Raw genomic sequence first — 72,089 nt, 5'->3', positions numbered from 1 at the left:
GTACATTGTTCCTTATGTTGCACTAGCGCCCACTACTGGCGGAACCCTTGAAATGTGTCTAAATGGAACAAACTAAGCCCTTGATCACTAGGAATCCAACATGGAGTTGATTTATTATTTACAGATTTTTTCCTCATAAATTGGTTTACACATCATTCTATAAGCCTGAATGTATGTTTGGGCTGTTGATTTTATTTTTATTTTTTAAACACATATTTAATATTATTATTTAATGTAAAATATAAAATTAAAAAACTAAAAAGATAACAGCTATAGGGCTCGCTTTCACATACAGGCTTAGACAGGCCTGTTTCACATTGCTATATATGAAATCACAAATATGTTCAGATTTGTTGTGATTTATTGCATTATGCAATGTGGAGAGACAAACGAAGCAAAGCACTAATGTTCTTGTCAAATATATGCTATTTTTTTGCACTTTAGAAACAGCTACTTCCTCTTTTTCTAAGTTTATTACCCTTGTATACAGAGATTGGTTTCATAGTTTCTAGTTTCTAGTGAGAATGTTCAGAATTTGTTGAAAAGCTGATTCCAGATCAGTATTTTAAGTTGGAGCATAAATGTTGATATAATTGTTGACATGCACTTTAAAAGTTTGATTTCAGTCAAACCAAAGCAATAATTTATCTTAAAAAAATGTGATGGCAGTTCAGTTTAAAAGACCTAGATGACGTGATCTGTTTAGCATGTATAGTACTAAATATGTGCACGTTGGACTAGAGCACTTGCTCCGAAGACAAAGGTGATTTGCAATGAGTTTAAACTGTGCATGTAATAGTACTTATTGTGCAAATTATATTTGACCGTACTACAGAACGAAAGTCAAAATATGAATTAATAACTGACCTGACAAAAAGATCCACATCCACAGCACATGAAAGCTCTTCATTTTCATCAGTACTCTCGAGTCTCCAGACTATTTAGTACTTTGAAGTGTAGCCGACTCTATATTCATCATGACTCAAATACTGTCTCCTAAAATGTCAGAGATGCTTTAAATAGAGAGATGTCTTCCTCTTGTTTTCTCACTTCATGTGTATGTGTTAATTTTACACACAGGTACAGTATGTCTTGGTGCTTGCTTTTGTCATTTAAAGAGTTTTTGGATATTGGGAATGCCTGAAGAGCATGCATGAGTACATACTAAGCCTTACTGTTGGAATAAGACACAGAGACATTCAAAAGTCCGACAACCCAAAGGTATATTTTATTACACAATGACAAAACCACGTTCAGACACGAAACCTCAACTTTTTACAGCAAACACACATTTAATCAGTCTATGATACTGAAATGAGCACGTTAAAGAGTAGCTTTTGAAAAATGCACAGTATCATAGGTTACTTTGTCTTCTGACCCTATAACTGTATGTGGTCCGCAATCTTTAGGAAGTATGCTAATGGCTGCATATGAAACTGAGTCTGTGCTATCAGAGCTGGGGTTTGGAGTTTGTTTGCAGCTGGTCTCCGGTGAGATGGTGATGGTCGAGTACAGGGGAGGATCTTGGATTTGATTGGCTGCAGGACTTTGATTGACAGTAGAATAAACGGTGATGTTTGCGACCTCCTCATAATCAACAGCAGTCTGTGTATTCAGTGATGATTTATTATACTGTGAATAAAGAAACAAACTTACTACTTTTTATGTATTGCAGATATGAGAATATTGGGGCATTTCATTGTACATTCATTTAATACAATTTGTTTGACTGTGTTTTTAACTTAAACACAGTCAGATGACACTATGAGCGATATTTTTTTAACTACATTTAAGTACTATATTAAGTCAGTACACCACAGTATATATCAGTAAATAAACATGATACACAAATGTCCACTAGAGGGCAGTATCTGTATATTCCCTTATTACATTGAGATCATACTGTGTTCCATTCAATTTGGAATTTCTTGTATTGTGCAATATTATTGAACGATACTTGAAGTTGGTTTTCCAACTTGGAAAATAGTGAAAATCCAACACTTTTTACCCAGATGTGTGAATCACTTGAACATGACAGAACTCATGCAAGGAGTTAATTTTAAATTGAAAGATTTTCAAATACTGCACCTGTCAATACAGAACGAAATATTATGTTGCCTATTTTGCCGTCAACACTGCCGACGTTGCCTTTGCTGCTATATATTTATGTTTAATATGAAGTATAGGCCTTCCACAACTCTCTCCCCATATGTCAAATATATCAATGAGGCTTATCATATGTCACCTAGCAGCAGCAGCGCCGCGTCAGACACGCTTCTGGTGTGCAAAGACATGGAAAACGCCACGCAGCTGACACGCAACAGAAACGCCACGCTCACGCCACGCAGCCAGTGTGTCACCGGCCTTAGGGTTAGACCGCTAGGAGGCGCCTTCTGGCCCATATCTATCTGCGTCTCATATTGACGCTAAAGGGTGCCATGTGCGTTGGATGTAGACGAAATGTCAAAAGCGTCAGTATATGACGCCTTGGGATGAGAACGGTCTGGTATTTCGCCTTCTGAGCTTTTTGCAGTGGAATGCCTTTACGGTGTAAATGAGTTTGGAGATATCAAGTAATATCCCACATTCGTGTTTGGATGAAACACAGATTAATTTAAAAATGTGATAATTTCTTAGTGCAGTATGCTTTTCAAAGAATCATAAAAAAAAAACAAATAAAAAAAAACACCCACATATTGTAATAGCCTACACATAAAAGCTATATATATAAAAAAATAGGTTTCTGTCTTACCTCTGTGGGACATGTGGTGCCTTGGATTTCAGCATTATCTTAAGTTGGAAACAGGGAAACACTTTAGTAGATAGATTATGGGCTAGATTGTGTTTAAAAAATGCAGTGTGTTTGTACTTACCATTAGAACTGTGTGACTTTCTCATGTGCATTTTCCATATACAGAGAACCACCACAGATATAAACCCCATCAGAGGGATGACTGTGAAAATTAGATAACCTAAAACACACAGAGACAGCCTGTGTACGCTGAGTCAGACGTGTCCAATCTTGTGTGAACGTGATTTCACCAAGTACCACATGTTCCTGGATCAACATCTTTGTTGATCCTGGAACAACTTTCCAATCAACCAATCAGCTTTGAGGGACAAGTTTACAGTTTATGTCAAGTTTAGGCTTAGAACCAGGGTGAGGTGCTTCACCATCAGTGTTATTCACCTATCATTTCCCTCTGATCTTAGGGAAAAGTTATGGGTAGGGTTAGGTTTAGGGGTAGGGATAGGGTAAAGACTAAATTTTGGGTCAAACAAAAATATGAAACAAAAAAAATATGTTGATCCAGGAGCATGTCTTACTTGGCAAAATCGCGTTGACCCCAATCCTGCTCCTGGAGGGCCACTGTACTGCAGGGTTTAGCTCTAACCCCAATTAAACACACATGAAACAGTTACTCAGGGTCTTATGCAATGTTCCAGACAACTTGAATTTCTGATTTTTCCCCATCTCCTACTTCGAAATAACGCCTGAAACGCCACTTGAAGTCAGACATTCGACCTGTGAACTCAGGGCAAATCAACTCTAACCTCAGCGACCTCATTCCTTTTATGTGTCATTGTAGTCATTGAATCATTACAGATTAACATTGTTTAAGTCACTAGCCATGTTTACACTGTCGGACCTAAAGCGAGCGTGCTAGTGCATGCCAGTTGCATTTCCACTGTCACTTTTTAATAGGGGCTTCCATTGGGTTTTTGGCCCGCCGAATATATTGGTCCAAACCGGGCCAGCTCAAAACTCCCTTTCAACGAGTGTTTGAAACAACTTCTGATTGTGATCCTATGGGGATTCTGTTGACCGTATGAGGCAGAAATAAATGTATGTGACGCTAAAGGCTACTTATGCGAACCATTGCGATAATAGATACACATATGTTCATAGAAAATACCAGAGACTGCTTGAAGAACTTAGACAAATCATATATGTTTATGATCAAGTATTTATTTGGTTTCATGTTACTGGACCGGACTAATGTATCTGCATATGTCATAAATGACATTCTCTGATTAACTCGTTTTGCTCCTGTTTTCTAGAGCGCCCTCTGTTGCTCTGGCTGAAAGGATAACAGTGTAGTGAGAACTTCCTCAGATCGCATAATTTCACAGAAAAGAATATGCTATAGAAATTCTCACTCTCTCTAAAGAAATGTGATATAAACATATCATATTTGATCATATTTTTCTATTCATGTAGTCCTTGCAAAAATGCTCTTGTTGACATCATGTGGTCAACATATGAACATGACGTGTGATTGGACATTACAACCCGGATATCCCCACATCGTCCTGACTCGAACACGGCATTGCTACCAATATTAGACATTCCAGACAGGTGTGTTGAGGCAAGTTGCAGCTAAACTCTGCAGGACAGTGGCCAATCAGGAGCACCTCTGCTGTAAGCCACGTGATTATCGAAACAAAACCCGTGTATATGGTTTTGTGTGTTAAATTAAGTGTGTATGCTGGAAAAAAGGGGCAGACATGATTGTCTTGTCAGGCACATTGTATTAAATAAAAGAAAGACTCACCAGATTGTGTGCTTTCATAAACTGCTGGTGTAGATGAAACAACAGGACTTTGAAATTATTTAAATGTAAAAGAGGAACAACATCATCCCCTAATCTGTTCAGACACATAGATAAATACTCATCGTGATTAGCTCAGCGTTACCTGTTGTTGAAGTTGTGTTGGTTATGATGTCATCAGGTGATTGAGATGTCGGGTGATTGAATGAACTTATTGTTATGGTGGATTGAGAATCCAAACTGATCTCTGGTTTAGGAGATATGTGTCAGTTTTTGTTTTTGTTTGTTTTGTTTTTGTGTGTGTGAAAGTGTATACTAGTTATTATAGTTATTAATAGTTATTTTACACTTCAGTAAATCTACACAAAATTCAATACATCATTCTAACCTTTGGATACTTTCAGATTGACTTCCTGATATGTGTCTAGTCCAGTTCTATTCACTCCACACCAGTAAATCCCAGAGTCGGACTCCTGTAGATCAGTGATGGTCAGGGGCGGACTGGCCATCGGGAGCACCGGGACATTTCCCGGTGGCCTGACGGTCGTTCTCTGGCCTGCCGGCTGCCGCTGTGCAGACGATCAGCCTGGCATGTGATTGGCTGGTGTGCAACTACGAATTAATTTACGGATCTCTCAATCGACGAATCAGGCAATGGCGGAGTGAAAATGACACTCCCACCCAACGTCAGTGACGCACTGCCTAATATCTGGTATATCTGACTAAATCGGAGCGTAAACGCAAAGGAGGAGCAGAGAGGGAGCGTATAAAAAGGAAAAAAGCCCTGACCACAGACGCAGCAAGCTGCTGCAAAATCCCAGCTATGTTCGCCAGTAAGGGAACAGGTCGGTCAAGATTACATTTACATTATATTTATAATAATTTGGCAGACGAACGCTTTCATCCAAATCACTTAGATAATCACAATAGATAAAATTAAACCAACAAACGAGCAACAATATGTAAGTGCTGCTGTGCTGTGTCAAGTCTCGTTTCGTCTACATGTAGCATATTTTTTATATAATGAATAAAAAGTAGACAGAATAGTGTTAGTGCAGGGCTCGACATTAAGGCTTGTCTGCTTGTCCGGGACTGCTCGAATAGAAAATTAGTTGTCCCACTGGACAAGTTCAATTTCAAACAAAATAAAATGCCATGTTACTTCACGTTATGTGCCACTCATTACGTCTATAATTTTACATATTTAATTTTACCGATTTGAGACGTCGCATAACTGCCAGATTCAAACTGTGCTTTCGCGCGTTGGCTGGCGCTGAGCCAGAGTCGGACGCATACAGCGCTGTCATATATCACAACTAAGCAGTGTTTTCAACCTCATAATGTTTATTTTAGGTTTCAGATATTTAAATACACATAAGCACGAGTAAAACAATACATTTGGAGTTTGTAAAATACACACTGATGTCTGTGGAAGCAGCCATAACAATCTTTTCAAATATAATATCGCGTGACGCGTCGCTATGGAAACATTAAAGGGAACGTTCGCCTTGAAAAAACTCACTCTGGGGGTGGGGGTGTCAGTTAGAATATTTTAAACTTACGCGTGAAAGGGTTAAAGTCAAGAAAAGATCAAAAATAAATATTTGTGTGTGCTGTAAAGTGGTTAGAGAAAAAAAATCGGAATCGGCAGGTCAAACTCAATGAAAAACCGGAATCAGCCTAGAAAATTGTAATCGGTGCATCTCTATGTCTACAAAATTATTTTAGATATCGTTAGCCTCATAGCATAATTGCCTAAGTCATATTTCAATGTCTTTGGAAAACAAGAAGAAACAAAAAATGACTTAGGCAATTATGCTATAACCTGTTACATTAATAGGGTTAGCCTACAAGTATCAGTCCAGTAGATTACATGAATAGGGTGGTGGTGACTGCAGCAGCAGAGGTGGCCTGGCAGTGGAGTCAAATTCCCGGCCTGAATTATTGTCCCAGTCCGCCACTGGTGATGGTCACAGTAAAGGTTCCTGTCCCAGAATCCTCCAGTGTGTATCTCCCTTCAGGTGACCGGTCAGATTGAACTAAAATATCTTTGTCTTTACATGGATCTCTGCAGAAGTACTTAATGTTGGTTGAAGCCCATTTATGAGAACAAGAAATGTTGATGTGTTTCCCACTGTATCCATGTAACTCAGTTTCATCTGTTGCTGAAATTCCTGCTGAATGCAAAAAAACACAAGGGAGATGTCATTCTCACTTTTATGCCTGATATTTTAATATTGAATTATTTTGATGAATATCAGTGCATATAACACGGTGGCATGAGTGCTGTTGTAGGGACACAATATAGAGATAGAAAATAATTAAACTGATCTTTGATAAAACTGTCACATTTGATAGTTTTGGGTACAAGTAAGTGGACCAAAAACGGATCTGAGTCCTCTTTAAGGGACAGTGTAAAACGTAAAGGGACCTGGGTTGTTTTTCACTTGGTTCACCTTCACATAAAGGGGACTTGAGTTCAGTTCTTTTAAAGAGGACAAGTGTGAAAACACACAGCAAAATCCCCAGTGTTAAATTAACACTCCTCAGTGTACATATGTGTCCACACTACAGGGTGTTAAAAATTAACACTGAAGCAGTGTTGAAGTTAATGAGATAATTAAGTGATTAATTAAGTGATGATTGGCCATTAGTGGTGACACCTGATGATAACAAGCAGACTCACTGAAGGAAAGAGAAACAAGAACAGAAAAAAAGAGAAACACAAGAACTACTGACTTTGAACCATTATTGCACTTATTATTTGACCAGTTTGACTTTATTCTTTATTCTAAATGTTCTATTCTTTATTTCTATCTACACACGGTCTTATTTAGATTTAACAGAAGTTTAGATGGTAATGTTTTATGGAATGTTTCGTTTCATGTCACCATTATGGTGGTCAGTGGTTGCTTTAGTTGGGCTCTTGGCCCTTTACTATTTAACATTAGTTTTTCTCTGGCTGCTCCAACTCTGTGCTTATAGAGTATATGTGTTGTGGCAAGAGAAACTAAGACCTGGGCTGTGTTTCCTGAAAGCATCGCAAGCCTAATTTGATTGTGTAGACCATTTGCTGCAGTTGATCTGTGATCAAGTTAGGCTTAAGATGCTGTTGGAAATGCAGCCCTGGTTATGATTTGATGATGAAATTACTAGTGACCTGATTTACTGATCTCACCCATCATTATAAACTGATTATCTAAATGTTTTATTAATTTTTCACTACAGTAGTTACTTCCAGCAATGTTTTAAAGATCTGAAGGATTCAAAATCACACACAGACATCAAGAATCTACATATGAATCTCAACAATGGTGACAATCAAGCAAACGCTTAATGTCGCAGTGCATGATGGGAGCCACCAATCAGAACGAATCAATGGCTCACATCATGCATTGCAGCATGAATAAATTATGCAGCTGAATTGTCCTGTAATTTTCATTGTTTTTTTCTGTTGGCTTTTATTTTGCTATTGTTTTGTTCTGACTTTAGTAGCTTGTTTTGTGATGTTCAGAGTTGATCTGTTCGTCACTAGTTTGTTTATTGTCACCATTGTTGAGATTCATATACTGATTCTTGATGTCTGTGCGTTTAAAAACACAACAACAACTTTGCTCAAAGTATTTTCAAAATTTGTCATATTGCTGTTGGATCTCGAACTGTGGAATCTCAGAGCTACAATCACCAGTACTAAAACAAGACATCAAGCATATAGTCAAATAATTTAGACTCTGAATGACATCAGTGAATCAGGTCACCACATGATGATAATGTTTTTATCATCAAAACATATTGTGAGCAGGTCATGTTTTCTCTTGCAGTAATAAATGTGCTTTATAAACACAATGTTGGAACAGTCAGAGAAAAACTAATATTAAAAAATGAAAAGGGTCAAGAGCCCAACTAAAGCAAACACTGACCACCAAAATGGTAACTTGAAAAGAAAAATTCCATAAAACATTACCGTCTAAACTTCTGTTAAATCTCAAGAACTTTTGTCGATGTATGACAGAAATGAAGTCAAACTGGTAATAAGTGCAACAATGTGTAATGACTCGAAGTCAGTTGTAGTTCTTGTGTTTCTCTTTTTTCTGTTCTTGTTGTTTCTCTTTCTGTCAATGATTCTGCTTATTAAAATCAGGTATCTTCAATAATGCTCAATCATCACTTAATTAATCACTTAATTATCACATTAACTTCAACACTGCTTCAGTGTTAACTTAATTATCCCATTAACTTCAACACTGCTTCAGTGTTAATTTTAACACCCTGTAGTGTGGACACATATGTACACTGAGGAGTGTTAATTTAACACTGGGGATTTTGCTGTGCACCCTCTGTTTATTGTCACACTGCACTTCACAGCCGTTACATGTCACATACTCATCACTTTGTTCATCCTTGTTAACAACTTGACTAAAACACTCCATCACAGTATTTTTATTTTCTCCCTTTTGTTTTGTTATCAAAGCTGCTTCCCAGATCGGAGGCTGCATCCTTCAAATTACACTTTTTTAAACATACATATTCGGTTTTAACTTACTCAAAAATATAATGATATGAAATATACTCAAATATCTAATGAGCCGTTCAAATATTGAGACATTTTTCTTTATATGCGATATATATATATATATATATATATATATACCTTATACTCTTTATTATATACAGAAATGGGCCATGGTCCATGGACATATTTTGCAGTTTTTGAACCCTCTTTTGTTTTCAGACAATTTAATATAACTTTCAAAAAAAGTCCAGTACAAATGTTACTGTCACTTATCAATGGCAGTTGTCAAAGTTGCTAGGCAACAATAACAATCCTCGTAGGCTAGACCATCCCTTCTAACACCGTTCAGTCTGACCTTCGTGGCCTTCGAAGGATGCAGCCTCTTGGGACAAAGATTAAATCTCCTTTTTAAAATATCTTTCGGATCCTTTGCTACTTAAACAAGTGGACCCCTCAATCACTTAGCTTAATCAGAGTCTGAAAACTAGTGCCTGACCAAAAATTAAGCTTTAATATTTCCATCATTAATGATTTATCTCATCTACCCGCGACCCACCCGCAATTAATCAGAATGCTTTTGCTAATAAAGGCCTTTAAAACGTATGGAATGCTTATCATTGCCAAACACAAAATTTATGTTACTACTAACCTTTGACCATGGCAGCATTTATTAATATTTGTTAATGTTAGTGTCAGGGTTCTGTCACTTCTGTCTAGTTTATTTTTTGGTTTTGTGACAGAGCTCTGACACTCCTGTTTTGTATTGTCTTTGTTACTTGTCTGTGTGCCTTGTTTCATGTGCGGGACATGGTGTTTGAATCCCGGCACTTCGGTCTAGTTCTACTTCCATCACACCCAAACCTGACAGTTAGCTAATAAAAATACAACTGCTCATCATTAGTTCATGTAAGTTCAGGTCCATGGATTTAAATTCAGTATCAGTTACTTCATCTCATGATGTCTTATGAAAAATGTACATTTTGATTGATTGTGTCTCACTATACATGAACACTCATTAAGCATAACAAGGGTATCAGTCCAGCAACTGTTTTTAGTATAGAAATTAAATACAATGTGATAAAACAACAATGTAGGTACAGAGAAAACTCACCTGACAGACAGAACCAGATCCCAAGAACATAGAAGGACTTCATTTTTAAAGTTTAACCCTGTTATATTTTATACTTATTTTATAAGTTTTTATCATTGATGAGGAACTCAAAAAATGCTTCTCTAAATTTACACTTTTTTTTTTTTTTACTAGCAGAGCACCCCAGTTACAAGCATCTACTTCCTCATTTTTTAAACACTTGTTTGTGTAGACAAATATGTTCACACAGTTCTGAGCTCTGTTTGTGCTTCCTGACATTATTGTTTGTGAATGATATTTGACCTGGGCAATCTGATCCAAGATCAGTGTGAAATAGCAAGACGTGCATTGATGTCAGCACGTCTGTGGACCACAGTTGAGTGCTTGCTTGTAAGCGTAAATATAATGTTAGCTTGGTCTCTTTTTTCTTTGCTGGTGGCTTTCATAACTACAACATCTGACTGCATATCATTATTTCTCTATTGGCAGCCATATATATATTTTGCAAACATTTAGTTTTATTATAGTAGATGTTTTGGAGGCTCATAAAGGTGAAGAATGGACTTCTTTACTTCCCTGTCTGTTGCATTTGACATCACAACTTTGGACACAAGGGTGTGTGTTCTTGCAATGCCATCAGCCAGTGTTGTCAATTTTATGCAGCTTTATAGCCATTAGTCACATGGCATTTAAGTTCCGTGAATGACTGATGATGACGTGAGCTTTTTATAATTTTGAGAAACTCTAATTTAAATGTATGTGTGTGTGTGGTCTAAACCCTTGAGCATTTTCATACTGATGATAAACATAATGACTACTTCCTCTATCCTGTTCCCAAGAGCACACAACAAAGTCCCCAGTGTTAAATCAACACTGCTCAGTGTTTATATGAGTCTACACTCAGAGTGCAATAAGTAACACTGAAGCAGTGTTAACATTAATGAGAAAATTAAGTGATTAATTGAGTGATGGTTGAGCATTATTGAAGACACCTGATGTTAACAAGCAGAATCACTGACAGATAAAAAAATTTAAGTCACCATTATGATGATCTGTGTTTGCTTTAGTTGGGCTCTTCACCCTTACATTTTTTTTGTTTAAATTTTATTTGGTTACTGTAACAACGTTATACAGCAACGTAACAGCCAGATGAACAAAGAGAAACAATTTGATGGTGTTGGTTGTGTTTTAGCATAGTCATTATTTGACTTGAAACATTGAACTTTGAACGATTAAGTTTACCTTATGGATTATAGCAACACTTTTCTTGTACTGCATAACATTTTTAGCATTTCAATGAAATCTAAATGAATTCTTAATAGCTGTTAAATTACACAAAAAATTATTATTTCATGTAGGCACACACGGACATCAAGAATTAACATATGAATCTCAGCAATGGTGACAAACAGCTCAACTCTGAACATAAGCTCATTATTTACAGTGGTGGAAAGAGTACTAAAAGATTTTACTTGAGTAAAAGTATTGCTACTTTAGTAATAATTTACTTGAGTACAAGAAGTAGTACTGAAACATAATATGACTCAAGTAAGAGTAAATAAGTAGTTTGCTTAAAACTACATTACAGTAGTACTTCTGTATTATTTTTCTATTTTTACCCAAAATGGGGAGATGATAGCGATATGAAGCGCTAAACACTCATGTCATATCTGTTTCATTCATACCGGAAGCCCAGTACGGATTCATCCCCCGCACACAAAGTCCACAAGTGAGATTCATAGGAGTATTAAACTTATGATGTTTCAGGAAATGCCTCATATAATAACATGCAAATAGTGATGTTTTGACTGATGAAACATGAAGACAAACAGATAGCCATAATATATCTTTGTTCATCAAGCTATCTCAGGTATTTTCATAAGAATGATGTATGTCTTTAAAGGAATAGTTCACCCACAAAGGAAAATTAGCTCATGATTTACTCACCCTCAAGTCATCGTAGGTGTATATGCCATTCTTTTTTCAGACAAATACAATCAGAGTTATATTATAAAATGTCCAGGCTCTTCCAAGCTTTTTAATGGAAGTGAATGGCTGGAGAAAATTTGAAGCCCCCAAAAAGTGCATCCATCCATGATAAACGTGCTCCACTTTTACTCCAGGGGGTTAATAAAGGCCTTCTGAAGTGAAGCCATGCGTTTGTGTAAGGAAAATATCCATATTTAAAACTTTATAAACACCAGCTTCTGCCAGACGTCCGTACGCATCGATTTGCAGTGGAAGACTAACCCCTGACCTGACGCACAACGTAATGACGAATGTGGAAGCTCAGAGGTAAGAGCAAAATGAAACCCTGGTCGTGAATTAGCAATTTTAAAGAGAACTGTTGGAGGATTTCTATATAATAGAAGAGGAGCTTCAGATTGTTGCACAGCCCTATTTGTTTAAACCGCGTGAAGTGTCAAAGCTTACGATACTCCTACATCTACGTCATACATGTGTGACGGGTTACTCTTGTGGTGCAAATCAATTTGCGTAGTATGCGTACGGTCGTCTGGCGGAAGCTAGTTATTTTAGATTATAAAGTTATAAATATGGGTATCTTTCTTACAAAAACCCATGGCTTCGCTTTCGAAGGCCTTTATTAACCCACTGGAGCCGTATTGAGTATTTTTTAATCATGAATTGATGCACTTTTTGGGGTTTTCAATTTTTTCGAACCATTCACTGCTATTATAAAGCTTGGAAGAGCCAGGACATTTTTTTTTAATATAACTCTGATTGTATTCGTCTGGAAGAAGAATGTCATGCACACCTGAAAGGTACGGTGGCCGAGAGAGCTCAACGCGCTGCAACTGAAGAAAACACATGCAAATAGAAAAACACCAGCAAATTAAGAAAATATCTTCATCAGTTTAACAACACATGTGTGCTCCAAATACTCACAACACAAACAAATACAGAAACACGCTGCAAAAGTTCACAACACAACCAAATAACAGAAACGCGCTGCAAAAGTTCACAACACAAACAAATACAAAAACGCGCTGCAAATAGAACAGAACACAACGGAAATGTTTCCGGGGAACCCAATAAGTGACGGAGCCGGCTGGGACGTGCTTACCATAGATATCATATATAAACGCTAGATGTCTTATGGCACAGTCACTTCCGGCATCACCGTTCGGCCATCTTGTCACAGGCAGGCTTAATGTAAGGTGAGTGATCAGCACGCACACAAATCTCGCTGTCACAATCTCGCTGAAATCTTGACGGATTTACAAACGGATTGGTTTCTTACAAACATTATTAACGTGGCTATAATTCCGAATGCTTGAACATGTATGTTATAATTATTCATATGTATGCAGTGTCATAGCTACATCTCTGACGTTTATAACAAACCAAACCGTTTGAAAATCGGTAGAAAATTGAGCAAGTTATGGTTATTTAAAAGTACATGCACCATTAAACGAGTGAGCGAACACACTGTGGCAAGATGGCCGCCACGTGCGGACGTCGACCTGCATTGGCCAGCAGCGCGCACGACACATCTAGCCTTTATATATGATATCTATGGTGCTTACAGCTGTCTACTTTTATTATTATTAATTTTTTTTTGCATAACATACAGAGATGACACATTTATGACATACAACTTTGTATACAATATACAAAATGTATTTACAATATGTTCAATGTCATAAGAATACTAAAAAGAACAATGAGCTGAAGACTAAAATAAATAAATAAATAAAAAAAGAGAAAGAAAAAGAACATGAGGGAAAGACATTAATCTATACATCAGTTTCATTGTACACATTTTGTCATGTTATGTTAAAATAAGTTTCATAAGAAATGTTAGAATGCAGCTAGGGTCCAAATATGAGACGGCAAGTTTTAAAGTTGAGACACTCACACACAGATATAACGCATATTTTAAAAACTTTGTTGTATAAAATGTATATTTATTTGCAACAGTTATGTTAACAGCAATAATACTATATTTCTGGTAAGAACAGCTATTCAGCTGATGGACACGCGCTGCGTTGTCATGGGAACATCCCAGGTGAAAATAATGAGGAAATTACATTGTCTTTCGTTGCTCCCTTCATCAACATAATGGCACACAAGTGCCCCGCTCCCTCCAAAGTGCCCAATTCAAGGGCTCTGCCGTCTGCCCTTTTAAGAGAGTAGGGCATAGGTAAAGCTCACGAGCAATAAGCACGTCCCAGCCGGGTCCGTCACTTATTGGGTTCCCCGGAAACATTTCCGTTGTGTTCTGTCCTATTTGCAGCGCGTTTCTGTATTTGTTTGTGTTGTGAACTTTTGCAGCGCGTTTCTGTATTTGGTTGTGTTGTGAACTTTTGCAGCGCGTTTCTGTATTTGGTTGTGTTGTGAGTATTTGGAGCACACGTGTTGTGAAACTGATGAAGATGTTTTCTTAATTTGCTGGTGTTTTTTCTATTTGCATGTGTTTTCTTCAGTTGCAGCGCGTTGAGCTCTCTCGGCCACCGTAGAAAGGACTTGAGGGCGAGTAAATCATGGGCTAATTTTCATTTTTGGGTGAACTAACCCTTTAATGCAATGCTAATCAACATAGCCTGTATGATAGAATATAATAAAATAATATATTCACACTCTGTGTTAAGAAGCAACATGAAACCACAGCAGTAATTTCAAACACGACGGACATGTTTTGTGATTTTGGAGCAAAACATATTAAACTCATAAATTGTAGTGTTTGACGGTATGCTAAGCAAACATACTAGCTTTCCCTGTTATCAAGAGCAATAGTTTTTTTTTTTTTTTACTAATTTTGAAAAGTAAGTCCAGGTAAGATCATTTGAATGTTTTCATTTGAATAATTTCATAATTGAAAGCAAAGAAAGCGTGAGGGGGCAATAGGGGTGCTTTGTAACTGCTCTTGACTATGCCGCTCCAATTTTGGTTGGGTAGGAGATCCCAAATCACTATGGGGTTTCCCACTCTGCTATACAATTAAACGAATAAACTTAAGGCAAAAATGACGATCAAATCAAAGCATAGTTTTTATTAAATGCATGAATTCTGGTCTCATTTGATTCCACTCAAAAGCTGGCCAAACTTACTTAGTAGGCCTACAGGATGGCAATATGAGTAACTATGGAGGATGGCAATATGAGTAACTATGGAGGATAACAAAAAAAAAAAAAAAAAACACAACCAATAAATAAATAAATAAATACAATAACCCCAAAAGAAATAAAATTCCTACACAGCTAACTTAATGCACCAAACTCTTGCCACACCACACTTATGTGAATCAAAGTGAATATCTTCCCCCCTTAGTTACAATAATGGAACATGTAGATAATGACCTGCCTTTAATTCACAAATTAAACCTTATTATGAAAAATATATATACACAAACGATTAATGTCTGGGCCAACAAACAAAAAGAAATAAATGATAAATCACAAAACCATTTAAAACAAAACAAAATAAGACAGGGAAAACAGTGATCAGTCGCACACGACGAATCAAACTCTACAAAAAAAAAAAAAAAAAGACAATAGTAAATAAAGCAAAAATACACACTCATTAAAACAACTGTAATTATTATATCTAAACATAACATTGAAAACTAGCACCACATCATAACATTAGTTCCAACTAGAAACCACTGTACATATATTTAATACAAATCAACAAAGTTAAAATATGCTAGCTATCCCAGCATTACATCAAATTTAAATAAATACCTTAGTTGCCTTTTGGCTGATTTCAAAAGCCACAGGAAGTACAACAGTCTTTAGTATCCATCGCTCATCCCGCTCAACATAGCCAACATAAGGGCCTGTAAAGCAACTTCTCTACAAAAGAGTCATTTGTTTTAATACATACAAAAGGGTATTTCACTGATCATTTCCTACAATAAAACAACCTGATTTGACAATGTGCAAACACTCACGTGCAAAGTGCTGCAATGGTAACTCAGTGTCCCCCACTCATCCAGTCAAACCTTACCAGCATTAGGGCATTTAGACCACACGTCTAAAACAAACCAACTACATAAAAAGACAACAACTTGATTACACACACCTGGCCCATTTGAATCAACATCATCACTAAAAATAACACATCAAAATGATCACAAAACATCATAAATGAGCATTAAAACACTCTTCTCATAACCATAACACCTATTAAAATAAACCTACCAGAGCTTGTTCTTCCAGCGACCATGCTAAACAATTCAAGCACTGCAACCATTCCATCCATAGGAAGTGGCATATTTAAAGGGAAATTACACCCTCTACAGATACCCTTTGCAGCGCCCCCTATAGACTTGGCTACAAAGGTAAAGTGAGAGGTCCGATAAAAAAAAAGAGAGATTTATGTACCATAAAAATCTTCACACTTCACTCTGGGGTCTGTGGTCAAGTTATTTGACTGAAGCAGTGTTAAAGTAATGAGATAATTAAATGATTAATTGAGTGAAGATTGACCATTATTGAAGACACCTGATGATAACAAGCAGAATTTCTGAAGGAGAAAATTAGCTTTTTTAAAGTCACCATTATGGAGATTGTTGTTTGCTTTAGTTGGGCTCATGCCCCTTGCATTTATAACTTTTTTTAAGATTTTTTTTTTTTTTGGCTGTTGTATGCCAGTTAGGATGCCAGATGATCGAAAAAGAAAAGATTATCAGGTGGTGTTGGTTATGTTAACATAATTATATTATATAGTTATAATAATTATATGACATAATTATTGTTTGGTTTGAATGAAAGAACTCATTTAGAGCCTAATATCTGAGTTAGATTTACTTTATTGATTACAGCAGCACTGTGTTTGTAAGGCATACAAATATCAACATTTTCAATGTAATCAATGTTCTGATAGAAAACTTTAACAAAAAAAAAAAGAAAAAAGCCAAATCCTTCTATTATTTGGACACACTGACATCAATAATCAGCCTGTGAATCTTAACAATGGTGACAATAATAAAGCATGTGGCAGTGCATTCTGGGTGCCACAATTCAAAACTCATTAATGGCTCCTATCATGCATTGCGGTATGAATACATTATGATCTGAACTGTCTTAGTAATTTCTTTTTCCTAATTGAAAATCCTGTTTGTCACCATTTTTGAGATTCATACACTGAATCTTGATGTCTGTGTGTGCCTAAATGTGCTGTCACATTTGTAAATGTTTGACAATTGAAAATACTAATTGTTGCAGTTTTGCAAGTAGAATTTTTGTCCAACCTTGCTTGATACAAGACCATTTGTGAAATTTCCTCATTACTAAATATTCCACGGTCAACTGTTAGTGGTATTATAACAAAGTGGTAACAATTGGGAACAACAGCAATTCAGCCACGAAGTGGTAGGCCATGTAAAATCACAGAGAGGGGTCAGTGCATGCTGAGGTGCACAGTGCGCAGAAGTCGCCAAATTTCTACAGAGTCAATAGCTACAGACCTCCAAACTTTGTGTGGCCTTCAATTTAGCTCAAGAACAGTGCGTAGAGAGCTTCATCGAATGGGTTTCCATGGCCTAGCAGCTGCATCCAAGCCTTACATCACCAATTATTATGCAAAGCGTCAGATGCAGTGTGTAAAGCACACCGCCTCTGGAGTGACGAATCACGCTTCTCTGTCTGGCAACCAGATGGCCAAGTCTGGGTTTGGTGGTTGCCAGGAGAACAGGACTTGCCTGACTGCATTGTGCCAAGTGTAATGTTTGATGGAGGGGGATTATGGTGTGAGGTTGTTTTTCGGGGGTTGGGCTTGGCCACTTAGTTCCAGTGAAAGGAAATCTTAATGCTACAGTATACTAAGACATTTGGACAATTTCATGCTCCCAACTTTGTGGGAACAGTTTGGGGATGAACCCTTCCTGTTCCAACATGACTTTGGTGTGAAGGAACTTGACTGGTCTGCACAGAGTCCTGACCTCAACCAGATAGAACACCTTTGGGATGCCAGGCCTTCTCGTCCAAAGTGGTTATTTCTGCAAAGGGTGGGCCAACTCCATATTAAATCCTACGGATTAAGAATGGGATGCCATTAAAGTTAATATGCATGTAAAGGCAGATGTCCCAAAACTTTTGGCAATATAGTGTATTTTCAACAAGAGACTGGTCTGGACTGCAGGTAGGCAGTCAAGCACATCAACTCTATGGTGTAAAGTGTCTAGAAACTACTCTGTTGTAGCATGTGCAGAATAAGGCCTGGCATCCCACAGGCTTAGGCTGAGATGACTCCATATTTAATTTACAAATTTGTGGCTCAGATTAGGTCCCATTCTGGTTTATTTCTATGGCCTGTTTGTGGCCCAGATCTGGCAAACAGGAGTGAGCCACCCAAGGGCCGTCATTCCACGCTGCACTGTTAGACCTTACCGGGTTTTTTTACAGTAAAATACTGGCAACACTGTTGCCAGTAAAATACTGTTAATTGTACAGTTCTTTACTGTAATCTAGTTTGTTTCTGTAAAAATGCACTAAATTATAGTTAACTAATTACACTTGCAGAAACCGACTGCCTTAAATTGACCAACTATCATTTAAATGTATTAACTAAAATTTATAATGCATTAATAATGTGAGCAAAGTATTACTGTGAACTTCTTTCATTTGAGACCACTAAAAAACTATTGTACATAAAAAGATTTCCACTGGATCAACAACTACACAGTCACCGCCTGTTAAATAAAGCAACATGCAGCAAATCATCAATGTTTGTAGATCTTCTCCTGGACTGAAGCTCAGGCTCTACTCTTCTGCACAATGGTGACCCAAAAAAATAAATTTACAGTAAACTACTGGCAACAGTGTTGCCAGTATAAACCTGTTTTATAACTTACAGTTTATTACTGTTAAAATACATTTTGTGGGTGTGTCTTTTTTATCTTACACAGTTAACCCTTTCAACCCCTCAGGGAAATCCACACTACGAGTAAAAAGTAACGATGCAGTGAGATAATTAAGGGAATATGTAAGTGATTGTAAGCAGAATCACTGAAGAAAAGAGAAACACAAGAACAGAAAATAGAGAAACACAATAACTACGACTGACTTCCAGCCATTACACATTATTACACTTATTATTAACCAGTATGACTTTATTTCTGTCATACAGAAGTTGTTATTGAGATGTTTAATTGAAAATGTTTGGTTTGAAGTTACCGTTATAGAGATCAGTGGTTGCTTTAGTTGCTAAAACATTAATTTTTCTTTTGCTGCTTGAGCTGTGTTTTTGCAAGTCACACTTGTGCACACACAGTTTATAAATGACTGCAGTTATAATGATTATGATGACAAAATCATATTTTTGCTTGTTCATTCATTAAGGAGTTCATTCTCACTTATTCAGAGTTTAATCCTCAATCAAAAGTGTTACATTACCACCACTGTGAAAACACAGCAATAAGATACAATGACTCTTTTTTTTTTAACACATGATGCATAACCAGAGAAACAGAGCTACACTGTGTTTTAGAAACACCGAGATATCACAATTTAGCACATTAATCTCAACAATGGTGAAAATATTTCTTTTTTATTATTATTATTATTATTCATGCCGCAGTGCATGCTGGGAGTTTTATATTATCCTGGAACCCAGCATGCATTGCGACATGAAACTTTTCACCATTGTTGAGATTCATATGCTGATTGTTGATATCTGTGTGTGTCTGAGCCAAGCAGGAGTAAAATAAAATTGAATGCACTATATGATTACAATATTCTTCAGAAGACCTGATTACAGAAATATTGATTTCATTTTGTAGATTCACAGATATATGCTAAATATAACTATAATTTCAATGACTATATACAGGAAAAAACTAAAAATCAGGCATGTCCAGGATGATTGTGACATCATCACAAAAAAATAAAAACACCTGATCATCTTCCTCTTGACTTTTTCTTGCCATAACAAATGTGTTTTATAAACTCACTGTTACAGCAGCCAGAGAGAGATGAATGGTAAGAAGTCCAGGGACAAGAGACCAACTAAAGCAAATACTGATCTCCATCATGGTGACAACAAATTTTATTAATAACTAAATCTCTGTTAATTCTCAACAAGAACTTTTGTACATGTAGGAAAGAAATAATCGTAAACTGGTTTGTAAACTGGTTTCACACTCAGTGTTGCTGGAAGTCAGTTGTAGTTCTTGTGTTTCTCTTTTTTCTGTTCTTGTTTCTCTGTCCTTCAGTGATTCTGCTTATCAGGTGTTCATCAGTGTCTCAATTCACTCACTTCTTTTCATTCAAGGGGACTATATTAGTGAACTAATGTAGGGAATAGTGAATGAGGGTATAGGGTGTAATTGTGAAAACAGCCTCTGAGTGTCGACTTTGAGCGCTGTTAATTCACAGTATATTCCTGTAGGCTACTTTTATTTTCTACGGTATATTACTGTTTTAATGGAAAATGGTATAATATTGTCAGAATTTTACAGCAAGGGTTAACAGTGTGCATCTGGGACGTCACAATGTTGCTATGTGGGATTGACTTGCTTTCCATGTAATATATCATCTTGATGCCATTACATGTCTCTACAATCCCAATATATGCCTCCATGTTAGTGATACCTTCAGACACATCCAAGCCAACCCTGCCGTTTACACTGATGCACCCCCATACCATGAAATATGTTTGCTTTTGTACATGTCATTGATTAAAGTCTGGTTGGTCCCTTTTGTCTTTGGGACTGAGAACTTGATGTACGTTGCTGAAACGTGGACTCATCTGACTGCACAGATTTCCACTGTTTCGGATCATCTGAGATGAGCTCGGCCCCAGAGAACTCGCCAGCATCTCTGTGTTGAACTGATGTATGGCTTTCTCCTTCAGTAACAGAGATGCAAGTGGCATTCCTTGATGCAGCAGCAGACTGTGATAAGTCACAATGGTTTTCCAAAGATCTCCTGAGCACATGTTGCTGTATTTAATATGGTAGCATGATGGTTTCTCATTCATTGCTGTCTGAGGTCAAAGGTCACACAGATTCAACAGAGGTTTCCTGACTTACCCTACATGTACAGTACTGAGATTTCTCTGAATTCCCTGAATCTTTACACAATATTGTGTATGGTAGAAGGTGAAATTAAATTATTGCAGTCTTGCATTCAGAAATGCGATTTTTGAATTGTTTCACAATTCTCTCATGCTCCTTTTACACTCGATCACGATACCCTCACCCTATTACCAATTTATGCTTTGCAACACACTTTTGAACAACACAACCCTTTATTGGCTATTGACAGGGATGGGTAGTATTTCAGATACATGTATTTAAAATATGTATTTGAAATACAAAATACTATTTTGTATTTTGTATTTTAAAGCCTTTGGAAAAAATCTAATGTAATTTGTATTTAAATACATTTAAGATGAGTATTTTTGTATTTTCAAAATACATAAAATACTTTTTGCCAGTCAACCTTTTTATCAAGGTACTGATTTTGTGCATCAACTAGTTCAGAGACATTCACTAGATCAGCGATTTTTTTTTTTTTTTTTTTAATAAGGTGAGAACGTCATGATCAATTCTACTTGTTGATTAAAGTTAAAATAGTGCATTATTCACTTCAGTTAACATGAAAGAATAAAAGAGCACAGACAAGTGGGAAAATAGCGTTAGCCAATCAGTCTTGACCGGTTGTTGATTTTTATCAACTAGCTTGTCAAATGTGTTTAAAGCATTACTGCATGTTAGGGCTGGGTGATATGACACTACATATCATAGCGATGATATAAATATATAGATGATATATAGATGGGCCTATTTATGGGGTAAGCAAATTTATCCGTGCAGCTTTTAGTGGGAGGGAATTATTGGAACGTTGGAGTGGAAAAAGAAGCACTGATGAATGATACACCATAAACATCTTCAGCTTTTAGTTTTATTGTACATAAAATATAATAATCAAAAAGGGGTAAATAGTGTCAAATTAATCTAAATTAATTCTAATTTAAAATTTTAGATACACTTGCTAATTCAGAGTTTGAAATTCAGTTTATGCTGTGGAATCAAAACTGACATTGAGAATTGTGAAACCATGATATTGTTACTGTGAAGTAAAATGTAGATTTTGGTCATATCGCCCATCTATATTTTTCATAGATAGCAGAAAAAGTTCCCACAGTTTTACATAAAGTAGGATTTTTTTTTGTTCACCACAAGTAATAGACTACATTGTAACCAGAAATAAGTAGCCTATATGAATGGCTGCTATTTTGCATACGTTTATTTGTAACTGCACAGCAAAATCCCCAGAGTTAAATTAACTCTGTTCAGAGAACATTTGGTCCCTCTCTAAAGAGAGTTAAAATAACTCTGAATCAGAGTTAAAGTTAATGAGATACTTAAGTGATTAATTAAGTGATGATTGGGCATTAATGATGAACACCTGCTGTTAACAAGTTCTCAGCAGAGGAGGATTAAACAACTCCATAAACAGCATTACCAGCTTCACTTATTACTAACCAGGGGTGCGTTTCTCGAAAGCATCGTTGGCCAACTATGGTCGCAAGTTCATCACAATGTCCATTGAACTCTATTGGTAACGACGGAACTTGCGACCATAGTTGGCCAACAATGCTTTCGGGAAACGCACCCCAGACTGACTTTATTTCTGTCAGACGTCTACAGAAGGTCTTATTGAGAATTAACAGAGGTTTAGATGTTGATGATTTATTGAAAATGTATGATCACCATTATAGTGATGAGTGTTTCCTTCAGTTGGGCAGTTTGACTCTTCTTGCAAGTTTGTGGTTTTTGTAACAGCTTTTACCAAAACATGTAATTTGTTACAAAGAAAGCCAAAAACAAAGATGATCAGGTGATCTAGTTTTTAACAGCAGATAGTAAAAAAATGTGCTTATATCATTACTGTCCAAAAGTGGTCATTTGATGTTAATAGATTATATTCACTAACAATACTCTCTTGCCACAGATTGGACATTTTGAATTTTTTAAATACATAATAGGGGATTTTTTTTTTTCTAAGACACAGACATCAAGAATCAGCATATGAATCTCAACAATGGTGACATGCTTCATGCTGCAATGCATGCTGGGAGCCACAATAGTATAAAACTCATGGCTCCCAGGATGCATTGCGGCATGAAACATGTCACCATTGTTGAGATTCATATGCTGATTCTTGATGTCTGTGTCTTAGAAAAAAAAAATCCCCTATTATGTATTTAAAAAATTCAAAACGTCCGATCTGTGGCAAGAGAGTATTGTTAGTGAATATAATCTATTAACATCAAATGACCACTTTTGGACAGTGATGATATAAGTGCATCATTCTACTTTTTATTGTTAAAAACTAGATCACCTGAAGATCTTTGCATCTGGCATTCTTTGCAACAAATTACATGTTTTGGTAAAAGCTGTTACAAAAACCACAAACACTCAAAAAAAAAAAAAAAGCTAGAGTCAAACTGCCCAACTGAAGGAAACACTCATCACGATAATGGTGATCATACATTTTCAATAAATCGTCAACATCTAAACCTCTGTTAATTCTCAATACGAACTTCTGTAAACGTATGACAGAAATAAAGTAAATCTGGTTAGTAATAAGTGAAGCTGGTAATGCTGTTTATGGAGTTGTTTAATCCTCCTCTGCTGAGAACTTGTTAACAGCAGGTGTTCATCATTAATGCCCAATCATCACTTAATTAATCACTTAAGTATCTCATTAACTTTAACTCTGATTCAGAGTTATTTTAACTCTCTGTAGAGAGGGACCAAATGTTCTCTGAACAGAGTTAATTTAACTCTGGGGATTTTGCTGTGTGCAAGAAAGAAAGAAAGAAAGAAAGAAAGAAAGAAAGAAAGAAAGAAAGAAAGAAAGGGCAGAGATGTGGTTAGGAATGAAAAGTCAGTAGGCCTATATGTAGCCTAGTTTCTTCATTCACTGTGACCTATACCTGCACTGGATGGCCAATGTATTTTGTGTATATTTTCAAAATACAAAATACTGTATTTGTATTTAAAAAAAAAAAAATTCACACATTTTGTATTGAAATATTTTTTTTCACTCAGTATTTTGTATTTGTATTTTATTTCCATGTATTTACTGTATGCCCATCTCTGGCTATTGATACTCAATAGATGCTCAATGTTTTCCTGAAATTATGTAAATGATGTTTGACAAGAGCACAGTGTAAAAAGCCACATTTTTTTGAATATGTGAGGTCTGTGTGTTATTCTTGTCTGAATGCAAATGCATCTTCCTCGGAAGCCGTAGTGATCAGTTTACTGTTCAGAGGCTGACAGTGGACATTCGTTTCTCTTTAGAGGATTATCAATGTGAAGCCCTTTCAAGATCACAATGAACATCATTCTTCATTTGACAGGTGAGTACCTGAATTCTTAGTTCATGTTAAACAAAATATGAATGTTCATTTAAAAAAAATATAGTTTTCAAAACAATTAACACAAATGGAGATAATAGCTTCACGGTGAGACATGTAAAGCAGTTGTGCTTTGAATTCTGGGAAAAAAGGCCTTAAGTGAATCTTATTTTATTTTTTTGATTATGTTTATTGTAGAAAATGTTAGCCTTAGATATATTATTATTATTATTTTAATATAAAATTTTAACAAATATAAGATACAAAAAGTGACAAACTTTCACACAATAAACAAGTTATGGCTCAATAGTCAACAAGAAAAATGATATAAAGAAGCCTAATTAACCTATTGAAAATTATTGCCAAGAAATGTAAAAGAAAGAAAAGGAAAAAAAAAGGAAAAAGAATGAAATCATATTATGAAAGAATATTAAACATGACATCAATTCTAGATGTTTTATAGCTTTCTTATTTACAGACAATGAAATTGTATTTAAAAACAAATTCAATTCTTGTCTAAACAAGTACTTTGTTTAGGCTTGGCTTGTAGGGAATTCCAAACCTGCGTATATTCAAACGCACATAACTATAGAACCAATTCTAAATGCGCATGTGAACGCCATCAGCGTTTCTCACAGGTCCGCGTTTAAAGTCTGTGTAGAGAGAATGGTGTCGTCTTAGCGGCCCCTAATTTAATAACAAATGATTGTTGCGACAGAAGCAAATCAATCAAAACTAACTTTAGCTGGAAAATAACTTTATTAAAGAACCGCTATAAAGCCACACTGTTAGCCCTTGCTGTAAAAAAAGGCGTAATTCAGACAGTATCATACCATATTCCATTAAAACAGTAATATACCGTAGAAAACAAAAATAGCCTACAGGAATATACTGTAAATGAACAGTGCTCAAAATCGACACTCAGAGGCTGTTTTCCCAATCACACTCTATACCCTCATTCACTATTCCCTACATTAGTTCACTAATATAGTCCACTTGACAGAGTGAATGAAAAAAAGTGAGTGAACTGGGACACTGATGAACACCTGATAAGCAGAATCACTGAAGGAGAGAGACAAACAAGAACAGAAAAAAGAGAAACACAAAAACTACAACTGACTTCCAGCCACACTGAGTGTGAAACCAGTTTACAAACCAGTTTACGATTATTTCTTTCATACATGTACAAAAGTTCTTGTTGAGAATTAACAAAGATTGAGTTAATAATAAAATTTGTTGTCACCATGATGAAGATCAGTATTTGCTTTAGTTGGTCTCTTGTCCCTTGACTTCTTACCTTTCATCTCTCTCTGACTGCTGTAACAGTGAGTTTATAAACACATTTGTTATGGCAAGAAAAAGTCAAGAGGTAGTTTATAAGGTTTTTTTTATTATTTTGTGATGATGTTACAATCATCCTGGACATGTATGATTTTCAGATTATTCCTGTATATATCCATTGAAATTATGGGTATGTCATATTTAGCATATATCTGTGTATCTACAAAATAAAATCAATATTTCTGTAATTAGGTCTTCTGAAAAATAACAATCATATAGTGCATTCAATTTTATTTTACTCCTGCGTGACTCAGACACACACAGACATCAACAATCAGCATATGAATCTCAACAATGGTGAAAAGTTTCATGTCGCAATGCATGCTGGGTTCCAGGATAATATAAAACTCCCAGCATGCACTGCTGCATGAATAATAAAAAAAAAGAAATATTGCCACCATTGTTGAGATTAATGTGCTAAATTGTGATATATCTGTGTTTCTAAAACATAGCGTTGCTCTGTTTTTTTTTGGTTTATGCATGATGTGTTAAAAAAAAAAGTCATAGTAATTTATTGCTGTAGTTTCACAGTAGTGCTAATGTAACACTTTTGATCGAGGATAAAACTCTGAATGAATAAGAATTAATTCCTTAGTGAATGAACAGGCAATATGATGATTTTGTCATCATAAACATTACAACCACAATCATTTATAAACTGTGTGTGCACAAGTGTGACTTGCAAAAACACAGCTCAAGCAGCAAAAGAAAAATGAATATTTTAGCATCAACATCCCAACTAAAGCAAGCACTGATCTCTATAATGGTAACTTCAAACAAACATTTTCAATAACAACTTCTGTATGACAGAAATAAAGTCGTACTGGTTAATAATAAGTGTAATAATGTGTAATGGCTGGAAGTCAGTCGTAGTTATTGTGTTTCTCTATTTTCTGTTCTTGTGTTTCTCTTTTCTTCAGTGATTCTGCTTGTTAACAGCAGGTGTTCATCACTAATGCTCAACAATCACTTACATATTCACTTAATTATCTCACTGCAACACTGTCTCAATGTTACTTTTTACTCATTGTAGTGTGGATTTCCCTGTGGGGTTGAAAGGGTTAACAGTGTAAGATAAAAAGACACACCCACAAAATGTATTTTACAGTAATAAACTGTAAGTTATAAAACAGGTTTATACTGGCAACACTGTTGCCAGTAGTTTACTGTACAATTAATTTTTTGGGTCACCATTGTGCAGAAGAGTAGAGCCTGTGCTTCAGTCCAGGAGAAGATCTACAAACATTGATGATTTGCTGCATGTTGCTTTATTTAACAGGCGGTGACTGTGTAGTTGCTGATCCAGTGGAAATCTTTTTATGTACAATAGTTTTTTATTGGTCTCAAATGAAAGAAGTTCACAGTTTTACTTTGCTCACATTATTAATGCATTATAAATTTTAGTTAATACATTTAAATGACAGTTGGTCAATTTAAGGCAGTCGGTTTCTGCAAGTGTAATTAGTTCATTTGAATTAGAATTTAGTGCATTTTTACAGAAACAAACTAGACTACAGTAAAGAACTGTACAATTAACAGTATTTTACTGGCAACAGTGTTGCCAGTATTTTACTGTAAAAAAACCCGGTAAGGTCTAACAGTGCAAAACAATCTCTGTTACCTTAAATTATACACTTATCTCTGTAAAGCTGCTTTGAAACAATCTCCATTGTTAAAAGCGCTATATAAATGAAGATGACTTGACTTGACTTGACTTGACTTGACTTGAAGAACAAGCTGCACTGAAAAAAATGTGGAGTAACATTTACTTAAAAAAAGCTAGGTCAAATGATTGTGAAATAATGATTATGTTAAAACACAACCAACACCATCAGATCACCTTTTCTATTTGTTCATCTGGCTGTTATAACTCAGGTACAGCAGCCAAACAAAACTTAAAGTTAATAATTTAACTTAAGGGTCAAGAGCCCAACTAAAACACACACTGATCTCCACAATGGTGACTTTAATTATGGTTTTCTCCTTCAGTGATTCTGCTTGTTAACACCAGGTGTCTTCAATGTTGGTAATAAAATATATTTTGTAAATTTTACTCATTTTAAATGGTTAACTTTTAAGGAATTAATTTGATTAATTATTACTCAATTATAATTTGTTCAATTTAATTACTTTTACAATTAATTACTAATTGAAATAGCCCGAGTAAAGATTACAAGCACTTTCTGTGTGGAAAAAGTTGCCTAGCTTTTTTTAAGTAAATGTCACTCCACATTTTTTTCAGTGTGGGTTTACTTTTTGCCTATTTACATTTATGGATTCCTGTCATAAAATCTAATAAGAATGTGTGTATAAGATAAGGAAAAATCATTAACATTAACATTAACATTACTGGTGTACTGATTTTTTAATCAACTTTTTTTTGGCATAGTCTTGTCAAAAGTGTTATTCTGTTATTCTTTAAAGAGTGAGAACTGTTATTCTCCCTGTAAAGTCCACTATATCCAGTGATTTTCTCTCTCTAGTAATCAAAGACTGATATCTGATGGATTTATCTCTCTAGCTCTGCAGCTGATGGTAATCACAAGTAACGTAGCAATTGTAAAATCTCAAGGAAACTGGTCCTGCTCTCCTCTCGTGAACACAAACTGTACAAATGCGTCCAGTTATGTGGACTGTCGTGGACAAAATTACTCTTGCAAGGCCTATTCCTGCATTCCTCGGAGTGACGGCTGCTCCTGCAAGGTCGGAACCTACAACTGCACCAGCGAATGTTACTATGAAATTCCAGATATCTGCAAATACAATGGAGATTTCCAGTCCTGCCTGAGAGGTGTGTCCAGCACTGTCCTTCGTGTGTACAGCTTCTTTGTATGTCCTATGCTGTTTTTATTCAATTTCATCCATTTTTTTCCCCTTCCAGATTTGAAGACTCCAGACAACACTCAAGGGGTATGTGAGATGAGTTTCGAAAAAATGGTCTATAAATTACATTTAATACACTCTATAATTCATGTTTACTTTTTCATTTATTGTCTTTTCTTTTTTAGAATTTAACTTCAGATCGCTTTATGAATCTTGTTGATCTGATTGCCAATATGACGGATCAAATGTCTCCTGAAGTGAGTCACGTTTCCTGTACTTGAACCAAGGTTCATTCTCAAAAAATCTAGATTTTTCCAGTTTACAAAATGTTTTGAATTGAGCTCGGTTCATTTTTCTGCCCTAAAATTTGATCGTATTTGTTAACATCTTGATACTATTACCTGTTCATAATGGACATCATACCTTGTCATTATTAAGATTTAAGATCTTTTGAATTAAAGATCTGAATTAAAATTTAAGATTTGTGTTAATATCTGCTCAAAAAACTTACTGATTAGTTATAACATTGAGCCCCAGTTTCACAGACAAAGCTTAAGCCTAGTCCCAGAATAAAATTAATGTTTGAGCTGTTGAAACTGTTTAACTTTTAAATATGTCAGTGCCATTGTTTTGTCTCAAGATGCACACCAGTAATTATTTTTTTTAGGCAATTTATAAAAGCTACTTAAAAGTCCTAATTGTACTAAGGTCTTATCTAATCCCTGTCTGTGAAACCAGGCCTTTGTCATTTAGTACGCGCGGTTCTATGGATATGAAAATTAGCCCTGCTTCCACTTACTCACTCATTTTGGCGTTTCAATCCAATGTTTTTTAATGCATTTTAATGCAAATGTGCATTAAAATAGGTGGATGGTAACAAAGCTACCCAGCCAGCAGAGCCATGTGGGGCCCAAATGGGTTTGACCTGGGTTATCTAACTGGGACCCAGCCAGTTTTGCACCCAGTTTCCATGTAGGCCCCACATGGGTTTGCCCAGATGAAATGAACACTGCTTAGTGTGCACACTACAGGCTGTTTAATGTAACACTTAATCAGTGTTGGAGGTAATGAGGTAATTAAGTGATTGAATAATGATTGTGCATTATTGATCAACACCTGCTGTAAATAATCACTGAAGGAAAGAGAAACACAAGAACAACTTCCAGCCACAGCCTTGGATGAAATCAACTGAAGATAAAATACATTACATCTCTCAAGATCTGATTAAACAACTCCACAAACAGCATTACCAGCTTCACTTATTAGTAACCAGACTGACTTTATTTCTGTCAGACATCTACAGAAGTTCGTATTAAGAATTAAGAAGAGGTTTAGATGTTGATTACTTATTTGAACGTAATAGTTTGATTTGATGTTACCATTGTGGCGATCAGTGTGTGCTTTAGTCAGGCTCTTGACTTTTCAACATTTGTTTTTTTCTAACAGCTGTGTCTGTTTGTTATGATGAGAACAGCAAGAGAAAATATAATCAGATGCTGTAAGCTGATTGATGATAAGAATATAATCATCATATGTTGGCTTAACTCATTGATATTATGTGTGAGGTTTATATGGGTAGTATTTTATTAATTCTGTTTTATTGTTGTGATTCTACAGCAAGGAAATAATATAATTTAATCAGAACATCAAACTATTTTTAACACACCATTTACATATTATGGGCTCCTGTGAGTTTTACTCGCACACAGGCATCAAGAATCAGCATATGAATCTCAACAATGGTGACATGATTCAATGGTGCAATGCATTCTGGGAGCCATGGATAAGTTTCGTATGATGCACTCAGAATGCATTGCACTATGAAGCATGTCACCATTGTTGAGATTCATATGCTGATTCTTGATGTCTGTGTGCGAGTAAAACTCACAGGAGCCCATAATATGTAAATGGTGTGTTAAAAATAGTTTGATGTTCTGATTAAATTATATTATTTCCTTGCTGTAGAATCACAACAATGAAACAGAATTAATAACATACTGCCCGTATAAACCTCCCACATAATATCAATGAGTTAAGCCAATATATGATGATTATATTCTTATCGTCAATCAGCTTATAGCATCTGATTATATTTTCTCTTGCTGTTCTCATCATAACAAACAGACACAGCTGCCAGAGAAAAACTAATGTCAAAAAGTCAAGAGCCTGACTAAAGCACACACTGATCGCCACAATGGTAACATCAAATCAAACTATTACTTTCAAATAAGTAATCAACATCTAAACCTCTTCTTAATTCTTTTCTGTAGATGTCTGACAGAAATAAAGTCAGTCTGGTTTGTAATAAGTGAAGCTGGTAATGCTGTTTGTGGAGTTGTTTAATCAGATCTTGAGAGATTTAATGTATTTTATCTTCAGTTGATTTCATCCAAGGCTGTGGCTGGAAGTTGTTTTTGTGTTTCTCTTTCCTTCAGTGATTATGCTTGTTAACAGCAGGTGTTCTTCACTAATACAAAATCATTATTCAATCACTTAATCACTTATCTCATTACCTCCAACACTGATTAAGTGTTACATTAAACAGCCTGTAGTGTGCACACTAAGCAGTGTTCATTTCATCTGGGCAAACCCATGTGGGGCCTACATGGAAACTGGGTGCAAAACTGGCTGGGTCCCAGTTAGATAGCCCAGGTCAAACCCATTTGGGCCCCACATGGCTCTGCTGGCTGGGTAATGACATGTTTAAAATGATTTTCAAAGTAATTTATTTTATTAATGCAATACAATAACCTATTTGAACAGCCTCTTGTAACACTAAATATAGAGACAATCGTTCTTCTTAATTTATATTATTATTTTTACTGAAATTATTTGCACAATTGTTAGACCTTGCACTAATGCTTAACCCTGTTAAAGAAAATTCCATAAAAAATAAACAAATGACTGTAAATGCTGGTGTACAATATGTTTACAGGGATAATGCTTTGTTTAGGCACTTGACTCAAATAATTAAACAAAAATGTACAAACAATAAAAATAAATAAAAATAGTCAAATTATTTCATATTGTTTTTAAACTTTTATAAAATGATATGGAGTTTCTTGACTATTTGACTCAAAACTCAAGGAGCTAGTTTGTCACCATATTTTGAGAATGACCCATAGATTAGCTATTACACTCTTTTGCCATAGAAATCATTTGCATTTTACAAGAAAGCATCTTTTTGTATTCGATTAGATGGCGGAAAACTATTTGAAGATTGTTGATGCTATACAGATAAAGGTTTCAGACTTGGCCAGTGCTGAAGATAAAGATAAAATAGTGTCACATGGAAACAGTTATCTGAACGCCTTTGAGAACCTGGTGTCTGTCCTGGTGAAGCCAACAGAAACATCCAACTTGCAGAATATTAGTCTCGACAATACAGGTAAAGAATCCTGGTATGTCCCTGTTTGCTTGTGTGTTTGACACATTTGAGAAACAAAACTGTGACGCTGTGAAAGGTGTGCGTCTTAGTCAAATATTTTTTTTCTGGAGAAGCCCAGCTTTTCCTGAATGTTTTTTTATTTTTTTTTATTTCAATTTATAATTGCATAATTGGTTCTAAAGACATTTGTTTTTCCACTATAAAGAAACCTTTTGTCAATTTTTTCATGAACGTTAAAGATTCTTACTGGAACTATAATGCCAATAAAAAACTTTTGGATTTAAAGGTTACAGGGCAATAAGTAAAACACATCAGCAATATATAGATAAGACATTATATCTGTTTATTTTTCTTTTCTTCTTGTGTCTTGTAGAAGTAAGAGTTCTTGCGGTTGGACCAAATGCATCTGTAAAGGACGTGCCTCTGATCCGTACAGAAAAAGCTAGCATGGATATTGGCCTTTTTGAGATTGCCATGAACAGCACTTCAAGTATGTGAGAAGTATGAACAAGTACAAATAAAAATACACACGTGAACATTTGTTTCAGCTGCTGTTAAAGCCCAATGTTTTTTTTTTTTTTTTTTGTCTGAACAAGTTTGAAAAAAGTTTATTTTTTCCCATTTTTTTGCAAATTGAAGTGACTCGATGTGATTTTATGTTGGTCTGTCACACAGGATCAGCTGCAGTGGCTTTCATGAGCTACAGTTCATTGGATAATCTACTGAAGCCAGACTTCTTCAACACATCAAATGACACGATTAAAACCATGATGTCCACTGTGATCTCAGCTACTCTTCATCAAACCAACACTACACTCACCAAACCAGTCAACTTCACCATTAAACACATCAAAGTGAGTTAATTTATATGACTCCTACAAGTCAATGTTCTGATCTAGTAACCCACATAGCAACATTTTGAGTTAAGAGCCCAACTAATGGAAACACTAATCACTGTTATGGTGACTTCAAATGAAACACATTAGAGTTAAACCCATGTTAATTCTAAATAAGATCTTCTGTAGACTTCTGACAGAAATAAAGTCAGTCTGGTTAGTAATAAGTGAAGCTGGTAATGCTGTTTGTGGAGTTGTTTAATCCTCCTCTGCTGAGATCTTCACAGATTTAATGTCTTCTTTTCTCTTCAGTTGATTTCATCTAAGACTGTGGCTGAAGTCAGTTGTAGTTCTTGTGTTTCTGCTCGTCTCTTTTTCTGTTATCTTCTTTCCTTCAGTGATTCTGCTTGTTAACAGGTTTATTAAGGCTGAGATGACTCCATATTTAATATACACAGATTTTGTGGCTCAGATAAGGTCCAGTTGTGGTTTATTTCTTTGCTCTTGGCTGAAATGTGGCATTGCTATGGCCTGCTTGTGGCCCAGATCTGGCAAATAGGAGTGGTCCGCCCAAGTGCCATCATTCCACGCTGCATGTGGGCCAGATCATCGTTCCACGTGTGCCAGATGTGGGCCGGATCTGGGACGTCAAATGTTGCTATGTGGGAAGGTTTACTGTGAGCCCAGAAAAAGATGTGTTGGAAAAAAAATAATTCTTTTTTTTTTCTGATGTACAATGTTGTGTTTACCCTGTGAAGGACTTCAACCCCAATGGTTTCAACAACTGAAAACATCTAATATTCAGTGTTGTTATATTTTCTGCATGTTCGTTCTTCTTTTTGCAGGAGTTTGACCCCGACGGTTCTCTGTCCTGTGTGTACTGGAATATCAGCGAGTGGATTGTAGATGGTTGTTCTGTTTTAGAGACCAACAGCAGCTACACTGTGTGTACCTGTGTTCATCTGTCCACATTCGCTCTCATCATGCAAACCAGCCATCCATCAGAGGTACGAGAACATTTATAGTGAGCATTGAGGAACAGCAAAGATTTGGCACTCATGTACTCTGACATGTTTTCGCAGAGCGACTCACTACTGGAGCTGTTGAATTTGGTGTGTGTGATCGTGGGGCTGGTGTTCTTCAGTTTGGCCCTGTTGACCTTTGCCCTTTGTCAGTGGAGTCCTGGAGTGAATAATGTGGCTCGAGTCAACCTCTGCATCAGTCTTCTGTTGGCTCACCTTCTGTTCCTGCTCACACAACAGTTCCTGAGCCTCATACGCCCTCATCAGGTGAGAATGATGAAGGAGCCCTACAGCTCAGCACAGTCTCACTGAGAATCATCATAACCGTCTCTCATGATCTCCAGGTGTTGTGTGCCGTGATATCAGGTGTGCTGCACTTCCTCTTTCTCTCCGGCTTTGTGTGGATGTTCATTGAAGCTGTGCTGCTCTTCATCTGTGTGAAGAACCTATCACAGATCAGCTCCAAAAAGAGGGAGGTGCTTAGCAGTGGATTCCTGTGTGTGATTGGATATACGGTTGCTCTGGTTGTGGTGGCCGTGTCTATCGGGCTGCTTCCTGAAGGATACGGCAGCGAACAGTGAGTTGTTGTTGTTGTTGTTTTTAAATTCATTTGATTAGAGGTAAATACTGCAAGGCAGCTCTGGGGTTTGTGACATTTCTGACATCTGATTAAAGAACATTTTTACAAACACTGTACAAAAAAAAAAAAAAAAAGGAGAAAAAAAAAAGGTAAACACCAGAAATCTTATTTTTGACAAATTAATTCAGTTCTTATATTATGTTTCCTCTAAACAGTTGCTGGATTAAAATTGATAAAGGTTTTATCTGGAGTTTTCTGGGTCCTGTTTGTGTCATACTAGCAGTAAGCACATTTCTTATTTCTCATGATTTTAATTTATATTAAAGGGAAAACAAAGTGCTTCATCATTATTTTCTACTTTTCAGTTAAACATGATTCTCTTCATCAACATCATCATCAGTCTGAACTCAACTCTCAAAAATCTGAACGCTGAAGTTTCACAGATGAAACAAACCAAGTAACAAACATTCAGATTCAAACACTCCATAGGAAAAAAAACCTAAAAAGTCAATAAATACACTTGAACTCTTTCTCTACAGGATTATGGCTTTTAAAACACTGGCTCAGTTTGTGATTCTTGGTTGCTCCTGGATTCTGGGTTTCTTCACTAATGGCAGGAAGGAGCTGGAGATCCTCTTCCTGATCTTGAACTCCCAGCAGGGAACCTTCATCTTCCTGGTCTATTGTGTCCTCAATAATGAGGTCAGACATCACTCAATTTACCACCATATTACATTCAAAACTGAACATGAAAGAATATTACAGTTATTTTCATGGAGGTCCTGTTCTTATTTTGGCAATCCAGGCAGTTGTTGAAAGTCCTCCTGTAGTCAGTAATTTTATACCTTAAAACAAATCTTTGATCACCAAAATAACAGTTTTCCTTGAAAAAAATTATTTGTGCTTTAAAATAGCATCAGTAATTTAGTACTAGTAGGTTTTATGAATATGCAAATCCCTCGCCCCGAAATTTGGAAGCTATGCGTGAGCCCTTTCCACGAGAAGGCTGTATTCCTCCAAGTGGAGGGTTTTTGAGTCATGGTGTTCAACACACGCTATGGATCCAGTCAGCTGCCCGGTTGGTTCAGTGCTGGAGTTCCTACAGGAGAAGTTTGCTTCTCAGAGCAGCCGCTACCACTCAGAGTATGCGTTGCTGCTATTTCAGCTCATAGAGAGTCGGATGAGATCCCCCTGGGTAAACTAAGGCTAGACTCAGCATTTATGTGTGGGGTTAGGCACCTGAAACCAGCACGCTCCCCTGGAATTCCCTCTTGGGATCTGTCAGTCATCCTGGAGGGCTTAACGAAGGATCCCTTTGAGCTCTTGGAGTCAGCTCCGCAGCGGATTCTGACTCTCAAGGTTACTCTTTTATTAGCTTTGACTTCATTGAAGCGGGTTGGGGATTTGCAAGCTCTTCTGTCAGCAAGACATGTATGGACTTCACTCCTGGTCTGATCAGGGTGACTTTAAGACCAAGGCCAGGATATGTGCCCAAAGTATTGTCCACATCATTTCGCTCACAGGTTGTCAACCTTCACTCTTTCTATCCTCCTCCTTTTGTTTCTGAGGAGGACGGGAAGCTTCATTTGCTCTTCCCTGTCCGAGCATTGAAGTTCTATGTAGATTAGGGCTGGGCGATTTAAATCGCGATATTGTTATGCGCATCTCGTCAGTAAAGCCGGTTCCTTGATTAGTAGTAAATCGCCTTCACCTGCTTTCAGATGAAGCGGCATTTAGGGCTGAGGAGATAATTAAGTGATTAATTTAGTGATGATTGAGCATTATTGAAGACACCTGATGTTAACAAGCAGAATCACTGAAGAAGAAAATCACAAATTGTAAGTTACCATTAAGGTGATGGGTGATTGCTTTAGTTGGGCTCTAGACCATTATATGTTTACTTTAATATTTACTGTTGTTTGTCTGCTGTTATTGATTTATAACAGTTAAATGAACAAAGTAAAATGTTATTTTATAGTGTTGGTTATGTTTTGACGTAATCATTAAAGGTGGGCGATACTCCAAATTTTGGTATCTAGCCTACTGTTCAAAAGTTTGGGGTCTGTAAGATTTTTAATTCTCTTCTGCATTTATTTGAAAAACTGTAATATTACAATTGATCAAAGCGTAATTTTCGGCATCATTACTCCAGTTATGATGATAATTAATTTTAATATGCTGATTTACAGCTCAGAAAACATTTCTTATTATTATCAATGTTGAAAACAGTTTCATATTTTTTTGTGGAAACCATGATGCAGAATTATTTGATGAACCAAGTTGAAAGAACAGCATTTATATGAAGTAGATTTTTTTAACAGTGAAAAACCCTTGACTGTCACTTTTGATCAATTTAATGCATCGATCCTTGTTGAATAAAAATATTAATTTCATTAAAAAAAATCTTACTGTCCTCAACATTTTGAACCGTTATATACACTTTTGCTTTGTTTATTGCAAAATAACTCCCGATTGTTTCTCTGTCATCTAAGCAAGGCTTCGTTTCCCAAACGTGCCTGTGAGCTCAGTGAAGCACCAGCATCGAACGCTCTCTGTGATTGATTGGTTTCGTCTTGTATCCAGATGACTAGGAGAAAAAGTTCTATCCTACACAATTATCCGCTAACATTCGCTTATTTTTCCACTTAGAAGCTTATTTTACGCACTGAATTGCGTGCTAAATTAATAAAAATTACTGGTAAAAAAAACACACACATTTGGATCGATATTTTTATGTGAGGATCGATCCTTTTCGATACCACGTCAGTATCGAAGTATCGATATTTTAGGATCGATCCACCCACCTCTAGTAATCATGCTGTGATCTGAAAAAGGAAACTTATTGAGATAGTTTTGTTTAACTTGTTAGCTGCAGTTTAGTGATTCTTCAGCCTATGATTATCAGTATTTTACTTATAATTCAAAACATTTAATAAACATTGTTCTGATCTAAATACATTTAGATAAATTCATTTAAAACACAGACATCAATAATCAGCCTGTGAATCTCAACAATGGTGACAATAATAAAGCATGTTGCAGTGGCTGCCACCAATCACAACTCATTAATGGCTCCCATCATGCATTGCGGTATGAATAAATTATGATCTGAATTGTCTATGTAATTTACTTTTCCTAATTGAATATTCTGCTCCTCACCATTGTTGAGATGCATAGACTGAATCTTGACATCTGTGTGTGCCTAAAAGAATGATTTTTTTATTTTTTTTTTAAACAACTTTTAAGAAATCCTTTATATTATATAAAAAATTCTGGGCATTTATGCAGATTCACAGTTATGCTGTAACCAACAACATAAATCAAAGCCAGAAAGAAGAATTTTAATGAGTTCAGTGATCAAGTTCAAATGATGATTGTCATAACATAACCAACACCATCAGATCACCTTTTTCTTTGTTCAACCGGTGATTATAATTCAGAAACAACAGACAAACAAAATCTAAAGTTAATAATATATGGGTCAAGAGTCCAACTAAAGCAACCATTGATCGTCATAACGGTAACTTACAATTTGTGATTTTCTCCTTCAGTGATTCTGCTTGTTAACATCAGGTGTCTTCAATAATGTTCAATCATCACTAAATTAATCACTTAATTATCTCATTAACTTAAACACTCTTGAGTGTGGACTCATATACACTCCCAGGAGTGTTAATTTAACACTGGAGTTTTTGCTGTGTACAAAGAGCCGTAGTTAACTGACAAGCTGAGCCATATCGCATTAAATATCGCTGGCGATACGGCCGCAATATTTATGCGATATGGCTCAGCTTGTCAGTTAACTACGGCTCTTTGTAGTAAATGCCGCTCCATCTGAAAGCAGGTGATGGCGATTTACTACTAATCAAGGAACCGGCTTTACTGAGGAGATGCGCATAACAATATCGCGATTTAAATCGCCCAGCCCTAATGTAGATTGCTCTAGTGGTTGGAGAAAATCTAGCCAGCTCTTGGTATGTTTCAGTGCTGGCCGTCGTGGGCTTGCCGCATCAAACTTAATGTACTTAATATAATATAATATAATATGACGACGTAAGAGCGTCTAGGCGGCGCCCGTGGCATCAGCCAATGAATTGGCATGATTCTATATGGGCTTCAGTCAATCGGTACACCCAGAGGGCGTTCTCACTGCGTCTTAAGCTACATAGCGTCTTGTTTCCTATTCAGAGAACATGGGTCACACTAGTAACCCAAGACGTTCTTTAATGCAATATTTACAGTATGTTACTGTTGTTAATAATGCACTGAATTAAAATCTGAGATAACTCATTTCATTTGAGGAAATTGATTGGTAATTTGCAGAGGTGGGAGTAAGTCACTAAATTCAAGTCAAGTCCAAGTCTTAACATTGCAAGTCAAAGTCAAGCCAAGTCATTCTGTTGTAAGGGTCAAGTCAAATCAAGTCAAGTCAAGTCAAGTCAAGTCAAGTCAAGTCATACTCTTTGTCAAGTCAAGTCAAGTCGCAACTTAGTCATCAAGTCATACCAAGTCACACACAGGCTCGTTTTACACATTTTTTAACTCTGGGACTTTTATTTCTTATTTAGACACAGAGGGCTGATGGGTAAAAAAAAAAAAAAAAAAAAAAAATTAACTTGTGTGTAATAAATAAAATATTGTTAAGAAGCACATTAAATGCTCTAAAATAAAAATAAATGAAATGAACACAAGTAAACAAGAATTAATAAAACTTTTCCCATCTTGTGCTAGCCCTACATAGTTATTTTGCTGTGATGTCCTCTATGAAAGTGTAAACGAAACAAAAACATTAAAAATGTCAATTTAATCCAATTAGGCCAACGTGAACACACTCAAAAAAAAAAAAAAAAAAAAAAAAAAAAAAAGTCTAAACATAAGATTTATGTATTTAAATTGCATATAGAATTTCCATCCATTTGGATTACATAGTTTTAACATAAACCAATTAATAATCTGAATGTAATTCATATTTTTAAGTCATATATAAATGAAACAGATAAGATTTATGTAATAGTACACAGAAAAACGCCCATGTTAAATTAACACTTTTCAGTGTTCATATGTGTGCACACTACAGAGTTAAAGTACCATTGAAGCAGTGTTGAAGTTAATGAGATAATTAAGTGATGATTGAGCATTAATTATGAACACCTGCTGTAAACAAGTAGAATCACTGAAGAACAGAGAAACCCAAGAACTACAACTGACTTCAGCCAAATCAACTGAAGAGAAAAGAAGACATTAAATCTGTGAAGATCTCAGCAGAGGAGGATTAAACAACTCAAACAGCTTTACCAGCTTCACCTATTACTAACCAGATTGACTTAATTTAATATCCGTTTTAATGAAATCAACAATTGTATTTTAAAGTCACCATGATGGTGGTTAGCATTTGCTTTAGTTGGACTCTTGACCCTTAACTTTTTAGTATTATATTTTCTTTGGCTGCTACATTTGTGTGTATATAAAGCACATTTGTTGAGGCAAAAAAAGCCATGAGAAGATTAGATCAGATGATATTGGATGTTTAATCATCATGTAATTGTTTGAATCTCTGATCTTATTCTGTGTCTAATGCTTTGATTATATACGAGTTGTGTTTGTAATGTTGTTATATAATAGAAGCCATGTTAATTTACAGCATGAGAGCAATGTTGATAGTCAAATAACATTTAGTGCATTCAACTTTTTTTCTCTACATTATTACTTCAAGAATCAGTGTATGACTCTCAACAATGGTGACAATCAATGAAATGTTTCATGCTGCAGTGCATGCTGGGTACCACCAATCAAAACTCACCCATATCTCCCAGCATTCATTGCGACATTAATACATTATGCAGCTGGATTTTCTGGATACTTTGTTTGATTGTCACCATTGTTGAGATTCATATGATGTTTCTTGATGTCTGTGTTTGTCTAACTAATGCCATAGATTCAAGTTTTTGTGCACAAAGTATTTTTTTTAAAACCTATTTTAAATAATAGGTATTTGATAAACAACACTGCTAGATATACTATAAAATCAAATGACTTCTATTATGAATAAAACAATATTAAAAACACAAGTCCTATATAATCAAAGCATTAGATACTGCATAATATCAGGGATTAAGGAAATTACATAATGATGACGTTTTCATCATCAATAAACAACCAACATCATCTGATCTCATGGCTTTCTTAACTACAACAATTGTGCTTTAGAAACACACAAGTATAGCAACCAAAGAAAAGTTTACATTAAAGAGTCAAGGGTCAAGAGTCCAACTAAAGCAAATGCTAACCACCATCGTGGTGACTTTAAAATACAACTATTGATTTCATTAAAACGGATATTAAATAAAGTCAGTCTGGTTAGTAATAAGTGAAGCTGGTAATGCTGTTTGTGGAGTTGTTTAATCCTCCTCTGCTGAGATCTTCACAGATTTAATGTCTTCTTTTATCTTCAGTTGATTTCATCTTAGACTGTGGCTGAAGTCATTTGTAGTTCTTGTGTTTCTCTGTTCTTCAGTGATTCTGCTTGTTAACAGCAGGTGTTCATAATTAATGCTCAATCACCACTTAATTAACTCATTAACTTCAACACTGCTTCAATGGTACTTTAACTCTGTAGTGTGCACACATATGAACACTGAGAAGTGTTAATTTAACATGGGCGTTTTTCTGTGTACTATTACATAAATCTTACCCATTTCATTTACATATGACTGACATAAATGAATCACATTCAGTTTATTAATACATAATACATTATTACATAAATCTTATCTGTTTCATTTATATATGACTTAAAAATATGAATTACATTCAGATTATTAATTGGTTTATGTTAAAACTATGTAATGGATGGAAATTCTATATGCAATTTAAATACATAAATCTTATGTTTAGACATTTTTTTTTTTTTTGAGTGTGTTCACGTTGGCCTAATTGGATTAAATTGACATTTTTAATGTTTTTGTTTCGTTTACACTTTCATAGAGGACATCACAGCAAAATAACTATGTAGGGCTAGCACAAGATGGGAAAAGTTTTATTAATTCTTGTTTACTTGTGTTAATTTAATTTATTTTTATTTTAGAGCATTTAATGTGCTTCTTAACAATATTTTATTTATAACACACAAGTTAATTTTTTTTTTTTTTTTTTTTTTTTTTTTTTACCCATCAGCCCTCTGTGTCTAAATAAGAAATAAAAGTCCCAGAGTTAAAAAATGTGTAAAACAAGCCTGTGTGTGACTTGGTATGACTTGATGACTAAGTTGTGACTTGACTTGACTTGACAAAGAGTATGACTTGACTTGACTTGACTTGATTTGACTTGACCCTTACAACAGAATGACTTGGCTTGACTTTGACTTGCAATGTTAAAACTTGGCAGAGGTGGAAAGTCCAGGGGTCAGAAAGTAAAAGTCCTGCCATATATTTATTCCACCCATGAACTCACACAGCAAAAACTCCAGTTTTAAATTAACTCTCCTGGGAGTTTATTTGGCTCCAGACTCAAGAGTGTTAAAGTTAATGAGATAATTTAGTGATTGATTGAGTGATGATTGAGCATTATTGAAGACACCTGATGTTAACAAGCAGAATCACCAAAGGAGAAAATCTCTTTTTTTAAGTTGCCATTATGGTGATCAGTGTTGGCTTTAGTTGGGCTCTTGAACCTTAAACTAATACCGTTAGATTTTGTTTGGCTGTTCTATCAGTGTTATAACTTTCAGATGAACAAAGAGAAAAGCTGATCAGGTCATTTTGGTTGTGTTTCGACATAATCATCTTTTGACTTGAATCACAAAGCTCATTCAGAGAGTTAGGTTTACCTTGCTGATTACAGCAGTCTATGATTCTACAGTATACTCTTATCAATATAATCAGCATTTTCAAAATAATCCAAAAGATTTCTTTAAAGTTGTCCTGATCAAAACACTTTGAAAAGCTTTTTTTTTTTTTTTTTTTTTTGACACACTGACACCAAGAATCAGCCTGTGATTCTCAACAATGGTGACAATAATAAAGCATGTTGCAGTGCATTCTGGGTACCACCAATCAAAACTCATTCATGGCTCCCATCATGCATTGCGGTATGAATAAATTATGATCTGAATTGTCTTACTAATTTCCTTTCCCTAATTGAATATTCTTTTTGTCACCATTGTTGAGATTCATACACTGATTCTTGATGTCTGTGTGCGCCTTGAAAGATTTTTTTTTTTAATATCAGAACAACTTTTAAGAAATCATTTGGATTATAATGACAAATCTGGATATTATTCTGTAGAATCACTGTGATGCTGTTATGACCAATATACATTTCAGTCAGAGATTAGACTCTAAATGAGTTCAGTGATTCAGGTTAAATGATGATTATGTTAAAATATAACCAACACCTGTTCATCTTTTCTCTTTGTTCATCTGGCTGTTATAACTCAGATACAGCAGCCAAACAAAATCTAAAGTTAAACATTTAAAGGTCAACTGCCCAACTAAATCAAACACCGATATCCATAATGGTAACTAAAATTGTGATTTTTCTCCTTCAGTGATTCTGCTTGTTAACATCAGGTGTCTTCACTAATGGTCAATCATCACTCAATCAATCACTTAATTATCTCATTAACTTTAACACTCTTGAGTCTGGAGCCAAATAAACTCCCAGGAGAGTTAATTTAAAACTGGAGTTTTTGCTGTGTGAGTTCATGGGTGGAATAAATATATGGCAGGACTTTTACTTTCTGACCCCTGGACTTTCCACCTCTGAAACTTGGACTTGACTTGAGACTTGATTTTAGTGACTTACTCCCACCTCTGGTAATTTGCCATTAAAAGTTTATACTGTGAGCTTATTTAATTTGAGTCCACAAAGAAAAATACTTAAATGAGTTAACTAGAAACATAAATTTAATTAAATCCTACTAGATAACAACAGTACACATGAATGAGTTGAAGAACTTATCAATGCATCAGCAACTACACAGTCACTGCCTTTAAATAAAGTAACACACAACATAACATCAGTGTTTCTCTGTTCATCTTTGACTGAAGCACAGACTCTACTCTCCAGCACAATGGTGGCCCACAAAACTCAACCGAAACCCTTTAAATCCCAACAGATCATTAAACACTAACAGATCTCCACTATATCATTATGTGCAAAAACACATAAAATCACATAAAGTAATTCACATAATTTGACTTTTTTTGTTTAGTAAATTTGAGCTGTGAGATTTTACTGTAAACAACTGACTTCAGACACAACCTTAGATGAAATCAACTGAAGATAAAAGAAAACATTAAATCTGTGAAGATCTCAGCAGAGGAGGATTAAACAACTCCACAAACAGCATTACCAGCTTCACTTATTACTAACCAGATTGACTTTGATATTATGATATTACTATGACATTAGACTACATAGCCTATAATAAAAGATAATGAATTTCAAACCTGAACCAAACATATTTGTACTCAAAGATCAACAGTCTGTCATTAGTCTTTAGTCTACCACAAAAAAAACAACAACATTAAAATCCTAAATTCAAATGTAATTGTGAAAAAAAAACAAAAAAAAAAAAAAACAATGACTGTTGTACTGTTGTAAATCAGACCTTTCAGGCTATAGCCTAACGCTAATAATCCTTATGCCAAAATTATTATTACAACTAAATTGTTGGTCATTAAATAAGAAAACGAAATAATTGTGTAGATGATTTGCTTTGTGTAACTCGACATTAGGCCGAAGTATTTTTTGCACACAGTGCCGCAACCAATCAGTCACTCCTTTACGACTGGCTCGCTTATCAATGCAAATGTAAGTTCGCGCCTGGTATCTTTGTAGAATAGGGCTGCACAATTAATAGCAATTTACATGTAATCGCACTTAAATCGATTTGGCTTATTGAGATTTTGAAATCGCTAAGGCTGTGAATATTTTTTATGCACAGTTTGTCATTGATGTACGGCTCTGCGCTGCTCCATCTGAAAGCACTGTGAGTTTGAGTCACTTATAACGTGCATTTGAAAAAGCAACATGCGTCAAACATCTTTCCAAACACGAGAATCATTTATTAACCTCTTGTCCAACAAAAGATAACATTTAATAACATGCATTTACTCCAAACTCACTTCATAACGACATTTGAGCATCCTTCTGTGAGATGATGTGCCTTCTCTATTTATAAGTCATGTTTAATCAAAGTGTATCAATCTTCTGTTTATTCAGCTACAGCGATAGGGATTTCCTGGAATGATGCGCCTATTGTACTTCTGCGGCGAGGCATATTTATCGTGTTTGCATAAGAGCGCCCTCTGGCGTTCAGATGGAGCAGTATTTACTATCCATCAGCCACACTCCACTGACAAGCTGCGCATAAAATAATGTCAGCCTTTGCCAAATCACGTGTGGTTTTATTGTGATAAATCGTGCAGCCCTATTGTAGAACCTCACGAGGTGCAGAGAACTACCCCATCACACAGAACAAGCAGTGCGCTGCATTTTTTATGTTGCTAGGCAACCACTGAAACAGCTGTCCTGTCAGTCAAATACATGTCAACTCAGCCTTTTATTAACTTTATTTACTTTCTGTTAACATTGTGGTAGTTAAGGTTTGTGAAGTCGTAACCCGCAAGAGCACCACAAGTTTATCCTCCATCATCGCACTCTCCGGGTGTTCAAGCAACTGTAGCTTTCATCACTAATACAGAAGGCCCGCCTCTCCATTCATTCGATTGGACAGTGGAAAAAAACACGATGGTGTCGGGTGACTAATAAATCTCTCAATCAAAACATTTTTGGGGGAGTACTCTGGGTTCGGGCCAAATTCCAAGCTTCAAATTCCAAGCCCGAACTTGTGAAAAGCTTGATTTTCACCACAGGGGGACTTCAATCTGTTAATACTCTTCCATTTCCTTCCTGTGATGGAATGTTTAAATTAGTCAAAATTATTTAAACTCCAACCATCAGAAATTCTAATTTAAACAGATGCAGTCTGTCTGTCTGTCTGTCTGTCTGACTCCATTAATGCCTTCAAATTCTAAGCTTGTAAAACGACTTCAAACTTTTAGGTCCTGCTTTCTCAAGCTTTTTTTCTATTTTGTCCTTTGTAAAAGCAATTTTATCATCTCTCTTTTCTATTTTGTCCTTTGTAAAAGCAATCGTTAAGCAATTTTATCATCCCGCTCCATAGGAAAGCCGTTTCACTCACTCTCCAGAGACAGTATTTTGAAAAAAGTATCAGTAGCCATTACAGATTTGTTTGCAATATTTTCTAAATGTTGATAAAAACTAATTCCAAATAACAGTGTTTCCATTAACCGATGTTATGTGACTGAAACATTTTTTTTTTCCTCTCGCCATAAGTCATTCCAACAATTATGACAATGGATGTTGGTAGGTTTAAGTATATACCAGCCACCGCACTAGCCATTATTTTTAATGGAAGGTGATACTGTATAGGCTTATTTTCCAAATATTAATGGCAAGGAAAGCCTCTTATACTTGGGAGCAGCTTTTGGGTGTTTTCCCCTCATATCTGATTCAAGGTCTTGATTGTGGCATTTCTTTGTGGTTTCTTTTGTCTTTTATGAGTTTAATAAAGAACTCTGACCCATCTTCTGTCCAAGCACACTACGTCATCTACATGACCTGTAATGTGCAAAAACTGTTTCCCCAGCTAACAGACTTTTGTTATAAGAACGTTCTCCAAATATTCAGTGTTGGTTCTGGGAACGTGAAAAATGTCCAGTTTTCTTGACGTTAGAGGAACGTGTTTTAAAAGGTATAATGTTCCTCAAACGTTCTTTCAACTTAATTTTGATTTAAAATTCAACATTATAGGAACGCTGATTTCTTACATTCCAAGAACATAAAAATGTCCAGTTTCCTTAATGTTACTAGAATGTTATTTAAAGGTTAGTGTAATGTTCCTGAAACATTCTTTTGGAACTTGAAAGTCATTAGAGAAGTTAATGAATTCAATTGATGTGATAAAAATCATTTTTAACTGAAGAAATTTGTTTAACCCTCTGGGGTCTGAGCGGTTTTCTGGGTCCTGGAGGTGTTCTGACATGCTCTGACATTTGTGCTTTTTTCAGTTATTTATAAACATGTTAATGGCAAAGGTGTAAATTCACTCTATATAGCACAAACAGGGCTACCAATATATGTGATCACCATGCATGTATATTTTTGAATTTTTAAAGGAGTCATAACCTAGTATTACCTTGGATACCCATGCTCTATTATAGTCTTTCAGGCCCTTCTAAAAAAGAAAAGTGGAAAAAAATAAACACAGAGCTCCTCTGACCCTTATTTCTGAAGGCATTATTGTCTCGCGAGATCTGATGCGATATTTTGGCTGTCGTGGACATTCATTTTAATAATGCAAATGAGGGGCGCGTTGATTGGTGGCATGAAGGAGGGGGGCTGACACCGCAGGTAACGCTTCGCATATCATTCCAAAATGACATCATGGCGCAAGTTGTGAATGAACCCGACCTGGCCGCGACCTACGGAATTCAACCGTATATGTATGAGCCAGACTCTGAACCTGAGCTGGAAAGGGAAGATGTAGAGTCGATGGAAGGACGTCTACATTAAGATGTCTCTGAATGGTAAAGACAATCATTTTGACTGAGACATACATTAACATCAGTAACAAGCTAAAACGTTTGTTGCTAGTTTCTCCCACATAGGTTTACCTTTTATAATGTAGATTACATTAACGGAGATGTAGTCTACTTTTTTTATCAGCTTACAGTGGTTATTGAGATCAACGTTTGCTATCATGTGGTGTTTTTGCCTTGTTTCACGTTGTGGTTTTTTAGACATTCAATATTTTTCTTCTACAGACATGTAACGTGATGTTTTTCTTCATGTTTATTATTACTTGACTGTTTGTTTTATTTATCTATCCTTATCTATCCTTCGCCTGATATTGCCCCAGATTTGTGAAGGATTCCGGCGTAAAATGTTTAGCACAGACACCTAACGTTAAGCCAGTGGGAAGGGTTGTAGGAACCGTGTCATTAAAAATGAATTTAATCCACTGGTCCCTGATAGCTAGGTCCGTTCTTGGGAGAGAAAACACATTTCCATGTTGATTCTGGCAGTCAACAACAGAGCAACTCACGTGTGCACTACATTTCTGCATCTTTCTCGACTGAATATGAGGGGGAGAGGGGCAGGGCGGGCTTCCTGCAGCATAGGTCTGCGGTGTCCATATATGGTATATTCGGCGCAGAAATTAAAATCTCGTATTTGAGTGCGCGTGCACGTGGGCTGGTTTACGAACCCAGGGGTAAACAAACGCTTCACTTTTAAATATCGGCTTCCCGGCCAGTGTATAATCGTTAGGCAATCATAACATACATTGTTTCTCGTGGAAAAGTGAAAATTACAGGTCATGACTCCTTTAAGAGAATAATGTTTATGCGTGGTTACTGAAAAAAATAAAAATGAAAGTTGCTGAAATAAGACCACAAAACTCATAATAAATATGTGTCAATAAGACTTTTGACTAATGGATGTTGTCGCTTCGAGTTCTGGCTTCAAAATTATGTGAAAATAGTCTTGCTTTATCGTTCACATAAAACAATACATTGATTTAATTGATGTAAAACAGGTTTTGCTTGGAAAGCCAATATGCAAGGGGGCGTGAACGAGGAGTGGTTTACACCTGAGAATACAATGTCCCACCCACTCTGCATAATTAGCCATTCATTCAGGTGTGACACTGACTGAGCCACAATGCAAGGACAAAATATATATTTAGAAGAAGACTTATATTGACCATTTAAGATTTTGCTTACATCTATCTTGTAAATATGTTTTGCTATTTTATTAAAAAGGTTACAATTACAACAATAATTACAATTTCAACAATATTTCAAGTGTACTCTTTCTTTGTAAAAAAAAAATGATTATAGGCCTACATTTTATCTATGTATTCATTAGTTTGAATATAGCCAACATTGGAACAGCTAACATCTTAGTTGATGACATTATTTTTGACAAAAATAGTATTTTATATATATAGAAATTGCTAAACAAAAGCTTATTTGATGTGGCAGTATATTCTACAGTAAAAACTGTACCCAAATCTAGTCAACAAAGTGTTGTCTTTCATATTTCGCCTGACTGTAACGTTGTTTTTATGAAATATTAGGGCATATAAATGTTAATTTGCAGTTTAATACGTTGCTTATACAAATAGCCTACATTTTATTTCAACATATTTCAGTCGATTTTTACTCATCTCAGTATAGCAATACAGTTTGCTAAAACATCATCATTCATTCACACACGCGATTTAAATTTAAACTGTCTTTTTGTAGCTGTGGTAAACAGCGCGCATCTCTGCCGTTCATTCCTTCATAAACAGAAACCCGATTCATGTGAGAAGGAAAAAAACTTACTACAGTATTCCTCAGCTCGCTCCTCGATATACCCGCACTTCTGAGGTACATTTTCCATTATTATTATTCCTCACAGCGCTGCGAGACGGTGTAAACAAGTAATGATCTGAATAAACTTGTGTTGTTCTCTTGTTGTTCTCGAGCTGATATGGGGGCGTTCACAGGTTTGCATGGATTGCCTCAATCATTTGCATTTGAATAGCGCGCGCTCTCCGTGGGCGTGTCACATTACATTTGAATGAGCTGTAATGAGCTCGACTGGAATCGCTCTCTTTTAATACAGATTTCACAAGATGAGAATATTTGTTTTTTTTTATTCATTTAACCCTTGTGCATCCTTGAGGACATTTTTGTCCTTTTCAGTTTTGTTTTTTGATCACTTTGCCTGTGTTAATGCTAACTGCATAAAATTTGGCACGGGTGTGTATTTTTATTGGAATTTTACTATTTCATCACCATTTCCTTTAAAAAATCTATTTTGCACTAGTTACACAAAATACTTCCTCTCAGCGCCTTTTGGACAACAATGGCTCCATTGAAACCCATTAAAACTGCATTTTTTAATCCCTGTGCCGTTTAACTATAAAATGATGCAATCTTTTTTAATAGGCTTTCAGTCTGTTGGCAAGGTTTCAAAATTGACATTTTTACAATTTTTTATCAGATGGTGCCATTTTTTCAGGTTAGGCCTATAAAGCAAATACTCGCTTTAATCCTGTTTTCTGCTTCGGCATATTATAGAGCCAACTGGATAAATTATGCACCGATAATTGTGTGGGTTTGTTGGTATGGGTGTCTAAGTGTGGTTTGTATGTGTGTAATAAAATAAAAAGTGTGTTTGTGTGCTTGTAATATTTGAGAGAGAAAAACTCAACTGCAAATCGAAAATCCAATCACTGTGTTCACCAGTGGAGTTTTGCTGGGATCCAATGGGGAAAGTCTGGTACTGCGCCCAAACAAAATCTTACTGAAAGCTCATTTTTTGAAATATCATCCTCAAATTCGGAACACAACCTGTTTAGATTTATGGCTTTGAATTTAAATCAGTTTTAGAGTTCCAAATGTTTCATAAAATATATATTTTATATAAAATATTGATTATAATGTTCATAAATATTTTTCATAAACTTAAACTTCTAAAACATTTTTTTGGTTGCACTTTTTTCACTTTAACAACAATCTGCCAAGGGTCTTCTTTAAAATGAGACCAAACTTAAGTATTTGCTCCCAAGCATAACATTTTTATGAGAGTTTTTTAACTTGGATATTTTTGTCCCTTTTGGACCTATGTGTACGTTTAAAAAAAAAAAAAATTTAATGTTAACTGCATTAATTTTGGCACAGGTGTCTATTTTTATTGTAATTTTACTATTTCACCACCATTTCATTTGAAAAAAAAAAAAAGTTGCACTAGTTACACAAAATACTTATTTATATTTTATATAAAATATTGATTATAATGTTCATAAATATTTTTCATAAACTTAAACTTCTATAACTTTTTTTGGTTGCACTTTTTTCACTTCAACAACAATCTGCCAAGGGTCATCTTTAAAATGAGACCAAACTTAAGTATTTGCTCCCAAGCATAACATTTTTATGAGAGTTTTTTGACTTGGACATTTTTGTCCCTTTTGGACCTATGAGTAAGTTTTTTTTTTTTTTTTTGTTAATGTTAACAGCATGAATTTTTAGCTATTATAGAGCCAGTTGGATAAATTATGCAATGATAATTGTGTGCGTGTGTTGGTATGGATGTCAGAGTGTGGTTGGTATGTGTGTTATAAAAAAAAATGTGTTTGTGTGCATGTGTGTGTTTGTAGTATTGAGAGAGAAAAACTCAACTGCAAATAACAAAGCCAATCACTTTGTTCACCAGTGGAGTTTTGCTGGGATCCAATGGGGAAAGTTTGGTACTGCGCCCAAAAAAAATCTTACTGAAAGCTCATTTTTTGAGATATCAACCTCAAATTTGGAACACAACTTATTTAGATTTATGGCTTTGATTTTCTAGCCGTTTTAGAGTTCAACTTGTTTCATAAAATATATATTTTATATAAAATAATATTCATAAATAATTTTCATAAACTTAAATCTATATAACTTTTTTTTGGATTTACTTATAAAAAAATATATTATAATAAAAAACTTTGATACCAAAGTTAAGTCTGTGCTCCCAAGCTTCAACTTTTTATGACAGTTTTTTGACATGGACATTTTTGTCCTCTTTGGACCTATGAGTAACTTTTTTAAATTGATGCACAAGGGTTAAAAGAAGAGAATTCAAGCTTCATGCCTGTGTGTCTGTATGCCTGTTTGAATGAGTATTCGCTGAGTTATTGTTCATTTTCGGACGCGTTTCAGAATGGACTACACTGGCAGAGAGAAGGCAGAACTCGCTTCGTGTTTATTTTTCTTTATTTGGCAAAAATCACAACACTTTGTTTTTATTGTGAGTATACACAAAAATAATACACATTTAACAGAATCGACTGATGTATGAAACTCCTATGGAAAATCAAAGTCAACAGAGTATTTATGAGTTTCTTTTACACTGATAAAAAAAAAAAGCAAGCTGGTATCGCCGGCGATACCGCCGACCTCAGGGGGTTAAGATTGTCAAAAACTATTTAAAAGTTAAAGTTGACACACTAAGACATCAGCACTCGTCATACAAACCTCAACAATGGTGACAATCAAAAAATAATTCATATGCATAATTTATGTATGCCGCAATGCATGCTGGGAGCCATGAATGTGTTTTGTATGCTGGCATGAAGAATGTCACCATTGTTGTATTTCATATACCGAATGTTGATATGTAGTGTATAGTAATGTATAAACAACTCGAAAACAATTTTTAAACAGAATCTTAAACTCAGAGTTTTATATATGAAGAATTCAGATGCAAAGCCCTCTAAATGCCGTCTGAAATTTTCTTCTAGAATGATCATTTTTATCAAGCTTGTATATTTAAGTTAAGTAATTTCACTTAAATGACAATTAGATGACACTTAGAGGCTTTTGCATCTGAACTCTTCATACACTCAAAAATCGATATTCACCATCTGAACCAGAATAATGTCACAAATGATATGTTTTACACTTTTTGAGTTTCATATTTGTCAATAGTGTTTAAATTCTTTAATTAGCCATATGCTACAGAAAAAGCAGTCATTTTGTCTGCTATTAAAACAGCCAAGTTTATCTTTTTTAGCAATGCAGAAATGTTCTCCTTAAACACCTGCACTTGCTGATAAATCAACAACAAAGAAATTCAAGGGTCAAGAGCCAATCAGGGTATCTTCCGTCCATTTCATTTCCTATTTGAAATTAAATAAGCAGAAACGAGAAACGGCGCCTTTATTTCGGCTTGATTTTTCGTTTTTTAGTTCACAGGCAAAAAACGAATAAATGACTTCAAAATTCGTTTTGCACATGTGGACGGTCATGAGGCGCCCCTGTCAGCCGATTGGTCAAGAAAATCTGAGCATGTGACGTCATCGGTAGTTCCCCAGGTTTATTCAACAAAATAATAGTCCTATGGCTCTGCGTACCGCATATTAAACTGTTCAGGGCAGGTCCTGGGCTTACTTATGTGCAACTTAACACGTTTCAGAGAAATATTTATATATCAGAAATATTAAATATTAATCTGCACCCAGACGGTTTTATTAGCTGTGCGGAGTTAAATCTGTGTGGTGAAGCACAATGTTCAGTCAAGTGTAGCATACGCAGCTGTCATAACTCTTCTTTTAGACAATATGCTCAGTTTTGGACAAGGGGTGGTTATTGCAAATACTGTATTGCAAAACTGCTGATGGTGGTGTTGCTGTTGTTTTATGCTACAAGTTTAATACTATGCGGATGCGGGAGTTAAAACTGTGCTGGACTATGTTGGTGACCCAGTGTAATTGACCTATGGCTAAGCCACGCCCCCTCCACTCACTCGGACAAACAGTCAACATTCGGTAACAGGCGCTATAGCGGTCAGTAGGAGACATTTCACAGGAGGCAATTGATGATTTTTGGAGACAGAAAGATTATATATCATCTCGAAGTCACCAAAAGGGCCTTAACTATACATTGGAGGGTTATATTAATAATTTCATTGTTGAGAAGGTCGATGAAAAGCTTCAGCTCCAGACAAAGATTTACAGGTCACAGTGTAACTTACATGTTATAGTTTGGTGCTATTTCGCTTTAAACGCTCGCTTTATACGCGCGTCCTATTCGCTTTGGACGCGTGAATGGATTCAAAATGTTTAAGCGTCGAACTAGATGCGATACGAGCGAATTTGACGCTCTATTTGCGTTTGGTGTGAACGCAGCATAATGAACAGTCTGCGATGTCAAGATTGCAATGCTGGATGAGTGTGTGTATCAGAGAGAGAGAGAGAGAGAGAGGCGCGGGCGCGATCGAACAGTGGAAACATAAAAACATACTCCATTTTGTTCATACAGGACATCATTACAACTCCAAAGTGTTTAGCCTACTTATATTTGTGTAAACACAACATTGTGTCTGGCTACGCAGCTACAACGCAGCTAGAAGCTAGGCTAACGTTATGTTAGAGATGTTAAAGATAACGTTCAAATACGTTGTTGACTTACCTTAGAACAGATGTAGACATCCTTGTTTAATTGCATTTAGTTGGTGTTGTGGTCTACCGCATAACTTAATCCAGAGCAGACACTTATCTCGGTTGAAATGTGGCTTGGGAAAGGGTAAAAAATACACACTGTCACCCAGCCTCTCAGGATACCTAGTGTCGGAGTTGCATGTACTCCATGCACACCGTTTGACCATTTTAAACTTAAAATGACAAGAAAAAACATAAAAACGAATGAAAACTGACTAACTGCAATGCATTTCAATGGACGTGGAAGCAGAGAATGTCCGAGTGTATGGGTTAGCTATGCGCACTGTGATTGGCTCATCGCGTTTGGGGGCGTGGCTTAGCCATAGGTCAATTGTAGCCTACAGCGTAAAATACAACCACAAACACACGTAATATGTATGCATAGCCAAAACACAACACGAGTTTGTTTAAACTTGATTTTTATTACCACCCATATTTTTTTCTGATTTCTTCAGAATGATTTCTGAAGGATCATAAGACACCAAAGACTGGAGTACTTGCTGATGAAAATTCAGCTTTGCATCACAAAAATAAATTACATTTTAAAGTATATTAAAAAAGAGAACCATTATTTTAAATTGTAATAATATTTCATAATATTACTGTTTTTTTTTGTTTTTTGTTTTGTTTTTAACTGCATGCTTGATGAGCATAAGAGACTTCTTTCAAAAGCATTAAAAATAGTAGTGTTTCCAAACTTTTGACTGGTACTGTATATATATATATATATATATATATATATATATATTTTTTTTTTTTTTTTTTTTTTTTTTACAACCTTATGAAGCTAAAATGAGCTTTTCCACACTTATTTTAATACAGAAAAATATTTTGTCAGCCACAGATGGTAAAAATGAGCCATCATTTATTTTTTCAATCTACCTGAAATAACATTAAACCTTTGTTTGTTGGTATTTTGTGACTTTTTTTCATTTATCATCATGATCATGCATGCAAAGTTTCAACGTGTGTTGACATATACAAACAAAATTACTATTACATTTGTGATGTTCCCGCCCGGGTCAATTTGTCCCTCAGCTATTCGACACATGTGTTTGTATGACAGGGCACTTCAACTCCAGTTCTAAAGTGCAAGTGTCTAAAAGTGATCTAACCCTAACCAAACACACCTGAAAAAGCTAAATCTCGTTGTTCAGAATTAATTGCAAATTACAGATGAAAATCTTTGTCAGACAAATCAGCTCTCATTTCTATATTCAAGATATCTGAAATACCTAGCTTTTAACCTTTTATGATTTCCAAAGGCAGCTTTACAGAGCCAATAAATAAATAAAAAACATTTATTTGATGTATGTTTTTGTTATGTTCTGTTTCTCACTCCCATGTGAGTGAATAATGAGCTTTCCCACAATTTTGCTTTTTGCTTAGTTGCTTTGCTTTTTGCAATTTTGCTTAGTGTGGCACAAGACTTTGACATAGACAGCAGGAAAAATGAGCTCCCAAAGACATTTAAATAAGTAATTTCACAGGTTTTTGATGATACTGATACAGATGAAGATGTTTCCGAGTTAGAGGATGCTTCAGAGATTGAGGAAAATGTTGTTGAAGATACAGAAAATGAATGAAACTAGGGAAACTATTAACTATGTCTATAGGAAACTAAAGGGAAAGTTAACTTAGGAAAAGTAAACATTATTTTCATTATACAGCTACATTTAATTGTTTAGTTATGATGTTATAAGCATAAAATGTATAAGAAAAAATGAAAACGTAAAAAAAAAAAAATATGCAAAAAAAGTCAGTAGGCCTATACTGTTTATAAAAAGAAAACGGTTTTAAAAAATGGTTAAAAAAACAATTTGATCAAATTTGTCAATTTGACCCGCTCCGTAAGTAGCCTACACGGAAATCGAACAGTGCACGAGGGTACGTTCAGCATATAGCGCTTATTTTAGATTTTTTTAATGTTTGACAGCATCTTCCTCCACTCTTTGAACAATTTTAATTTACATTAGCCTATTCATTATTAACAAAGCGAATAAGACGGATGAGATAACACAAGTAAATGAAAGACCTATTGATTAACCTTTCAAACGAATGCGGTTCATTGTTATTTTTTAATGAAAACACAACAACAATAAAATAGTAGGCTACAATAAAAAAAAAACTCCTGCATAGTATTAAACTTGAATTAACAAAACGATTAAGCCAGAAAAACAACAGCATAGGCTAACAAATAAATAAAATATATTTGGAAATTTCCCTTTAAAACGAACGCTCAGTTTTGTGATCACACTGTTATTTCACCTTTTTGTTGTTGTTGTTTTCAAAGACAAACTCACTTTTATATTAAACAAATAAATATTTCTTTACTAACAAAATCTTTCGCTTTTTCCTCCGCTATCGTCCTGTCAATCATCTCGCTGTCTCACCCTCGCGGCTATGATTAGCCTACAGTTACAGTACAATTTTATTTACCATCATCGCGGTACCCACCACCATCAGCAGTTTTGCGTTACAGTATTTGCAATAACCACCCCTTGTCCAAAACTGAGCGTTATGACTGCTGCGTAGGCTATATGCTACACTTGACAGAACATTCATTGTGCTTCACCACACAGATTTAACTCCGCACAGCTAATAAAACCGTCTGGGTGCAGAATGATTAATATTTAATATTTCTGATATATAAATATTTCTCTGAAACGCGTTAAGTTGCACATAAGTAAGCCCAGGACCTGCCCTGAACAGTTTAATATGCGATACGCAGAGCCATAGGACTATTATTTTGTTGAATAAACCTGGGGAACTACCGATGACGTCACATGCTCAGATTTTCTTGACCAATCGGCTGACAGGGGCGCCTCATGATCGTCCACATGTGCAAAACGAATTTTGAAGTCATTTATTCGTTTTTTGCCTGTGAACTAAAAAACGAAAAATCAAGCCGAAATCTCGTTTTTTCGTTTTTTGGAAAAAACGAAAAAACGAAAAAACGAATAAAGGCGCCATTTCTCGTTTCTGCTTATTTCATTTCAAATAGGAAATGAAATGGATGGAAGATACCCTGATTGTCTGAATAAAGTTGTAGTTTGTGTTCTTATTACTCTTTCAAAAGATGATAGAAAGAATGTTTCAGGAACATCACACTAACCTTTAAATAACATTCTAGTAACATTAAGGAAACTGGACATTTTTATGTTCTTTGAATGTTAGACATCAATGTTCCTATAATGTTGAATTTTAAATCAAAATTAAGTTGAAAGAACGTTTGAGGAACATTATACCTTTTAAAACACGTTCCTCTAACGTCAAGAAAACTGGACATTTTTCACGTTCGCAGAACCAACACTGAATATTTGGAGAACGTTCTTATAACAAAAGTCTGTTAGCTAGGTCCATTGCAGTGACAGCAAAAAACACCTGGTGACTTTTTTTGCGATATATGGAAGTTTTTGCGAAAATGCACGTGTTTGGGCGTCCATTGGGCGTATTTTCAATTCGCAATTTCAATTTGTGCAATTTGAAAGGTAATGGAAATGCAGCTTGTGTTTACTACAGAAATTTTTTTAAACACATTGTCTTACCTGTTTATTATAAAGAAATTCCATTGTGGTTTACTGGATTTAAGAGGTTAAATGGATGTCAAGACACACAGCTCCTCTCGTCTCATTCTTGTCCAGGTCAGACAGCAGTACAAGAATTTCTTCAGATGTCTTTGCAGTGGACGCAAACATAACTGAGGACTACACCATCATCTTCAGGAAATAAAAAAGTACTGCTCAAGTGCCATTAATATTCAGGTGATGTTGACATGATTCCAGCCTGTATTCCCCTGTCTCGTGGTTAAGGACTTTTATGTTGAAGTGTTTCTATTCTATTGTTTCTTTGTTGACTTCCTGTGTTTAGTTCCTGGTTGCCTTTGTTCCTTACTTCCTTGTTTCCATTGCTACCCTCGTTTTTCACCATGGCCACTCATTGCCTACACCCGTCCCTCTTTAGCCTCTTGTTTTCCTTGTGTATTTATTCCCTGTGTTTTAGTTGCCTTGTGTCGGTTGTTGTCTTTGCATGTAACGCTGTAAAGCCTTGCATTTTGTTCCTGGTTTGGATTTTTGATGTGGATTATCTTTGTGTTTTTGGAATCAATGTTGCTGCATCTGAATTATTGCTCCTCTTCTATGCTGCTTCATAAGAGATGTTATGATTACAGTAAAACATAATCAATGTTTTGGATGTTAAATGTATTTTTTTTTTTAACCAGTCTTTTGATAAATACTATTGATGTAGATCTTCTAAACGGTATTATTTAATCTTTTTTGAAATCACAAGATTGTCTTGGTGGAGGGTGAAAAGCACATTTTTACAGACTGAGCTCACTGTTGAGCTCATAAAGCTTCCAGAAACGATGGAATGACTGTTTCTTCTGTAAAGATAATGTAAATATTACTTTAAATATTCATATGGCAAAGTATATTTTCAGGAATGTCACAGGTTTTATAGGTGTAGTGTATTTTTGTATTAAAACACGTGAATGAAGATTGATTTTTGTTTTCGTTCAGGTTTTATTTCAGTAGTTTTTTGTTACAAAGTTATGTCGTAATAAACGGTGTGATATAAAGGGGTTTGTGAACATGTTTTTCCACATTCTTCCAGAAGTCTTTTCAACATTTCGCCATGGTATTGGGCAGCTACTGTTGGTTTCTTCATACATTTATACAGGTTGTCACACACATTAAAAAAAAATGCTCCAATGCATACTGACATTGTGTGCACCACCACCAAATGTAACTGGTTGAAACAATGAATGTATGGCACTTCTCTGTTCAATTTATCCTGTAGAATCTTTTGCACCCCCCCTTCTTCCCCGACATCACGTTGGCCCCATCATAGCATTGACTTAGAATTTTTTCAGTGTTCAGACCAGCACGTGTTATCTCTGTTAAGACAACATCAGTTAACGACAATGCATCAAAGTTTTCAGTTGTTGCCACACACAACAGCCGCTCGTGAACTTCGTTTTTTTTCGTTCAGGTAGCGAATGACGATGGAGATGTTTTCACAGCCTTTGGCATCTTGGGTCCCAGCTGCCTTTAACGTGTACCATGAATTTCCTACGTCTTTAACAATTTCCTCAGTTAAAAGTTCACTCATAAGTCCAATAATTTCATTTTGAATGTCATGCGATGTGTATCTGGCATTGGCAGGTATAGTGCAATACACTTCAGTTCTGTGTCTTTTCGGAGAGTATAATCCATCATGGACAAAAAAAGGCCACTGCCCCCCTCTCCCATTGTGTCAAAAGCATCCAACGAACCCCTGAAAGGCAGCATGTTTGAAACAAGAAACTCAATCATGTCAACAAATTACTTGCGATTTTTATATAGCTGTCTCGAATTAACCAGAGTTGACACCTCTGTTCCTGCTGTGCTGCGTGATTCCTTTTCCTTCAACAGCGCCACACATTTTAAGTGCTCTTTTGCATGCACATGCCTGGAAAATCCCTTTGAAGAATCCATTGCATGTCTCCAGTTAGTGTAGCCACTTAGCGTGAATGCCTTATCAGCATTAGGGCCCAAACTGAACTTTCTACACGGAAAACAAAAGGCTGAATCGGTGGAACGTGAATATTCCAGCCATTCCCTTCCTTTAAAGTTTAAACCAACCACTGCAGAATGAACGTTTCCTGACACTGAACATACGACCTGGGTACGACTACAGGCAGACCTGGACTGGGCTCTCTGTTCCGAGGTCATTAGGCAGCAGCAGCAGAGGAGGTTGGAGTTGAGATGGGACTGCCGCTTGGGCCTGGCTGTCCAGGTCGACGCTCATGCTGGGTGCTGCTGGCTCTGAGTGTTGGCGCTAATCAAAAAATGCAGCTGCATTTTGATGGCTGTCATCTTCATCAGCCGTACTCTCAATCACACTTTCAGTGTCCTTTTTATGGTCTGAAATAAGCTGCATATACTTTATTATGTCCATTATTGAATATTAGGGCTGGGCGATTTAAATCGCGATATTGTTATGCGCATCTCGTCAGTAAAGCCGGTTCCTTGATTAGTAGTAAATCACCATCACCTGCTTTCAGATGGAGCGGCATTTAGGGCTGATGAGATAATTAAGTGATTCATTTAGTGATGATTGAGCATTATTGAAGACACCTGATGTTAACAAGCAGAATCACTGAAGGAGAAAATCACAAATTGTAAGTTACCATTAAGGTGATGGGTGTTTGCTTTAGTTGGGCTCTAGACCATTATATGTTTAATTTAATATTTACTGTTGTTTGTCTGCTGTTATTGATTTATAACAGTTAAATGAACAAAGTAAAATTTTGTCTTATAGTGTTGGTTATGTTTTGACATAATCATGCTGTGATCAGAAAAAGGAAACTTATTGAGATAGTTTGGTTTAACTTGTTAGCAGCAGTTTTGTGCTTTTTCAGCCTATGATTATCAGTACTTTACGTATAATTCAAAATATTTAATAAACATTGTTCTGATCAAAAAAACATTCGGATAAATTCATTTAAAACACAGACATCAATAATCAGCCTGTGAATCTCAACAATGGTGACAATAATAAAGCATGTTGCAGTGGCTGCCACCAATCACAACTCAATAATGGCTCCCATCATGCATTGCGGTATGAATAAATTATGATCTCAATTGTCTATGTCAGTGGTTCCCAAACCTGTCCTGAAGGCCCCCCAACACTGCACGTTTTCTTTGTCTCCCTACTCAAACACACCTGATTCAACTCATCAGCTCATTATCACATGGGTTAATTGAGCTGATGAGTTGAATCAGGTGTGTTTGATTAGGGAGACAAAGAAAACGTGCAGTGTTGGGGGGCCTTCAGGACAGGTTTGGGAACCACTGGTCTATGTAATTTACTTTTCCTAATTTAATATTCTGCTCCTCACCATTGTTGAGATGCATAGACTGAATCTTGATGTCTGTGTGTGCCTAAAAGAATGATTTTTTTTTTAAACAACTTTTAAGAAATCCTTTATATTATATCAAAAATTCTGGGCATTTATGCAGATTCACAGTTATGCTGTAACCAACAACATAAATCAAAGTCAGAAAGAAGGATTTTAATGAGTTCAGTGATCAAGTTCAAATGGTGATTGTCATAATATAACCAACACCATCAGATCACTTTTTTTTCTTTGTTCATCTGGCAGTTATAACTCAGATACCTCAGCCAAACAAAATCTAAAGTTAATAATATATGGGTCAAGAGTCCAACTAAAGCAACCATTGATCGTCATAACGGTGGCTTACAATTTGAGATTTTCTCCTTCAGTGATTCTGCTTGTTAACATCAGGTGTCTTCAATAATGTTCAATCATCACCAAATTAATCACTTAATTATCTCATTAACTTAAACACTCTTGAGTGTGGACTCATACACTCCCAGGAGTGTTAATTTAACACTGGAGTTTTTGCTGTATACAAAGAGCCGTAGTTAACTGACAAGCTGAGCCATATCACATTAAATATCGCTGGCGATACGTCCGCGATATTAATGCGATATGGCTCAGCTTGTCAGTTAACTACGGCTCTTTGTAGTAAATGCCGCTCCATCTGAAAGCAGGTGATGGCGATTTACTACTAATCAAGGAACCGGCTTTACTGACGAGATGCGCATGTAGCAGAGAAATGTAATTAAAGCAGGAAATTAAATTAGATTTAATAGAGGATTTTAACTGTGACAAGATGATTGACAGGGCAGTTTACGTGACAGATCCGTCCGATAAAGATGACGAAGTAGTATGTCCCAAAGTTGCCTACTTTTTTGCTACACATTCAAAAGTAAATACATTTTCTTCACAAAAAGAGTACATATGGCGTAGTGTAACATAGGCGAATTGGGACGCAGCATATGGCTTTACACATGACGATCTCTGATTGGGTTTAGGAGTTTTAGGTCCATCCAATTACGCCCAGAGGCATTTGAGTGATGTCCGTTGGTGACGCCCCTTTGGAAATGAGTTATTAAAGGAGCTTTGCCAGACTATAACTCAGTTACTACTGAGAATGGTCTGGTTTTAACCAGGCTACCTGGTAATGGCAGATGCACTCAGCAGAGCATCTTTGAGCCATACAGGATCAAGTAACACGGAACATGATGTACAGGTTCATGTAGACTGCATACAAAAACACCTACCAGTGTCTGAGGATAAATGGAGACAGATTGCTGAAGCAACGGACTACCTTGTCATCATAGACTACAAGTCAAACTATCCAGAGCTAGCGATGCTGACTAAAACAATAGAACAGCAGGTGATAAAACACACTAAATCCATCTTCGCAAGACATGGAATTCCGGTGACTGTGGTGAGTGACGACGGACCACAGTTCAGCAGTCAGGACTACAGAGACTTTGCAGAGACATATGGGTTTGAACATGTAACATCAAGTCCACTGTACCCGCAGTCAAATGGCTTGGCTGAAAAAGGAGTGCAGATTTTAAAGCGTCTGCTAAAGAAAGCTGCTGAGACTGGAGAGGATCCTTATTTAGCACTGCTGAACTACAGAGCATCCCCTCTTGAATGTGGACAGTCTCCAGGAGAAATTCTCATGAACAGAAGCTGAGAACACGGCTACCCTCAGCAGGACACCTGCTTCAAAGAAAACACGGAGATTATACAAAGATAAACAGCCAGAGCAGAGCCTATGACAGGAGTGCCAAACAGTTATGTCCACTGGAACAAAAGGACATGGTACGTGTCAGATGTGATGGAAAATAGGGACCTGTAGCGGAGGTCATCAAAGAGACAACACCAAGATCCTACGAGGTACTTATTGAGTATGGTAACACACTGCGAAGAAATCGCCGTCTCCTGCTGAAAGTGCCAAGCACCTGTATTGAAAGTACAGACATAGTTATCTCTGATGGACTAAATGAGCAAACATGAGTAGAGAGAAACTCACCTAGCTCTACAGCTGAAAACATCACAGAAAACTCACCTTCCACTGAGCTAGGTCAAGGAAGACCACGTCATCATGCAATGAAACCTAAAAGACTGATAGAAGAGTGTTAAGTTAGGTTAAAAAAAATAAAAATAAATATAAATAAAAAAAGGTTTGCAAAAGTTCTATGCAAAATATGCAACAAAGTTTTGTGCAGCTAATGTTAGAAATACGCAGCAAGATTGTGTTGAACTAACATGTTTTTTTGTTATTATGAGTAAGTGCGGTTAAAGCTGACAGACCTTGTTTAAGTTATAGTTAAAAAAAGGGAGATGTACTGATACTGACTATTGTAACAGTTAACCAACAGAGGGCGCCGTTTAGCGGTGTTGCTTTATGTTGCTTGTAAACGGATGAGAATGCACTCTTGAGAATGGCAGTCTGTGTGAAGAGTTCAGTCAATACAACGCGCACACAAGACAACACCATGAGGAACACCAAAGGAGAGTAACAACTGCCAACAGCCCACAGCTGCGATTTATCCTCAAAGCTCCAAGCGAGAACGGATGAGGAACCAGGAAGGGCGGTGCCCGGGCAATGACGCACCACGCAGACGACACCCACATGTAAACAGTGACTCGAAACCCTTTTTATATGGTCCCGCATCGTTATGATTGAACCTATGGATTGAACTCACGCCCGAACGCATTAGGTTAATTAGTAGGGATGTAACGATATCAAAATCTCACGGTACGATACAATTTCGATATTGACCTCACGGTACGATATTTATTGCGATATTGTGGAAAAGCTCATGGTATTGTTAAATAGCTCACGATAGTGTTTGTGATGATAATAGCGAAAAAATACTGACATTTATTCTGCTTTTGCCAGTCAACAGGCAATTTATTGTTGTATTTATGGATCATGACAACATAAAACACTGATCACATAGTGCTTTTAAAGTGCAAGTTGTAGTCAGGAACATCAATATTCTGTATAGTAATATTTGGTTGCATAACTGATTCTTCTGTGCAATGTTCAAGTTAAGAAGCAACTAGAACAATTGTAAACAATAGGGAATTCCCTTTAAGTGCAAACAAAGATCAAGTTAAGTCAGGTTTAAATGTGCAAGGCAAATAAAAGCAGCCTTTTAAAACTGCACAGCAAAATCCCCAGTGTTAAATTAACACTCCTCAGTGTACATATGTGTCCACACTACAGAGTGTTAAAATTAACACTGAAGCAGTGTTGAAGTTAATGAGATAATTAAGTTAACACTGAAGCAGTGTTGAAGTTAATGTGATAATTAAGTGATTAATTAAGTGATGATTGAGCATTATTGAAGATACCTGATTTTAATAAGCAGAATCATTTACGGAAAGAGAAACAACAAGAACAGAAAAAAGAGAAACACAAGAACTACAACTGACTTCGAGTCATTACACATTGTTGCACTTATTACCAGTTTGACTTTATTTCTGTCATACATCGACAAAAGTTCTTGAGATTTAACAGAAGTTTAGACGGTAATGTTTTATGGAATTGTTCTTTTCAAGTTACCATTTTGGTGGTCAGTGTTTGCTTTAGTTGGGCTCTTGACCCTTTTCATTTTTTAACATTAGTTTTTCTCTGACTGTTCCAACATTGTGTTTATAAAGCACATTTGTTACTGCAAGAGAAAACATGACCTGCTCACAATATGTTTTGATGATAAAAACATTATCATCATGTAGTGACCTGATTCACTGATGTCATTCAGAGTCTAAATCGTTGACTATATGCTTGATGTCTCATTTTATTATTGGTGATTGTAGCTCTGAGATTCTACAGTTTGAGATCCAACAGCAATATGAAAAATTTTGAAAATACTTTGAGAAAAAAAGTTGTGTTTAAACGCACAGACATCAAGAATCAGTATATGAATCTCAACAATGGTGACAATAAACAAACTAGTGACGACCAGATAAACTCTGAACATCACAAAACAAGCTACTAAAGTCAGAACAAAACAATAGCAAAATAAAAGCCAACAGAAAAAACAATGAAAATTACAGGACAATTCAGCTGCATAATTTATTCATGCTGCAATGCATGATGTCAGCCATTGATGCGTTCTGATTGGTTGCTCCCATCATGCACTGCGACATTAAGCATTTGCTTGATTGTCACCATTGTTGAGATTCATATGTAGATTCTTGATGTCTGTGTGTGATTTTGAATCCTTCAGATCTTTAAAACATTGCTGGAAGTAACTACTGCAGTGGAAAATTAATAAAACATTTAGATAATCAGTTTATAATGATGGGTGAGATCAGTAAATCAGGTCACTAGTAATTTCATCATCAAATCATAACCAGGGCTGCATTTCCAATAGCATCTTAAGCCTAACTTGATCACAGACCAACTGCAACAAACGGTCTATACGATCAAATTAGGCTTGCGATGCTTTCAAGAAACACAGCCCAAATCATAGTTTCTCTTGCCACAACACATATGCTTTATAAGCACAGAGTTGGAGCAGCCAGAGGAAAACTAATGTTAAATAGTAAAGGGTCAAGAGCCCAACTAAAGCAACCACTGGTCACCATAATGGTGACATGAAACGAAACATTCCATAAAACATTTCCATCTAAACTTCTGTTAAATCTAAATAAGACCGTGTGTAGATGTATGACAGAAATAAAGTCAAATTGGTAAAATAATAAGTGCAATAATGGTTCAAAGTCAGTAGTTCTTGTGTTTCTCTTTTTTCTGTTATTGTTTCTCTTTCCGTCAGTGATTCTGCTTGTTATCATCAGGTATCACCACTAATGGCCAATCATCACTTAATTAATCACTTAGTTATCTCATTAACTTCAACACTGCTTCAGTGTTAACTTAATTATCTCATTAACTTCAACACTGCTTCAGTGTTAATTTTTAACACCCTGTAGTGTGGACACATATGTACACTGAGGAGTGTTAATTTAACACTGGGGATTTTGCTGTGCACGTAGCTTACCCACACTGTAAAAAAGAATACATTGATTTTATTGATCTAATCTAATTTTATTTACATCTAATCAATAAAATTGAGGCAACAGATTACAAGCAATATTATTAATTACATTTAACAAATTAGAATTGAGTAATAATTAATAAAATTAATTCCTTAAAAGTTAACCATTTAAAATGAGTAAAATTTACAAAATATCTTTTATTGCCAACATTGAAGACACCTGGGGCCTGTACCATGAAGCCGGATTAGGTGGCTAGCCAGCTATGTTTCAGCTTAGTTTCCGCCAACCCTGGGTTTTAGGTACTATGAAAGTAGCTCGGCTTTAATCGGTGTTCGTCGCCATGGTATCTTACGCTGCACGGCTAACCTGCTCTGGGGCCAATCAGCTGAGAGCAAAGAAACACATAGGTGACGTAACTTATTCCAAGTGTCTGTTGCAATGACTTCACCTTTTCTTCCAAATCCGGTGGACATCTCAGCGCAAATTGTTTGACGAGCACTTCGTAGAGAAAGAGTTTTTAGCCAGACAAAATCCCCTTGCCTTAACTGATAGTTACTTGTATGAAAGATACAGATTTTCCGCGGAAGGAATGTCTTATCTTTGCGAACTTCTTGAGCCGCACATAAAGAATTTAACACGTCGAATTCATGCACTTACTGTACCGCAAATTGTATTGCGTTGGCGTTGCATTTTTTTTTTTTTTTCAAGTGGTACATTCTTGCACGGTGGGTGACGCACAGAAGCTAGGGGAAAACATATGTTTGTCGAACCATTCGCAAGGTGGTCCTCGCTCTGCAGGAGTACATGAAAAGTTTAATTAATAATGTTCCCCGGACATTTATCGACCATGTCCATAAAAGAGGGCTTTTATAAAATTGCCGGTAAGATATATTGATAGGGTGACATCACATGAACACTTTTTTTTTTCTCAAAAAGCAAATTTCACAAATGTACTATACAATATAATACAAGTTAAGAATTATTTTGAATCTTTTTTATTATTCTTCTGATAATCTTATGATAGGATTCCCAAGTCATTGCAACATGTATGCAGTCTATTGCTCCAATCTCCACTGCTCTAGGGAACATGAGGCAGATTATGTTAATAGGAAGTCCTATCACTGCCTTAATGTTCAGGTAGAGATGATGTGAATATGTGAGATGATTATTTTCTGTGAGATGAATCTTTAAATTAATAGTAACTTTAACAGATATAACAATGATCTACTAAACATTTCATCTGCAGACGACTTGTGGTCATGAACATATGATCAAGTTTGGATGCCAAATTGCCTGGCTCCAGTGCTTGTCTCACAAATTTTCCATGAGTCTGTGTTGTGTCAGCGCTTTGAGGAAAAGCAAGTTAAATTTGGTACAGTACAAAACACTGTTAATTTGAACTGAGCTAGAAAAACCTACACAATAACCCCCTATCATGACCCTCAGACAGGGCCACAGCACCGCTTCAGTGTGGCCCTCAGTAAAACCAGAGTGAAGATAGAGATGACCTTTGGCATCCTAAAGGCACGTTTCAACTGTGTTCGGCGCTTCAGAGTCACCAGAGCGGGCATCACAGATAGTGGCTGTATGTGCCATTCTGCACAATATAGCCACCAGTAGAAAGGAGCGAGAAACACCACAAAACCAGCTTCTCCCCGATGAAACTGACCCGATCACACTTGACCACCCAGCTGGTGCAGATGTAGATGCAATCACCATACAATATTACACTTAATAAAAGCACATTGAAACTGCAGATATGTCTCAAACTGTTTTATTGGTTTTGTGGGATGGGAGGGAGAAAGAGAGCAAGAGAAAGTTGCATTAATAAATATTCATACTAAAGTGTTACTTGGTTAAATAAGTTATTTTATATATATATATATATATAACTATATACATACTGAGATCAGTTTTATCAAACAGATCTGTTTGATTTAGTTTGGAGCCTCCTCAGCTCACAGTCAGCTCCTTTAGTGTGCAGTCTAGTTCAAGACTCCTTTTGTACAGGGCCCTGACTAAGACTGTTTCCACCTGAAACATAATTCCACCACAAACATGATCATTACAAGTTTTCTGGAGGCTCATCAAAATCACAAAAAGTTCCTTGACTTCCTACAAACACAGGACTGACTGTAATTTATGTCAAGGGTTTTAAATCCTTACACATTTCTTCTGAAGCCCATTGAGGTAGAGGCCTCAGTTTCTGGGGCAGGTTGTGAAAAATCCTACAATAAAAGAGATGTGTAAGGGCCAGTCCCTTTTTTATGCCACACATTCAAATGTTTGCCATAATAAAAAGCCCAGTGCATTCACATTAGCAACTGTCTGAGAACACACAGACAGAATGTCTTAATTTCCTCCACCCTAATAAATAAAAATAGGCCAATGTAAAGCATTACTGTTGTAAAGCAGGTTATGTTTGGTGTTCTGTCTGCTGCATACTGACCTCTGTGTGGGAGACTGTGTGTGTGTGTGCTGGCTTCAACAGGGACACTGTATTTCCCTCTACTGCAGAACATACAGTCAGCCATATTTAAAACTTAAAAAAAGTAATGTATTGCACACGTACCCAGTGTTACTTGCTTAGAGGAGCCAGCACCAGGGTCAGATTGTACAGCACCTGTAATCACATCCATAATCGGCCGTCCCTTATTGCCTACTCAGAACCAACTCCTCCGCCAGTGTATTCTGGTTTTCTGAATTTAACTCTTTATTTCTGTTTGCTGCAAACAAGTGTTTGTGATAAAATGTTCACAAAAGTAAAAAGGTTGTGGTAAATACTCACCATTTTAAATTATATTTTTATATTTTGTCTTTATCTGCTGCCAAGAACATTTGGAGTTGGGGTTGCATCTAAAAATCAATGAATATTAATCTTTCTTAGTACATACATGCACATTTATATATATATATATATATATATATATATATATATATATATATATATATATATATATATATATATATTATAAAAATAGGCTATACACTGTTAAAAAAAACGGTGAAATTTACGGTAAAAAACCAGCAGCTGTGGTTGCCAGTATTTTACCATAAGAAATAAGGTAGCAACCTTTTATGTTTTACGGGATTTAAATTTACGGGCAAAAAAACACAATGTAAAAAAAACCCTGTGAAATTTACGGTAAAAAACGTCAGCTTGGTTGCCAGTATTTTACCGTAAAAAATATGGTAGCAACCTTACTTTGAAAAAAAAAAAAAAAAAACCTTCAGCAGGATTTAAATGTGTGGTAAAAAAAACATCAGCTGTGGTTCCCAGTACTTTACCATAAAAAAATACAGTAGGAACCTTTTAGTTTTCACGGGACAACCGTTATATTACATAAACCGATAAATGTTATCATTAAATTTCACTAAAGTATTAAAGTCTGCTTTATATCTTTGTAATATACTGATAACCATCATAATAACACAAGTGGTAAAAAAGAAAAGCACACGATGATTTAAGTATACCAGTAGTTTTCCAAAAACTGAGGCACATGTTAATATTTAGAAGGTGCACAGTGTCATACACACAAACACAAAACACCATCATGGTGACACACACATGACTCCAAATAATGCTATAAACATTCATTAAACAATATATGATGTAATATAAACCCCAAATGTATAAAACTGATAACAAAAACCAAGAAGAAACATAATTATCTAAATGAAATAGCATCAAATGTGAAGTGTCACACAGGGAATTCTGGGAATGTCCATTTAGAGAAACAACAGGAACAGAAAAAGAGATGAGCAGAAACACAAGAACTACAACTGACTTCAGACACAGCCTCAGATGAAATCCACTGAAGATAAAAAACATTAAATCTGTGAAGATCTCAGCAGAGGAGGATTAAACAACTCCACAAACAGCATTACCAGCTTCACTTATTACTAACCAGACTGACTTTATTTCTGTCAGACGTCTACAGTTCTGTTTGAGAATTAACAGAGGTTTAGATGTTGATGATTTATTGTTTCATTTGAAGTCACCATGATGGAGATCAGTGACTGCTTTAGTTGGGCTCTTGACCCTTGACTTTCTGACATTAGTTTTTCTCTGCCTGCTGTAACTCTGTGTTTATAAGACATGTTGATTATGGCTAGGAAATCAGAGAAAATGAATCATGTGATGTTGGTTATGTATCAGTGATGGCATTCACCATGTTTGATTCACTTAGCTCTTATAGAGTCTTATCTTTCACTATATGTGTTATTAATTTTACATTATTGATTGTAGTAGCCCTATGATTCTACAGCATGTGATCCATCAGTGCTGTGATAATCAGAAGAATTTTTAAAATATTGTGTACAATAAAGGTTTGAACTACGGTGTCTTTTAGACACACACAGACATCAAGAATCAGCGTATGAATCTCAACAATGGTGATGATAAAAGTGCAGTGCACTTGATGGAGCCTCCAATCAAAACTCATCAGTATCTCCCAGCATGCATTGCAGCAGGAATACATTATGCTGAATTGCCTTAGTATTTTCTTTTATTATTATATCTGCTTTTATTTTTGATGTTTTTGTTGCAGCTTTTTAGTAGCTTGTTTTGTGATGTTTTATCTGATTATGGTGTTGATTGTCACCGTTGTTGAGATTCATACGCTGAATCTTAATGTCTGTGTTGGTTTAAATCGAGCAGTAGTTCAAAATATTTTTTCTACACCATGTATTTTTAAAGTTGCTCGCTGCTGGCTTACAGAGATATTATACTCAATAATATGAAATATTTATTTTTAATATTGTAATTAATATTATCACTTTGCTCATAAAGTGAGAGATAAGACTCTTTATGAGATCAGTGAATCAGGCCACAATATGACGATTATGTCATCATTAACCTGCCATCATCACCTGGTCACATTTTCTCTCTGATTTTCATGCCATAACGTTTGTGTTATTGTTTGTGTAACTGTTACCACACAGTTAAGGCAGTCAGAGTAAATCTAAAGTTAAAAAGTCAAGGGTCAAGAGCCCAACTAAAGCAAACACTCATCTCCATAATGGTAACTTCAAACTTTATTATTTTCAATAAAACATCAACGTCTGAACCTCTGGTAATTCTCAATAATTAGATTACAGGAAACCACAGCTGGCAGGTTTTTATTTTTTATTTTTTATATAAAAGTTCAGTTCAATGTTAAATGGCATAAAACCTAAAATATTACTACCGTATTTTTTACGGTAAAGCACTTGCAAGCTGCTAGTTTTTTACCGTAAACTTTAGTTCAGTGCCGTAAAAGCAAAAAAAATTCTACCGTATTTTTTACGGTAAAGTACTGGCAACCACAGCTGCCAGTTTTTTTCCGTAATATTTAGATCACTGCCGTAAAACCTAAAATATTACTACCATATTTTTTACGGTAAATCGCCTGCAACCAGCTGCCAGTTTTTTACCGTAAACTTTAGTTCAATGCCGTAAATCATAAATATTTATACCGTATTTTTTACGGTAAAGTACTGGCAACCAGCTGCCAGTTTTTCACCGTAATTTTTAGTTCAATGATGTAAAACTTTGTAAAATTAGTAAACATTTGCTACCGTATTTTTTATGGTAAGGTACGGTAAATGCAACGGTAAGTTTTTTTTTTACAGTGTACTTCCAAAATCCGTACATTTAACAGTATATTCATGTAAAATTACATGAAATGTCCCGTGAGTTGCTTTTTTACAGTTTTTTACTGTTAAAATTATGAACATTTTTTACAGTGTAGGCTATATTACACATATAGGCTACATATACATATATACATAATTTTACATAAATATAGAACGTATTTGTTTAACTTACACATTAACAATCAGCAATCTTTCTCCAACAGTCTTCTCTTGCTTTGGCAGCAGAGACCGTATTGTTTCGAGCTTGAAATATATATTTAAATTCATCGTAATTCTGAATGATTATCTCTTGCTCCTCCGCGGAAAAATATATCGCTCTCGCTCTATCCGCGATGTTGTTCAGTGTCGACGTCACTCTTTTATGTGCACGCGCGCGTGGAGTAATCATAGCTTGAGGATCAAAGCCTGAGTTGACAGAGAAAGTTGATGAGCTGCATCATGGTACCAATAAAGCCTGATTGCATCGGTTTGGTTTTGTCAACTCAAAACTAATCCTGTAACCCCGAGTTTGTTCAGCTACCTTCATGGTACAGGCCCCAGTCATCATGATTAATCCCAACAGTAACTTCCTCAATAAGATGGACATTTCAAGTCTCATTCATCCCTCAGATTCTGATTATTGACTCGTATTAAATTATATATATTTCAAAAATGTCATATTTCTAGGGTATTCTTATTAAATCAGAGTCAGTCTATGGAACTTTTTTTTTTTAATTTGTGGAATGCGAAAAACAAAATTATTATAAAATTATTATTGTTTATTGATTTTGTTTATTAAGGTATTTTGTAACAACAACAACAAAAAAAATACATTACAATATAGGAAAGCATTAATGTGACCTAGCAAATCAAAATCCAATCTATTTACTTGTTTTGATAAATTGAAAGTGAATCTGTTGTCATTTGGCTTTTTTTAATTTTTTTTTAGGCCTTAGCTGTTCAGTAAATTATTTGTATAGTTTAGTTTTAAATGTATATTACTACACCGAAAACACCTCTGGCCCTCTCTCCTTACAGAAGACACAGAT

General features: G+C 35.8%; 1 protein-coding gene across 1 annotated transcript; it reads left to right on the top strand.

The window, feature by feature from the left end:
* Positions 1-24,383: 24,383 nt before the first annotated feature.
* LOC311077897 (adhesion G protein-coupled receptor E3-like) lies at positions 24,384-58,120 on the top strand. Its single transcript, XM_084106540.1, has 14 exons — positions 24,384-24,496; positions 28,356-28,625; positions 28,716-28,744; positions 28,843-28,914; positions 31,856-32,045; positions 32,419-32,535; positions 32,721-32,899; positions 33,727-33,888; positions 33,964-34,170; positions 34,248-34,480; positions 34,699-34,765; positions 34,849-34,940; positions 35,023-35,185; positions 57,188-58,120. Exons 1-14 carry the CDS (start codon positions 24,472-24,474, stop codon positions 57,245-57,247), a joined length of 1,866 nt encoding a protein of 621 aa, XP_083962666.1. The 5' UTR covers positions 24,384-24,471; the 3' UTR covers positions 57,248-58,120.
* The last annotated feature ends 13,969 nt before the right edge of the window (positions 58,121-72,089 follow it).

The sequence above is a fragment of the Abramis brama genome (genome assembly GCF_963993115.1).
Source record: "Abramis brama genome assembly, chromosome: 2".
Lineage (NCBI taxonomy): Eukaryota > Metazoa > Chordata > Actinopteri > Cypriniformes > Leuciscidae > Abramis > Abramis brama.
This window is presented reverse-complemented; position numbering and strand designations above follow the sequence as displayed.

Bases quoted from the DNA above. Each gene is read 5' to 3' on its own strand.
- LOC311077897 (XM_084106540.1), top strand. From the start codon at position 24,472: ATGAACATCATTCTTCATTTGACAG. The intron at 34,481-34,698 runs GTGAGTTGTTGT...TCCTCTAAACAG, and splicing joins GAAGGATACGGCAGCGAACA to TTGCTGGATTAAAATTGATA. The intron at 34,766-34,848 runs GTAAGCACATTT...TCTACTTTTCAG, and splicing joins CTGTTTGTGTCATACTAGCA to TTAAACATGATTCTCTTCAT.